The 57678-nt window shown below is 37.6% G+C and overlaps 2 protein-coding genes, 1 long non-coding RNA gene and 1 pseudogene across 3 annotated transcripts; 2 read left to right on the top strand and 2 right to left on the bottom strand.

Annotated features, from left to right (window-relative positions):
- Positions 1 to 975: 975 nt before the first annotated feature.
- On the bottom strand, positions 976 to 2122 carry LOC109176774. Its single transcript, XR_002053450.1, has 4 exons — positions 1681 to 2122; positions 1530 to 1599; positions 1358 to 1456; positions 976 to 1269 (listed from the first exon to the last, which is right to left on the bottom strand). It is a non-coding gene; the product is annotated as an uncharacterized LOC109176774 (long non-coding RNA).
- A 2818-nt stretch (positions 2123 to 4940) lies between these two features.
- LOC109176771 (probable ran guanine nucleotide release factor) lies at positions 4941 to 27790 on the bottom strand. Its single transcript, XM_019326158.1, has 7 exons — positions 27780 to 27790; positions 21632 to 21638; positions 6390 to 6494; positions 6250 to 6285; positions 5919 to 6143; positions 5709 to 5833; positions 4941 to 5321 (listed from the first exon to the last, which is right to left on the bottom strand). The coding sequence occupies exons 3-7, from the start codon at positions 6462 to 6464 to the stop codon at positions 5171 to 5173; spliced, it is 612 nt and encodes a 203-aa protein (XP_019181703.1). The 5' UTR covers positions 6465 to 6494; positions 21632 to 21638; positions 27780 to 27790; the 3' UTR covers positions 4941 to 5170.
- Positions 27791 to 41725: 13935 nt separating this feature from the next.
- On the top strand, positions 41726 to 44846 carry LOC109176764 (annotated as a pseudogene).
- A 4790-nt stretch (positions 44847 to 49636) lies between these two features.
- LOC109176739 (protein FAR1-RELATED SEQUENCE 5-like) lies at positions 49637 to 50599 on the top strand. The gene has a single exon (XM_019326133.1). The coding sequence runs from the start codon at positions 49637 to 49639 to the stop codon at positions 50597 to 50599; it is 963 nt and encodes a 320-aa protein (XP_019181678.1).
- The last annotated feature ends 7079 nt before the right edge of the window (positions 50600 to 57678 follow it).

The following is a 57678-nucleotide window of genomic DNA, read 5'->3' as shown; positions in this document are numbered from 1 at the left end:
AAAGACAGAATAAAATTGTGGATCCCCGTAAGAACTCCATGCCTCTAAATTAAAGTGTCTTGGATCAGTCTTCCACATCTCGCTTTCAAACATACATACAGAAACAGCAGATTGGGTGATAAGACAAACTCGCAGTCACTACTCGTACGTGTACTGTGCACTAGATAAATCCCGCTCTTGTATAATAACTTACAAATCACACAAGAAAAGAAAATCATAAACTGCACTAGAAAAAATCTGTGTGATGATCTCAACCGAGATACTGTCAGCAAGAATTGAATTCATGACAGATAAACTTCTTTTTTGGTGGCCGGATATGATAGAATTTCTAGTTTGGGAATACAGCTAGGATATGATAAATGCAATGTATGTATATTGATTGTGATTTATGATGACCTATAAAATGAGAAAGAAGATGAAATGACTAGAGTTTTAAAAATAATTGATTTACACTAGTACAAAAACAGTCATTCGCGTCCAAAGTTGAGGCTCATTCGCGTCCGAAGTAGCTGGGACGCAGCTGGCGGGGACGCTGATTGTATATACAATCAGCGTCCGAAGCTACTTCGGACGCGAAAAACGATTAATCGCGTCCGAAGTTGGTCAACTCCGGACGCGATTAATCCCATTCCACTGACTTTGCGCGTCCGAAGTTGGTCAACTCCGGACGCGCAAAGTCTATTAGTCGCGTCCAAAGTTCTTCGACTTTGGACGCGATTAATCATTTTCTATTGATTAAAATGATTATTCGCGTCCAAAGTTGAAGAACTTGGGACGCGAATTGTTGCACTTTTTTTTTAATTTAATAATAATTTATTTATAATTCCAGTTTTTTTTCCTGTACAGAAAATATATTATGTTCATCCACAACATGCACTCACAACCACTACATACAACTTCAACGCTTTCAACTAATAAAGATCAATACATCATTACGCCAACACTTTAGCCCTACTAAAGTTTAACTCCAATACATAATTGCCAAACACTTCAAAGTTTTCACATTCAATTCACAACACTTCAAAGTTTTCAATACACATAATTGCCAACACTTCAAAGTTTTCAACACATTTAAACTACACTACTTGACTTTCAAAAAAAAAAACTACACTACTTCAACACTTATGTAATAAGCTAAACTAGATAATAAGTACCAACAATTCATAGTTCAAAAATTTATATGCATTCTTCGGTAAAATATTTAGACCAAATCTCACGAACCTCATCAATTTGTGCTTCTGAATAAGGCTTTCTATTAAAGAATAATTCCTACAAAAATTTAAAATAATCAAGTAATTAGTTTAACCATTACTAAAGTGTAATTTAAAACTATTTACTTTTAATAAATTTTACATACCATATCTAAATCATCCGAATCCCAACATTGAGTGCATATTTCATACATGAATCTCATCACATAATACCCGCACTCCACACCACCCGGTTGTTGAGGACACTAGAAAATATGTATATATATTAATGTGTTAAACAATAAAAATATGAATATGAAATATGAAAGATATATATACCTCAATGTGAACCCAATCAACGTTGTTTTTAGGTCTTCTCCCTCCTAAAGTTTCAACCGATCGAAATGCCCTATAATATACAATCATAAATAATTTATAAACAATAATGATTAATAATTCTCAAAATATAAAATAGTGTGTGTGTACTTACACATTCAATGTTGCCTTAATCGCTAACTCGCGATCACTTAGCAAGAATTGAATTCATGACAGATAAACTTCTTTTTTGGTGGCCGGATATGATAGAATTTCTAGTTTGGGAATACAGCTAGGATATGATAAATGCAATGTATGTATATTGATTGTGATTTATGATGACCTATAAAATGAGAAAGAAGATGAAATGACTAGAGTTTTAAAAATAATTGATTTATAGTCAAATCAGTGTTTTAAGTATGAAATGGGGGAAGAAGTAGTACGTGTTAAGTATGAAAGAGACAATGAGAAATATAATTATATATGACGCATCATGTTGTGGCTTTCAACTTATGTGAATACCATTCTAATCATGTTCAACGTACAATTAAACCTCACAATCAATTCAATTAAGACACCAAACTTCTTTATGGATACCCAGTCAAGATGGATAAGCATACAAACTCGTAACCATAAACTGGTCACGGGTTTAAATCTTAGCCTTCTTAATTTGAGTCAGTCAGATATAGATAACCTAGGCTGGTTTACCTAGTACACAACCTCGAGTACTGACTTGTAGTAAAAATTAAACACTTGACAGTAGTAGATGGACCTATTTAACACTTCTGCCTTTTTTATATAAAATTTAATTTAATTTTATTCGCAAATATTTTTCGCGAACTAAACGGAATATGAACGTGTATATGTATATGTATATGTGTACGTATAGAAAATTGAAGATGAATGCTACTTTTCAAAGGGGGTTTGACTTGTAGTGTGAAAGTGGTTGCCAACTGTTTGGTAATTAATGTGGTTTAATTAATATTGACATAAAATAGTTGAGAATGAACAATCATTTCTCAATTATTTGACAAATCTAATCTTAGATATATCATGGGATAAGCAACGTTCAATTTCCCGAAAATCAGTGTTGTTTGTATTCGCCCACGTCGCATCATGCATTTGTCTCCAAAGATATTTATCAAATTTCCTTTGTTTATCAACTTGATGAATTATATCGAAGCACATCTACAATAATTTGCATAATATAATGCACCTAATAAATTATTCATTGTACATATATAGGGTGATATTTTATTTTTATTTAATTTGGAATACAATTCTTGTAATATACTATCAATTATTAAATATACAAATTTTGATTGGCTAATTTCTGTTCGAAAAAACAGTTCAACGAAGGAGAAGGTAACTCGGGATCGTGACTACTACAACTGAACCCATTTTCAATTGAATTCTTTTACACTCATCACCTCTATGACTACTACACTTGGAACATTAGTCACCAGTGAATCAACGAAGGAGAAGGTAACCCGTGGGCTGCCTTCTCACTGAGAAGGCGATCATTGGGTCGTCTTGTCCGATGAGAAGACAACCCAGATGGTCGTCTTCCTCAGGGAGCAGGCAACCCTCCATTGATTTACTGGCGGTCGTTCTACAATTCTCGGTCACTTTATTACCGGAAATATCATCAGAGTCGGCCGTAATATTGACCGGAACCCTAGTGACCTGTGATAGCGAGTCATTAGTCAATTTTTAAAGGATCTGCTAACTTTGGGCATAATTTCCACACTACGGCTGCCGAAGTTCGAATCTTGGTCTCTTCTCCCTAATACTGTCTACTGAACCAATGAGTTTAGCCCGTGCGAACATAGAAGATATATTCTTTGCTTGACGCATAGGTTAGAACCCGACCAAACCTATAATAAAGAGTCCTACTACATGCATTGTATTCTCAAATTCTACTCACTCATATTGCAAACAATAATGGGTTGTTTTTCATCATGAAACATGTCCACATAGTATATATAACAAATAGTTCTTTGGCTTTGCTACAATGCAAAGCACACGTTGGATTAACACTTAATTCAACTAATTCAAGCCAAACTAATTCAACTTTTTGTCAATTTCACCGCACTAACAGTCTCAAAAGTCAGCTAAAGTCGGCTGTTTTGCCTGTCTGCGCTCAAACTATCCAAATACGTCATTGCGAGATTATTATTATTTTTTAAGTTTAAATAATATCATTTTCACCTCTCAAATCCATCCATAAATTAAATAATATACTTATTTTTATCCATTATTTACTATTAAAAAAAAACTAGAAAAATGAAAATTTTAGTGTTTTAATTATACCCATATTATAGATTCAATTTTCGAATTATTACTCTATCTACATTTCACATATTTTCTCTCTCTTTCATCTAACAGATCTAATGGCACCAGGTTGGTCTCCCAATGGGAGGTGGTAAATTCGAACCTAAATGGAGAAGGTATTGACTATGCTTCAATAGGTTGAGAAATTAGTTATGACAAATAGAAAGACAGAATAAAATTGTGAATCCCGCCAAGGAAAAACAAGCTTCTCGCTTGGTTGGCGTGAAGTGCACCACAGCGCCCAACCAGGCACGTTAATGAAGCTTTTATTATTATTATTATTTCAGATTTCAGATTTGTTTTGCGTTTTTTTTTTCTTTTTCTCTTTCGTTCTCATCCTTTCTTGTCACACCTGCAAAAACTCCTCAAAATTTACAACTATAGGAGTGAAGCTGCCATTGAGGTGGTTGTAGCCTCATTGACAAGTCAATTCAGAATTCACTCACCTCAGCAACCAAAAATTCTTTAATGAGTATCTGAAAGTGACTTAACCTGATAGTACCCTTCTTTCCCATAACTAAGCGAGCTGTTCCAACTCCGTGGAATTGCAATTCCATGGTTGGAATGAATTGTAATTCCGTGGAATTGCAATTTCATAGAGTTCGGTAAGAATGGAATTGCAATTCCATCCTACCAAACACCCCATGAATTTAAACTTCACTACCTTCACAGTCTCAGTTCATTAGCTCACTCACAATTATTCATCTTTTGCACTCATATTCAGCTTTCACCCATCACAAACCCCAACTTAATTTCAACAAATCAATAACTCACAAATGGCGTTGCACGGCGAGCAGCGGCCGGAAAATCCACTTTTATCACAAATGCACATCCCACCTGCAGCTGCAGTGCTTCAAATTGTAAAGCAAAACTGGCTAAAAAAGACCGGGACAAAACCGCTGTCATCTGAATTATTTGACAGATTACACTATCACAAGTGCTTTTCATCTTCCTATTTCAGATCACACATACCCAGTGGGTCTCTCGTGAAATTTCACATCAATAATTTTCTCGGCAGCTTTCATATTGCCCTTTGGAGTTTTCATGAAAATGATGTCCCAGTGGATATATATATATGGGGGTAAAGCATAGAATTCAATCTGTCGCAATTAGTTTCTGTCTATGCAGGTAATGGAAGTATATATTTGATCAAAAAGCTTGAGGGAGAAAAAGAATGTTGAAAATGTAAAGCTTAATATTTGATAGAACTAGACCCAATATTTGAGCCCTTGCAAAAAAAAAAAAAAAAAAAAAAAAAAAAAAAAAACTCTACAACATTGGTTTTATGAAAGATGCAAGACCTCACCACGGGAAATGAATCTTCAGAGCATTCAACCTCGATCAGCACCAAAAAGTCTCCAATCGTTCACTTTGAAGGTGGAAACAGCAAGTTTAAAAACCTCAGCCATTGGCATACATCCAGCTTGCGCAGCAGGAACAGCTACACCAGCTCTGACTGCGCTTGCACTTTCGCTCAACGAGCTACAATCCAAAAGATTAGAGCAAGTCAATACAAACATTTGCAAGCAGGACATCTACAAAGGGATAGATTATGTTGAATTTGGAAGATGGAATGGCTTGGCGGGTGGAGAATAATACCACCCGCCAGTTAGGCGGAAGCAATATGAAGAATCAAGGACTAGGAAATAAATATAAGACTGAAATTATATTAGTATTCTCTCTGTTTCTAATACAGAAACACAGTACATATATATACACAAATACATAACTGTAAGTAACTACCCATAACTGACACCTATTCATAAACAGACACAACCTTCTAGATAAACCTAACTCTTTAGTTTTCAAGAGATTAAACCCAGGTTGCAGATGAAGAAAGTAACCAGGCAGTAAAGGGAACTTCCTTACTTTATCACAATAGGCTCATATGCAGTGATCAGAATATCGGTAGTCACTTCCTGGAGACGCACATTTGCCAAATAGACCTTGACCAAGTTTTGTGCCTCCCTCCCTTGTCTTCCCTTCGATATAGCCTGAGAATGAATATTGTTGCATACACAATTTGAAATCTTTGCATCCTTTCCCCATTTTCCTTACATGCAAATAAGAAATACATACCATTTGACCAACAGCAGTAGTAATGATGGCAGGCAAGGTCCGGAAGGATAGCCCAGGAGCCTCAACCACTCCTGACTGCTCGATTACCATGGTGCCCTCGGCGTCTTGCTCATTCGCAAGGTCCTGAAGAAACCAGGTGGCACTTCCGTTATCCGCCACATCCTGTTTCAATTCGAGGAGCTCGAAAATCAAACTCTCATCCCGCGCAGGGTCCACAAACACCTCCTATCATTCAGGACAACCAAAATTCACATCATATCACAGTAACAATCCAAAATCAGTATAGAAACACTAACAATTAACCGGTGCTTTAAATTTAAAACCAACAGACCTGATGATCGGGAACTTGGCGCACATTACTGACGTCCTGAAATTCGAATTGAAGTATAAACAAATTACAGCTTTTAAATATCAATACTTGAACAAAATTTAAAGGCAAGCAGGTGAAATTAATGACGGGTAGGCGCAGACCTGAAAGCGGACAGGGAACGTAGAAGCGATGGCGCCACCAAAGAGTGGCCGCTCTGAGTACATATCTACAGCCATTTAGCTGGAAGAAGAGAACAATCAGGGACGGAGCCAAAATTTCCTTTGAGTGGGGTCGATGAAGCGATGAATTCAAAAATATACAAATACAAAGTTCAAAAATATCAAATATGAATAAGATCAGATTGTTCAAATACAAAATACATTATAAATTACAATACAAGATTTATGATGTATTCTTAATAAAACACTAGCCAGTCTCTAATCTTTAAAACACTACAACACTATGTTTGATACTAAGTGATTGTTTATATATCTTTATTTCTGTGGTTAGAATATAATAAGCCTTATTGCAGATAGCTGTTAAAATGTTATCTTTATCTTCTAATCACCAATATCGCAGGTAGCTGCTAATGTTTTGAATTGAGAATCTCATTCCTTTTTCTCTTTTACTCTTTTGAACTGATCAACCTTGCAAAGGAACACCAACTGCCATTCTCATTCCTAAACAAGCATATGTTTTACATTATTAAAAGATTTCAATGATCGAACTTAATTGCAGGCATTTAGTATAGATTCCAGTTCTGCTATACAATTCAAAATAGCCAGCGGATGCACTTCACAATTTCGCTTTCTACTCTATAATCCTTTAGAGAGCTAAACACTGGATATACAATTACAGACAGATACCAGATCCAAGTAATTAGGGCAACATTGGCAAAAATAATTAGGATAATTAGAGCAAAAACATAATAAAATTTGCTGAATAAGTTCAAAACTCAACCTTTCAACATAAATTATTTTAAAAAAAAAGAAAAAAAGTTCAAAACTCAAAATTTTAGGCAAACAATTGAACAAATTAAAGATTTATAGACGGAGTCAGCAACTACGAACCTGAAGATGGAGGCAGGTCGAATACTACTGAAGCGGATGCCAGAAAACAGCAATCACTAAAGTGAGAAGCTCCCAGAAGATTCTGTGTTGTTCACAAATACTCAGCGCCGGAACTGTGCTTAGTATCAACGCTTTTCTTTAAATACTAAAATACACAAATAATATAATAGTCTTCTTTAAAAGTTATGCACCAACATGGGGTGGTGGCGCAGTTGGCTAGCGCGTAGGTCTCATAGCTTCTGAGTGATCAGTTGGCTAGCGCGTAGGTCTCATAGCTTCTGAGTGATTCTGAGGTCGAGAGTTCGAGCTTCTCTCACCCCGAGTTGCGAGGGCTTTAATTTTTCACGGCGAAGTCAAAAACAGCAAAAAAATATGGGGTGAGAGAGGCTCAAACTCTCGACCTCAGGATCACTCAGAAGCTATGAGACCTACGCGCTAGCCAACTGTGCCACCACCCCATGTTGGTGCATAACTTTTAAAGAAGACTATTATATTATTTGTGTATTTTAGTATTTAAAGAAAAGCGTTGATACTAAGCACAGTTCCGGCGCTGAGTATTTGTGAACAACACAGAATCTTCTGGGAGCTTCTCACTTTAGTGATTGCTGTTTTCTGGCATCCGCTTCAGTAGTATTCGACCCGCCTCCATCTTCAGGTTCGTAGTTGCTGACTCCGTCTATAAATCTTTAATTTGTTCAATTGTTTGCCTAAAATTTTGAGTTTTGAACTTTTTTTTTTTTTTTTAATTTTATGTTGAAAGGTTGAGTTTTGAACTTATTCAGCAAATTTTATTGTGTTTTTGCTCTAATTTTCCTAATTATTTTTGCCAATGTTGCCCTAATTACTTGGATCTGGTATCTGTCTGTAATTGTGTATCCAGTGTTTAGCTCTCTAAAGGATTATAGAGTAGAAAGCGAAATTGTGAAGTGCATCCGCTGGCTATTTTGAATTGTATAGCACAACTGGAATCTATACTAAATGCCTGCAATTAAGTTCGATCATTGAAATCTTTTAATAATGTAAAACACATGCTTGTTTAGGAATGAGAATGGCAGTTGGTGTTCCTTTGCAAGGTTGATCAGTTCAAAAGAGTAAAAGAGAAAAAGGAATGAGATTCTCAATTCAAAACATTAGCAGCTACCTGCGATATTGGTGATTAGAAGATAAAGATAACATTTTAACATCTATCTGCAACTAGTATAATCTAATTAAATTGACAACAGATTCTCAGTATATACTCCTAATAAAGGTCCAAAAGTCAGACTCCCCTGATGTTATCACATCTGTGCTTGTTTTTTATGCTTATTTTGAATCATCACAGTAATTAAGTTCTTTAATTTTGCTTATTTAATACATGTTTTCCTTGCTATTATCATTTAATTATGGTTCGCACTTGTTTTGAATGTTTTACGGTGTTTGTTAGTGTTTCTGAACCATTTTAGGTCAAAGATATGAGTAAGGGGAGTTCAAGGATGAGTTTGGAGCAATTTTGGACAAGTTCGGGACCCAGAGGACTCGACGCGTCGAGCCAAAGGCTCAACGCGTCGAAAATTTCCAGTAGCATCACAAAATTGAGCCAAAGAGGCTCGACGCGTCGAGCCTCAATTCGACGCGTCGAGAAAGACGCGAGCAAATTCCTTGCGAAACATAATGGCGCTGAAAGTTGGCATTCTCCTTTCTAAATCAAGAAGCAATAAATTGAGGCACAAACTTCAAGTTTCCAAATCCAAAATCCAATTTCAATTTCCAAAGCTTCATCTTCCAAAATCAAATGTTAGCAAATATTGAAGAATTCGGCAATTCCTTTTAATTAATTATAGGAATTATAATTTGAGTCCAATTTTGTACAAGATTCCTATTTCATCTCAACTTTGTACCCACTATAAAATCCCTCCTTCCTCAACCCTAGACACTGGGAGAGATTTTCAGAGTTCTTTGTAGACAAGAAAGAGAGAAATCAAGAGGCTCAAGTTATCTTTGGAAGCAAGGAGGAAGCCACAGAGATTCGGGAGAATCGCTTGGTCAATTCTTGTACTCTTTTGATGATTTGTGATTCTTTATTTATATTTGCTATGTATAATTTAGCCATGCTTGGCTAAATTCCTTAGGGATTTTTGGGTGAATTTGTTTATGAACCTATGTGCCTAGTTCGTTAATTTCTTAATATATTTACGTTTGGTTTTATGATTTGTGTTGCAATCTTGTTTTTAACCTGTTGTTGTTGGTAATTAAAGGCCTAAATTACTAGCTTCATTGTCATATTTGTGTCACCAATGGGAATTGGGGCATAAATTAGGGCACACACGATTGCACCTAATGGTTGGTCCTTGGGAAAGGGGAACTTATTAGGGGAAATTTATTCTAGATTATTGCTCATCGGGAGATGGTAGTAATTTGGAATAATTGAATGCTGATCTTTGATCTTATTGGGTGTTTAAGCCATGGGAGTGGAAATTCACCAGGAATAGAGATTACGGGAGTAATTCGATTCCACTTTGCATTCCCATACAAATCTTAATTCCAAACCAAGTATTACAAATGTTAATTGGCACTAGGTGATTAAACATTGTGATCCCAAGAATCCTATTTTGCTCTATTGTCTACAAAATCTTATTACTTATTATATTCAACTTATTATTTTATGCAATCAATCAACCTTCAAATTTTGTTCGGATTAGTTTCATATGAGTAACCTAGTAGCTAGTGATTAGTACACCACCTCTCTGTGGTTCGACAACCCGAATACTCCGGGTATTATTTGTTTGCCCCAAATTACAGCAATCAAATTGGCGCCGTTGCCGGGGAGGTGGCGTTACGTACTGACATTAGTGAAAGTCTTACTTTAGGAGTCTAGTTCATTTTTTTTATTCATTTATTTATTTATTTTATTTGCTAATCCATAACAAGTTCATTGTTCTTGAGTGTGATTTTGCTTTGAATCTAAGAACTTGGCTTTTTATGCATACACGATCTCGTGGGAAAGAAGGATTATTACCTTTGAATCTTGAGATTGAGAAAAGAGCCAAGTTTCTTAGGAAACAAACTAGGATGGCACAGGTACAAGAAAACCAAGCTGGAGGGAGATCAATGTCTGACTACCTTGCTCCGGATGTTGAGGAGCATGGTAGCATCAATATTCCAAATGTGGAGGCCAATAACTTTGCGATCAATCCGGCCATACTTAGCATGGCTGCGGCGGATCGATTTGGTGGGATGCCCACGGAAGATCCCAATGCTCACGCCACCAAGTTCCTACGACTTTGTGGCACTTTCAAGATAAATGGAGTTACTCAAGATGCTGTCAGACTTAGGCTTTTTCCCTTTACACTGAAGGACAGGGCTGAAGATTGGTTATCCTCACATCCAGATAACCATTTTGACACTTGGGACAAATTACATGGAGAATTTTTGAAGAAGTTCTATCCTATCTCCAAAACTCAAAGTATGAGAAGGGCAATTCAAAACTTTAAGCAACTGGCAACTGAGTCCCTCACTGAGTCTTGGGAGAGATTTAAGGAATTGAAGAGGCAATGTCCACACCATGGATTTCAAAGTTGGGATTTGATGATGTCTTTCTATGAAGGATTGCTGGATAATTCTAGGATTTTGGTGGATGCTTCTTCGGGTGGTTCGTTCACGATTTTAGAGCCAACACAAGCCGAGGAATTATTGGAGAAAATTGCTATGAATGGATCTACTTGGTACACGGAGAGGTCTCCACAAAAGCTTGTAGGAGGAATTCATGATGCGGGGCAGTTAGCCGATTTGTCAACAAAGTTGGATAATGTGGTCTCCTTGGTTCAACAACTTGCCCAAATCACCAGCCAAAATCACAATTCAGGAGATTGTATCGACGAGTTAAACTCCCAAACCTCTATGGAGCAAGTTAATATGTTGGGATATAATAGGCCTCATCAACAGTCTTACCAACCTCAAGGGACCTACCATCCTAATAATTCAAGGAACCATCCCGGTTTTTCATGGAGCAACCCAATGGGAGCTGCCAACCCTCAACACTTTGCTAATAGAGGTCCTCTGGTTTATCAAGGTACTCAAGTTCAATCTAAATTTCCCGTTTCAGAGGCCCCACCACAATCGAATACGGACGTTTTGTTGGAAAAATTGATTAAAGGTCAGTTAGAGATTACAGAAAGGATGGATAAAATGGAAGCTCGCCAAAATCTGGTTGAAAGGCAATTAGCAAATCAACCTTCTATATCAAGTATTAAAGTCACAGGGAAGTTGCCAGCTATGCATGAGATTCCAAGGGAGCATGTAAATGCAATTGTTACAAGGAGTGGCAAAGTACTTGAAGAGCCTCCTCTTCCAATCAAAGCATCAATTCCTAAAAAGACATTTGAGGAGAAGATTGAAGAGATACTTGATGGTATAGAAGATGAGCCAATTGCTGTGCGAAATAATCCACAAGTTCAAAAGGAAGTAGAGAAACCTGTGAGAAGGTATGTACCCCCATTGCCTTTTTCTCAAAATCGTGAAACAACAAAAGAAAGTAGGTGGAAAAAGTTTTTGGAGATTGTTGAGAGTTTGAAAGTTTCAGTTCCCTTACTTGATTTGCTTTCACAAGTTCCCTCTTATGGAAAATTTTTGAAAGAGATTCTAGCTAAGAAAAAGAAATATGGGGAACGAGAGATGGTAGCTGTGGCACAAGAGTATCAAGCGTTGACCCCGGGAATTGGGAGGAATATACCTAAGCATAGAGATCCGGGGAAGTTCACAATTCCTTGTGTGATTGGAGGCCGACCTTTAAAGGGATCCCTTTGTGATCTAGGAGCCAGTGTGAGTGTTATGCCTCTTACTCTTTGTCAAGGGTTAGGGTTGGGAGAACCAAAACCAATCCAATTCACCTTAGAAATGGCGGACAGATCCATCGTAAAGCCTATTGGAATCCTTGAAGATGTCCCAGTTCGTGTGGACAAGTACTTTGTGCCTTGTGATTTTATTGTGATAGATGTCCGAAGGAACCTTGACGTTCCACTCATTTTGGGGAGACCCTTCCTTGCCACTATTGGAGCTATGATTGATGCAAGGAAAGGGTCCATGATTTTTGACTTTGGGGAGGAAAAGGTGGAATTTAATGTTCTTGATGAGCCAAAAATCATTGAGTGCAAGTCAATTTTGCACATCGACCCTACTCTCAAGGTGACACATGATGAGTATTTGCATTTGAAGAGTCTATGGGGTGATGAGATCAAACTCGCGGATCAACCAGGATGAGCACTCCATAACCAGGTTAGGTCGAGCTAGCGGCGTTAAACTTAGCGCTTCATGGGAGGCACCCCATGTTATCTTTTATTTCTTTCATATTTATTGCTTTCTAGTTTAATTTTATTGCTTTCTAGATTCGTTTTTATTTAGTTTTATTGCTTTCTAGTTCGGGATTATTTTTGCTTTTTAGTTTTTCTCTTTTCTCTTGCACCCGGGACGATGCAAAGTTTTAAGTGTGGGGGGAGGAATCATTAATTTAGGGATATTTCTAAAATTTTTGCTTTTGCTTGGATGACTCATATGCTATTTTTGGTGAATAAGTTATTTGTCTTAGCATGCTGTTACAATTACTCTCTCTTGTTGGTTTGTGGTTTTTTTTAGTGGTGCTTGCTGCATCTCAATTTGTGATGGATGATTTGAGGTGTAACACATATTTGATCTATTCCCTTGCCAATAGCTTTGTTAACCACTTAATAATGGGATTAATTCTTGATCTTGTGTTTTGCATTGCTAGTGAAGGCTTATGTGAGATTCCGGTCATGGGTGTTTTGCTAGAACTTGCCCCATTACTCCCTAAGTGATGTCTAAGTTTTGCATGTTTTGAAGTGATTTAGGCCATTATTGTTTAGCCATAGCCTTTAAACCTGTCCCTATATATATTTTTATCCTTCGTGTCCCCATTGTGCCTTTTGTTTGTTCAAATAAGTGCTAAGCACTTATCCCCTCTTTGTGATTGTTTTTCTTTGATTTACCCCATTATTATAACCATTAGCCCTTAGCCAAATATTTCCCATCCACCCTTGAGAGAATGAAACTTTTATCTTTATCTTTTCTATAAGAAGAATTTTTATGGAGTTGTGCTACGAAAAAAAAAAAAGAAAAAGCAGTTAGTGTTACAAATGTTCAAGAGTGGAGGTCATGAAAGTTTGGATCAAAATTATCTTGCTATATCCAAAAGAAGTCCAAAGACAAAGAAAAGAATGAAGAGAAAAAAAAAAAAAAAAAAAGAGATTGAAAGTTTTTGAGTTTGGATCCCCACTTTACCAAAGAATTGCTAAGTTCTTAAAAGAAATTTGCTCCTTGGGAATTATGATTATCTCATCTCTTCCAAATTTTGAAAAGTTTAGATAAATTGTGACATTCTCTCTTTTTGATTAATTTTTCCATACCACTTCTTTGTTAGCCATCACCCGTAGCCCCATTACAAGCTTAATAAAGTCCTATTTGATCTTAGCATGCATTCTTAGATTTGATCTAGGGGAGTATGAAGGGCAAGCCTATGGGATCTCATTCATGAACCGTGTCTTGCATAATCTCAACTGAGTATTTGTACACACTTGATCCTCACACACTTTAAATTCTTGGTGCTCGGTTATTGGCTTGGAAATGGGTCTCTTATGTGCCAAACTAATTTGATTCTTGAAGCTTGTTGTTTTGTAGCAAGTGGGTTGGTGGTTTGAAAGGTTGTGCAAGAGAGAGCATGAGTAATTTGTATGTTTTGACTTGTGATTTTATTCCTTAGTTTTGCTTGAGGACAAGCAAAAGCTTAAGTGTGAGGGGGTGATGTTATCACATCTGTGCTTGTTTTTTATGCTTATTTTGAATCATCACAGTAATTAAGTTCTTTAATTTTGCTTATTTAATACATGTTTTCCTTGCTATTATCATTTAATTATGGTTCGCACTTGTTTTGAATGTTTTACGGTGTTTGTTAGTGTTTCTGAACCATTTTAGGTCAAAGATATGAGTAAGGGGAGTTCAAGGATGAGTTTGGAGCAATTTTGGACAAGTTCGGGACCCAGAGGACTCGACGCGTCGAGCCAAAGGCTCAACGCGTCGAAAATTTCCAGTAGCATCACAAAATTGAGCCAAAGAGGCTCGACGCGTCGAGCCTCAATTCGACGCGTCGAGAAAGACGCGAGCAAATTCCGTGCGAAACATAATGGCGCTGAAAGTTGGCATTCTCCTTTCTAAATCAAGAAGCAATAAATTGAGGCACAAACTTCAAGTTTCCAAATCCAAAATCCAATTTCAATTTCCAAAGCTTCATCTTCCAAAATCAAATGTTAGCAAATATTGAAGAATTCGGCAATTCCTTTTAATTAATTATAGGAATTATAATTTGAGTCCAATTTTGTACAAGATTCCTATTTCATCTCAACTTTGTACCCACTATAAAATCCCTCCTTCCTCAACCCTAGACACTGGGAGAGATTTTCAGAGTTCTTTGTAGACAAGAAAGAGAGAAATCAAGAGGCTCAAGTTATCTTTGGAAGCAAGGAGGAAGCCACAGAGATTCGGGAGAATCGCTTGGTCAATTCTTGTACTCTTTTGATGATTTGTGATTCTTTATTTATATTTGCTATGTATAATTTAGCCATGCTTGGCTAAATTCCTTAGGGATTTTTGGGTGAATTTGTTTATGAACCTATGTGCCTAGTTCGTTAATTTCTTAATATATTTACGTTTGGTTTTATGATTTGTGTTGCAATCTTGTTTTTAACCTGTTGCCCCAAATAGTATGTGCAAAGTCCGAGATACTAGTCTAAAATGGTGGCCAATCAAACCTAGCTTGGTGTTGGAATGAAGGTTAGGACCATAAGCCACTAAGCCATGAGTGTTGTAATGGTCTAACTGTCCAAGGAGTGATGTCTAAAAGGAGACATCAAGCCCCTTATATAGCCTTGAAGACCTTCCGAATGATTGACAATTGTGGCTTGCCTTCATTCTTGGGTACATGTGTACCCCACTACCTAGATGTCACCAATATTCACATGGGTAAGTAGTGCATCCTACCTTCCAGTATATGAGATCTGAGTAGCTAGGGTGGTTGGTGTTTGTGTTATTATCCCATACGGTGTATGTTCGAATTTTGATGGCTACACCTATTTAGATTAGCATTTTATTCCTTATGTTTGGGCCAATATTTATCCAATGAAATGGGCCCCGGGGTTCAATGGCACCATCATGAGTCTCACACTTTCTTTAGTTGTCTTTGACGGATAAAGAAAGTATAGACACTCCTTGTAGGAAAAAATGAACTAAGTCAATTTATTAGATTTAATCACAAAATAATATTTATATATATCCACACGAATATATAAATATATATACCAAAATGAAATTTATAATCCTTCATATTATAATTCCAATCCAACAACTATATATAAGAATATATGAACAAGGATTCATTGCTTAGAGCATAATCTGAAAAACCAAAAGGAGAGAAAAACGAAGATGAAGGAAAGGGAGTTAGTACGAGTCGAGCGAAACACTCTTTTCTTAAAACCTTATTTGCTACCCCCAAAAGTGCTAGGAGCATTGTAACCTAGACTTCCCAGGATAAAACGTACTACGATTCACATTGCAGCACCTAAATGAATAAACCCGACGAACTAGACGATGGACAGAACGCAGTCACAGAAAGAGTTTTGGCGAAGAAAAACAGAATTTCGTTGTGTGTGTAGTGTCTCTCTTGTTCGTAGTTCACCAAAAAACCTGCTACCCCTACAACACTCTTATATAGGACTATTGGACTTCAATAACATTCAACATGGCCATCAAACCAGCCTTGTAACTATTGAAATAGCAAAGCCATTATGTGAGACTTAAATTCGAATTTTAAAATTGGAATTAATAGAAAATTAACTCCGTAACTGTTGAATTTAATTAGCTTGATAGCAGGGACGGAGTCAGAAATTTTGTTGAGAGGGGGCCAAGAAACAGGGACAGATCCATCAATTTTTTCAAGTGAAGGCGAAACATTGAAACAAAAGAGATATTTTTTTAAAAACAATAAATTACCCAAGAAATATAAGTATAAATATTGTTGGATATGACCAAAAATAAAACACATCAAAATTTTATTAAAAATATTCATAACAAAATATGAAACATAATTAATTTGATAAAATAATTTGAATAGAGAACACATCTCAGAGAAACTGTAAAATTATGTTGAAGCTATTAACAACAAATTCAAACTCTGGACCTTCACTATAATCAAACATATGCTTTTCCAACTAATCTATCTCACTTCTTGTTAACATTTGTCTGTTTCTTTATATTAATACTAAAACGTGTACTATAGATACATATATACATACAACTATTATATATGGGGTGGACCTTCGCTATAACCAAACATATGCTCTGCCAACTAATCTATCTCACTTCTTGTTAACATTTATCTGTTTCTTTATACTAATACTAAAACGTGTACTATATATACATATATACATACAACTATTATATATGGGGTGGGGGAGTGGGGGGGGGGGGGGGGGGGGCAGCGGCTGCCCCCTGGCTCCGTCTATGCTTGATAGCTTGGCCTTGGCCAAAACCAGTGGCTACTTCATTGGAAAAAAGATACTGGAACTGAAATCTTTGATAGCTTGGCCTTGGCCAAAACCAGTGGCGACTTCATTGGAAAAAAGATACTAGAACTGAAATCTTTGATAGCTTGGCCTTGGCCAAAACCAGTGGTGACTTCATTAGAAAAAAGATACTAGAACTGAAATCTGGCATAACTTAGAGAGCTTAAATCAATTTGATTTAGACCCCTGCACGCGAAAGAACACCTCTATGCTATACAATATTCAATAAGTCTTGAAAAGACTCTTGTATAAATAGTGGTGCAAATCCACTTCCCAAACCAATGTGGGACAAAAGCTTCCTCTTTTTCCCTTCATTTTTACAACTCAAATGGGTCTACTTTGAGAATCAATTTCATTCACCCATTACCCGTTTTGAGCGTACAATATATCAATCTCTTCGTCTCACTACGAAGAACCCGAATCCACTTTGACATGATCCAAATCGAAAGTGGACCCCACTGATATTTGTACCACAAAATAGCCACTTAAAATGTCATTTTAATGCTATTTTTCTAACACTCCTAACCTTCTACACGCCTTGACCCTCTTGACTCCTGGTTAACCCCTTGTCTAAAAGGTTTAGACTCTTGGTTTGAAAGGTTATTTTCTCTTTCGGATAGCTTGATGCTTGGTCCCTACAACTTTCCCTACATGCGGTTTGTCAATAGGACTTAGCTCTCACACATACCTTGTAAGAAAAAGAAAGAGATTTTTGTTGCCTTACCTTTACCTGGGCTCCCTGAGCTGCCTCACCCCCAGGAGTGACTTAGCGGTCATCCTATAAGCAGAATATATAGATCGCTAAGATGCGGGGTTAAATGTATCGACCCATGTGAAACAAAATAAGATATGTTGACTGCTTTGAAGCGAGATAATAATATGTTGACTGCTAAGAAGTGAGATAATAATATGTCGAACACTAAGAAGTGAGATAATAATATGTTGATCGCTGAGACACGGGATAATAATATGCTGAACCATTGAAAAAGGGACAAAAAATATGTAGTTTACTGATAACCAAGATAATATATATCGACCACTTAGAAGCTGGATAATATGTCGACCGATGAAAAGCGGGATAATAATATGGCAACCTTTGAGAAGCAGGATAAAAATATGTAAATCGTTGAGAAGCGGGATAATAATATCTAAACCGCTGAGGAATGAGATAATGCATTGCCCATGACTTTTTTTTTTTTTTTTTTTCACATTGGGCTGCGTATGCAGCCTAGTAGGCCTAGGTGATGCGCATATGGGTTGCTTACCCTACTCTGCAGTCCAAGCATGATGATGCATACGAGCTGCCTCCAATGCCTCGTGGGCCCCGTACGAGATTTCAACAACACTTGAATATACATCAGTTTTTAACCGTTGTCTTTGATATATAAGACAACGGTTAAAAATCATTGTCTATGCGTGTGACTTTTAATAATACTAGTTTCAATAGCACTTGAATATATAACGGCTTTTAACCATTATCTTTGAGCGTGATTTTTAACAACATTGATTTCTACAACACTTAAATAGACAACGGTTTTAATCGTTGTCTTTGATAGATAAGACAACTGTTAAAAATCGTTATCTTTGAGCGTGACTTTTAACAACACTGGTTTCAAGAACATATGTTTTACCTAATAGACAACGATTAGAAATCATTATTTATGTGCATTTTTTGATCTTGTAGTGACTGGGGTTGTCTCTATATTATTTTCCATATTGTACATTATGTACAGTACAACACAATGAACCTACTTAATTTTCATTTTGAATTCAAATAATCCCATTCAGATATTAATTAAGGGTGTGTTTGAAAACCCAGAAAATAATTTTTGAAAATCATTTTCCGTGTTTTTAGTATTTGGCAAGTGGGAGAAAATAAGGTCAACAGAAAATGTGGTCTTGATCTATGAAAAATGAGTATGTTTTTAGGAAAATGAGTTTCCCTTTTTTGAAGAGTGATTTTCTACTCTTTCACTTCTGCAGAACTAAAGAGTCCAACATCTTCTCCATCTCCTTCCAATAGCTTCTTCTTCATCTCCTTTCCAAAGACTTCTTCTTCAACTTCTTCCAGCGACTTCTCCATCTTCTTCCACCGTCTTTCCAGATCATATTTGGTCTAGTTTTCAAAACTAACCCAGACCGGTTTCTATAGCCAGAAACCATGCAAAAACCATGGTTTCCGGCTGCAGAAACCACTAGAAACTAACTGGTTTCCGTTCTGGTTTTTGCTCACGGAAACCCACGAGCAAAACCAATGCTTGTTTTTTTTTTTTTTTTTTTAATAATAATAATAATAATAATAATAATAATAATAATAATAATAATAATAATAATAAAAAATTATTAAAAACAATTCTGCTCATTTTGTGAAAAATGAACCAAACACACCAAGACAGTTTTCTAAATGCAACCAAACACTAAAAAGAAAAATATTTTCTCAAAAATGACTCAATTTTCAAAAAGTATTTCTCAAAAGTTATTTTTCTACTTTCCAAACACACCTCAAATTACTTTCATCAACCATACAATAATTAATTATTCGCGAAAAATCCTTTCAAAGAGTATGAACCAAAAATTTTATAAGTCAGAATATTAATATTTTAAAAATTCATAGTCAGAATATTAATAGGTAATTTTATTTCCACTTTTTAATAATTGTATACACGTATTATTATAACTATTTAAATTAATAGATTGATTTTACCGTTGAAGAAGTTAGGAATTGTAGCATGACTTTTCAAAAATCTTATCTCAAGTTAGAAACTCTCAGAGAGCTTGCTTTGATTAACAAAATCTTAGTCAATAATTAGATCACTTTCTTGTAAAAAAAAATTCTTTAATTTTCTATGCAGTTTTATATTATTTTTTTCCCCTCTTGCTATCTACTTGTTGTGGAATAAGATCATAAATCATTGACTCCGCAAGAAGCCTAATATATTAAATTTGATACGTAACATTAGCTCAGTCAACAAAATATAGTTTAAAGTAGATCGACATCAAGTGTACATAATTAAAAATAAACTTTTGTTCCAAATTATAAAAATATTAATTCGTTCAACACGTACGGTAGACCATGCAATGTGGTATATTTTTGACTTTTTCCCAATTCTCTTCTAATTCTTTCCCTTCTTTAATTTAGGCGAAAACTCGTAACCGTTATTTAAAAGTGCAATATAAATAAAACACATTTTGTGATCCTAATCAACAAAAGATTATAAAAAATTAATTTAAATTGCACATAATTGAACGGTTAAAACTCATAGCTGTGATTTAAAAGCGCGGTCTAAATAAAACACATTTTGTGATCCTAATCAACAAAAGATCATAAAAAAATTAGTTTAAATTACACATAATTGCATGTTCAAACTCAGAAAGTCAATATAATGCTGGCTTCTTCCCCTTCTAAATTAATGAGTTGCATAAACTTTCTAGTTTTAGGAAAAGTTTTTTTAAGTATCTGTTTATAACACTTTCAAAACCTACTAAAGCACAAAAAGCCAATAACACATCTATTGAGACTTGAACCCACAATCTCCAATCATTATTGTGTGGACCATGGTCTATACAAGTTATGTGGACCATATTTTGTCTACTGTAAAATAATGTACATTCAATACAAAAATAATGTACATTCAGTATAAAAATAATGTACATTGTATTCAGGGGATGTACTTTATTTTTGTTCTGAGTGTACATTATATTATATAATGTACATTCAGTATAAAAATAATGTACATTTAGCATATTAAAAATGTACTTTTTATTATAGTCCACATAACATTGTGTGCACCATGGTCCACACAATAATTTGCCCACAATCTCCCATCTGTTAATCACAACTTTCAAAACCTACTAAAGTATAAAAAACCAATAATACCTTCACAGGCTTGAACCTAAAATCTCCTATATAAAAGTCTAATTTTTTTGCCATTAGACTACAAGATCTTGGTAGGAAAAGTTATTTTAATTACAATATTTTTGAACAAAAATTATATAGAAAAAGTGGAAAACGTCACTTGGGCCGTCAGCTAGGCTAGGCCGCATTAGCAAAAGGATTCAATCATAATGAACAATCGTTATATCCTACACCACGGCGTACATAGCACTGTGCGCCGCGCGTCTCCCAAAACGACATCGTTTTGGGGGCATTTTGGGAGGCGCGGTAGAAAGTTGCTGAGATTATGTGTATTTGTTCACAACGTTATGTGTATTTGTTCACAACGTTATGTGTATTGATTCATACAGTTATGTGTATTTTTTTATACAATTATGTACATTCTTTTTATACAATTATGTACATCCGAATCAGAAAATTTGTGTGTATTATGTTAAGAGTTGATGTGTATTATGTTAAAAGTTTATGTTTATTATGTATTATGTTAGATTATGTGTATTATCTTTTAAAAAGAGTATGTATATTTTGTTATATAATTATGTACATTCATGTATAACATTATGTGTATTCAAGTATAACATTATGTACATTCTTGAACAACGGGTTTTTTTTAAAGAAAAGCCTATTGCCATTCACTGGGGCGGGAAATTTCAAAAAAAATAATAATTAAAATGACGTCGTTTTGCATCTGGGCGCATAGTACAATGTACGCCGTGGTGTAGGATATAATTTGCCCATAATGAATAAGGTTAAAATAATTATGTGAAAAGATATTTAAATTAGTTACCAAATTATATATCAGAGTGTAATTAGGTTATTTAATTTTAAAAAATACAACTAGGTCTTTAAATTGTCCAAAATTAAATAATTTGATCGAATTTGATATATTTCTCATGTCACCGCTAACGTAACGGTTATCCTATTAAAAATTTTATTATTTTTAATTTATTTTAATAATTTAAAAATAAAAAAATAAAAAAAAAAAACCCACCCTTACCCGTCTTTGTTTTCAGCCGAAGATAAAAGAAACTTGTTTGTCTCCAACCTTGAGATTAAGACGAGGAGGGGTTGAGGTTTTTTTTTTTTTTTTTTTTTTTTTTTTGTTAACTTAAAAATAATAATTTTTTTTAATAAAATAATAGCCACGTCAGTGATGACAAAAGAAACATATCAAATTTGATTGAATTGCATAATTTTAGATAAGTCAGAGACCTAATTACACTTTTTTTGAATTGAAAGACTTAATGTACGTGTATAGTTCTATGGCTAATTTAAATCTATTTCCTAATTATATTGAGTTGAAATCGATTCACAGTCTTAGCTTCTTATAAAGAAAAAAAAATATTTAAATAAAGTTAAAAATCGAAATGAAAATTACAAAAGACCAATGTAAAACCCATACGATCTATACATAATAATATTATTATATTAACATCTCTAAATTTGTGTATAAATAAATATTTTGTATTTTAATATTTTAAGTAGGTGGCCATTAAAATAATTGACTTTTCATTCATACAAGATACAACAACGGTGATTGTTATGGAAAACATTCCACGAAGCTTACCAGACTACGTGCATCAAGCAGCTGTCAAAGTGTCAACAACTAACCAATCACATGAACCATAATTTCCGCTAAGTATTATTATTATTATTATTATTATTATTATTATTATTATTATTACGAAATATATATATGCCGCCGGGACAAATTAAACAAAGGAACGTGGCATGCAGTAAAGAGATGGAGTAGAGAAATGTGGTTAAGGAACAATATAATGTCACAAAGCATGCATACTAATTCAACAAACTCGTCAATTCACTAACTTGTTGCCACATTTGTTTGAAAAAACAATGTATATATTGCCTATAACTTTGGATACACTTGAGTGATAAGCATTAATTGTGACCAACATGAGTTTTAATTATTTACTTCTGTATAATGAGTTTTTTTTTTTTTTTTGAGTACTATTGATTTTGTTACAATGTAGTATCTGTTACAACGTGAAGATTTTGTTCGTTAAGGCTGATCGGCCGACCAGCCTGCATGAGTTGTTCGACGAGCACTTGGGCGCGTCTTAGATACTCGGACGGGAAAGACTCACCTTGGCGGAGATTCTGGAGCTACGTTAGGAGACTCAGCAACTGCGCATGCGAGGAGGAGTTGAGCGCAGTCTCTATTGCCACCCACACTGAATGTGATTAAAAAAAAAGAAATATATCGCAACATTTATGTAAAAGTAACGAAAGAAAAGATTTTTTTTAATTTTTTTTTTGGGACAAATGAAAAGCAAATAAACAAATAAAGAAATAAATAATTAAATAAACACAAAATAAGCTAGAAAATCTCCGCGACAACGGCGCCAAAATTTGGTGAGCTGTCGTAGGCTCCCAAATTAAAACCTTACAAACGTAATAGCGGGAGTAAGGATCGATCCCACGAGGAGTAACTAGTTTAATGTATGTGCTCAAATTAAAGTAAAGGGGGATTTGGTATGAAGGTGATAATCAAAGAAAATAAACGAATAAAACAATGAAAACAATATATTGAAAGCACATATAATAGAAAACCTTGGTTAGTAAAGATCCACCACCGGAATTTAACACTGATCATTGATTCAAAAGGTAATTAATATGCAATTGAATATTTGTCGTGAAATTATTTCATTTCCGTTTTCCCCTTAGTTGTAGGTAACTAAAACACACGGGATTTAATTACCCCTAACTACTAAATAACCTAAGACAAGCGCTATAGATTTAATTTAATAGCATCAGTAGGAACTAGGAAAACCAACAAACTAAATAACACAAGCACAAGCGATTGCATTTAATTTAGGAAAATATTCTTCCTAAAATCAATTATCACTAAGTCGTCAATAATTAACCACAGTTGCTACTGAATATTAGAATAATTTATAGCACAACATTATCTAATATAGCAAATAATTATATCAAATAACTTAGAAGAATATTTAATACCCAAATGCATAAAAATTATAAAATAAATAAATAATCTTACAGCATAATCAATTCCGGGGCTTCAATTCACTAAACCAAGCTAAAGAAATTAGCCACGAATGGATATTGACAACAACTTTAAAGAATATTCGAGAGGAGAAGAATATAATAAACATTGAATAATAAAATCCTTCTACTATTTATACACCTATTGAATTATTTTCAAATCAATTTTCACCGTGGAATTTCTATTATTGCGCCGATAGATGAAGTCTCCGCTGCTACTCGTTCTTGTCGCAAGAATCGGTCCACGAAGTTTCCGCTGAAGTTGACGAATTCCCTTTCCACTTCTCACTGCTACACGAATTGAAGAAAAGAAACATATACAATTCTTTTATTTGTTTTGTTTTAATGCTATGAAATGGACCCACAATACTAAAAATAATAATTAAATTGTTAACTAGGAATTTAATAAAACATTTATTTAATAATTGATTATTAACATAAAAATAAATATTTATTATATAATAGTAATTAATTAATGCAAAATTATTATAAAGATGTACCTAAAATATGAGTGTAAAATATGCTTGTCAATCATCATTTTATCACACAAACACACTTTGGTGGCGCCACGGGACCAATCGCATGCCCCGAACATGAGGGTTAGTGCATATAGCACTAACACGGCCCCGCAACACCCTACCTCATACCGCAGCACGAAGGGAGTTGATCGCAACCAACCCTATAGACCGCTGACAAACTCAGCGGCGGACCACAGTCCTACACACCGCTGACGCGCTAAGTCGGTAGACTGTGATCCTCTTTACAAGGGGGGACTACGATCCTACACACTGCTTGACGGACTCAGTCGGTGGGTCGTAGTAGATCAAGCCCTACACACCGCCTGAGGGACTCATTCGGTGGGCATTGATCCTCGGAGACTATGAACCTAGTCACCCTACACACCGCTGGCCCATACACTCGGTGGATCGTAGCCAGCCGTAGCCCTACACACCGCCTGATTGCTCATTCGGTGGACTACAACCTTCCTCGGGCTTATTGGCCCTACACACCGCCTGGCGCGTCCAGTCGGTGGCTCATAGCACACGAGGCCCATGTGGACCGCAGCCCAAGAAGTGAATCACTAACCGTAGCTAGGAGAATGAACCGCAGCTCATAAGTAACCAATTTGACCGCAGCCAACTTCTGAACCACAGCTCAGGAACACCCAATTTGATCGCAACCAATATTGGGGAATCATGCATCACATAACACACAGTAGCACGTAGTAACACATTGGGAATGGGGAGGCATATAAATAAACTTACGTGTGATCATTCACCTAATAAGAATAGTCCTAAGGGGTTCATATCACTTCCACCTAGGTCAACGGGTTACCGATTCAACTATCATGCAATTTCTAGGACTCATCTACCCTACGAACGGTACCCGAAACATCAAACTAGACTCAAGCACGACAAATGGGGTCCGTTGGGACACCACGGGGAGTAGGGAACATCAAATGGGGAAGCCGAGGACCCGGGGCGGGTAACAGACCAGCGGGTAGCCGATGGGTGGGGGTCACCCGCCGGCTGCCTGACGGAGATCATCTCCCGTGTAGCGAGTTGCAGGCGGGCGGACGCCTTGTCGGCGGCTGCCCGCTGCCTGGTGGTGATTCTCGGGCAGCAGGTAGGTGGCTGGTTCCCCTACCCCCCACTGACTCTTTTATCAAAATACGCGTCCCGGGATCTCGTGTGGAACCCGAAACCATGCTTAGACACTTTTAAACGTAAATAACGACACCACGTAGGCAATTAATGGATCAAAAGCAAGAATCATACAGAACATATCCTATCATGACTTCTAAACATAAACAACACCCGAACATGCGAATTCCCACCCAAATATATATCAAGAACATCACAATACAAATTTCCAATCCAACCTAGTGCTCTAATCCCACCCAAATCATCAAAATCATATTTTATCTTTAACATCAAGAAATATCAAGATTTGTCAAGAATCATCACATAAGTATCAAGAACCTCTTTTCAACATCAAGATCATCAAGATCACACACAAATTCATCCCATCAATCATCAAGATCATATCACAATTATCATAAAGGAATTCATCAAGACACAAGCATATAGAAGGAGCCAAAGAAGGAGATTATAGCGAAGAAAATAGGTTTTGTTGAGACATGAGTTACCTCTTAGCCTTAATTAATCCTCCCTTGGCTATTAAAGTTCTTCCCTAAGATTTCCATCTGTTTGATCTCCCTAGGCTTGGTGGTGGGGAGTCCCTTGGGAATTTTTGTGTGGTGAAATCTATTGTGGTGTGACTTCTAGGTGCCTCTTATGTCCTTTTATATATATATATATATATATATATATATATATATATATATATATATATATATATATATATATATATATATATATATATATCTAGGAGTCCTAATTAGGGTCTGAATAGTATGAGTTTACTAATTCTATTCCTTATAGGACTAAGGGCTTGGTTTAGGGATAGGGGTCCATGGTCCATGGTGGACCATATTAATTAATTAAAGGGAATCCTAACCAAATTAAATCCTTTTTAATTATTATTAACGAGATTAATTAATAATTAATTCGGGATTAAATGCCGTAACACGAGGTGTTACACATTTGATAAACAAATTATTAATATAAGTATAATGTCGAAAGATTGACTCTTGTATGCATACTAATTATCACATTTGTATTGCGCGTCTTAAGACTAGTATTAGGATTCTTGTATTTGAGTCATAGTATGACTCCCTATTCTAGTCTTCCTATGATTCCTCTTGTATATATATTTCCCGTGTCTGTACAGTTGTAATTAAGTTCATTCAATATAATTCAATACAGTTCTCATCTGGTATCAGTTAAGCTAGGGTTTTTTTTTCTCTGTTTTCTCTGGCTCAATGGCTACTGAATCTGTCCAATCATCCGAACGAACCGTCTCCAACGTCACTGCTACGTCTTCCACTAGTGCTGCAATTTCTTCACTTTCTACTGCTCATCAACGGCGTAGTAATACTCAATTTTTTTTTCTTGTGAAGGATATCAACACCATGGAAATCCTACTGAAAGGAAATAGTTTTTGGGGTCTCTACAAGCTCCCAATTGCAACACCATCTCCCTCAGTTTTCCTTACAGCTCGTACCTCTCCGTCAGTGTAGCATGATCATTTAGGACATCCACGTCGTCGTGCTTTAATTCGTATTCTTCAGTCGTGTTCGGTTAGTGAGTCAAATAATTCTATTCGATGTAATTCTAGTTTGTGTAATGCGTGTCAAATGGGTAAATCCTCTCGATTCCCATTGGCACGTGTTGTAACATCCAGTTCTAGTATCCCTTATTTAATATACACAGATATTTGGGGTCCAACTCCCCTTTTGTTAATTGATGGCTATCATTATTTTGTTATTTTTGTGGATGATTATACTCGTTACACTTGATATTTTCCCATGAAATTAAAATATGATATGTATGCTATCTTTGATAAATTTCGTACTATGGTTGAACGATCTTTTAACACAAAAATTAAAGCCATTTAATCAGATCTAGGAGCTGAATACAAAAAATTGCATCATTCCTTTACACAGTTAGGTATCTTTCATAGACAATCTTGTGCCTACACTCATGAACAAAATGATCGTTTCGAACGGAAACGTAACACAGACAGATTATTGAAACAGGTCTGACTCTTCTAGCTCGTGCCTCTGTCCCATATAAATTCTGGGATTTTGCATTTGAAACTGCGGTTTATTTAATTAACAAAATGTCTTCTGTTGTATTAAATAATCTTATTCCTCATGATTCAATAGCATAAAGAACACAAAAATATAAATGTAAAGCATAAACATTGCAAGATAAAGAGATAAAAGGGAGAAGAAAACTTCACTAAGAAATGGATGGTAAATCTTGAAATGTTGGAATCCAAGTGTTGAATCCTTGATTACAAGTTTGAAATATGTTAAGAAACCTAAATCTAAACCTAATCTAACACTACAATATGAAAGAAAGTGAAAGAGAGAAGCTAGGGCTCAACCATGGGTCAAAAATCAAGTAGAAATGACCAAAATTCGTGCATATATAAAACAGAGCGCAGGTGACACGGCCAGGGACATGGCCATGTCCCTGGCCGTGTCCAAAAAAGCAGTGCACACTGGAATTTGCACAGAAATTACACGGCCACAGACACGGCCGTGTCCTTGGCCGTATCGTTTGGCCTTCAAAACTTCAGAATTTGGAACTATGGTCTTCATCAAAGTTGTAGCCCTTCGAGTCTTCTTTCCAATGGTATACGAATCGCGTCATTTGGATATTCCTAGGCGGAGATATGGTCCAAAAACCAAATAGTGGTCAGTTTTGAATTGTAAGTTTGGAACTTCAACTTCAAGGATAATTTCGACCCCTGTGGCTTCCGTTTTAGGCTTTGATGTCTGAATATGAGTTGTAGCTCTTTGAGTCTTCTTTAAAATGGGTCAAGAATCACATAATTTGGATATTTCTAGACCGAGATATGCCCCGAAAACAGAACAGTGACCAAACCATGCGAGAATTTCAACTTGTTGACACTTGTTCCACTTTTGCCTTGGTTTAATTTGTCCATATGATCAACACCATTGAAAACATCACTCTTTGGCTCCTTTGGAAGTGTTGCATCCATCTCCTTAGCTTCACATTGGCTCCCCTTGACTCCAAATGCATCCAACATGATCTAAAATCCTTCATTTCTACTCAAAGATAATGAATTGTGCATAATGGATCAAATGAGCAAAATAAAGATCATTTTGAACAACATTGTGACACTTCATAAGAAAAAAAAGGCTAAATATGGGGTATAAACATGAACAATTATGCACTTATCAACTCCCCCACACTTAAACATTTACTTGTCCTCAAGCAAAAACAAGAAATAAATCACCTTCCTAGCAATGAAATTGATCACACTCCCACTTTGCACAACCTATCAAACCACAATCCAACTTGTTACAACACAACTTGTTTCAAGAATCACCTTAGCTTGGCACACAAGTTCCATTCTCAAGCCAATAACCAAGCACCAAAATCATTTAAGTGTGTGATGATCAAGTGTGCACAAATGCTAAGTTGAGATTATGCAAAACTTGGCTTTGGATGAGATTCCATAGGCTTGTCTTTCATACTCCCACTAGTTCAACTCTAAGATTGCATGCTAAGATCAAATAGGTCTTTATTAGGCTTGTAATGGAGCTAGGGGTAGTGAATGGCTAACAAAGAAGGGGTATGGAAATTAAACAAAAGAGAGAACTTCACATTTATTCACAATTGGATCTAGAAGAGATATAACATATATAAACTAAGGAGCAATTTACAATGGAACACAAAGCAACACTCTAAAGGAAGTGGGGGTTGAGTACAACTTTCAACACAAACTAGAATCAAACTTTAAGCTTTTATTCTTCTTCCTTTTCTTTTCATTTTTTCTATTTTCATCTCTTTTTCAACACTTTTTTCTCAATTTTGTCAACATCATTTTTTTTCAAATCAATAAACAAACTTATGAAACATGACCCCCACACTTAGACAAGTTTAACAAGAGGATTTCTTACAAAACAAGCTCCAATAAAGATCTCTTCAAAGAAAAAGAATAAATGCTCCATTCTCTCAAGGGTGGAAGGAAACATTTTGGCTAGGGGTTAAGGGTTAAATGATGAGGGTTAACACAAGGAAAAACAATCACAAAGTAGGGACAAGTGCTCAACACTTATTAAACAAATACAAAAGGCTCAACGGGGACAACTAGCGGTAAACACATGTATAAAGGGTAGGCTTGAAAGGCTCGGGCTAAACAAAAATGGCCTAAATCATTTCTAAACATGCAAATCTTAAACTTCACTTGAAGAGCAATGAGGCAAGTTCTAGCAAAACAACCATGACCGGAATCTCACATAAGCCTTCACTAGTAATGCATAACACACAAGATCAAGAATTGATTCAATTATTAAGTGGTTGACAAGGTTATTGGCAAGAGAATAGATCAATCATGTATTACTCCTTGGCTCATCAATCACAAGTTGAATTGCAATAAGTTCCACCAACACAAACCACAAACCAACAAAGATGGAGTAATCAGAACTTCAAGCAAGGAAAGACAATTTACCAAATATTATGCACAATGAGTCATCCAAGCAAAGTTTCAAAAGTTTCAATTTTTTTTTTTAGAAAAAACCCAAATTATCCCCCCCCCCCCCACACTTAAAGGATACATCGTCCTCGGTGTGAAAGACAACAAAGAACAAGGGGGAAGGATAGCACAGTAAGCACAAGGAGCACAATCTCTACTATCTACACCAAGTAAAGCACTATACACAATTAAAGAAAGTAGAGAAGGTAGATGAGACTCCCTTAATGAATCTTCTAGTGCCAAAGAATCATCATGAAGCCTTCTTGGAATTGAGCATTGTAACACCCCAGATTTTCAAGACTTTTTAAAACTTATAATAAAGGTAGAATCTTATTAAATCCCAAGATATAATACAAGCGTTCGGGGTGCTATGCCACACCTGGGCTAGAGAACTCAAGTGCACATGCTAACTAACTAATATCCTCAAAGCATAATGTATAAACATGGCACGCAGGCCGAAAGGGAAACTATCTATTTCTACACTCCGAGTTCTAGCGCGCTCCCGTGACTTAATCTTCTGTGCCTGAAAGCCAAATATATCTGTTCAGCGAGAGATGCTGGTAACCCACTCCAACGCGTTGAAATACAATACATATAGAGATATATATAGATATACGAAAACCATTTTGAGCATGAAGATATATCCTACGAACTCTAGCTTTTAAAACCGGGGATGACTCGACAGTTAAGGCCAGACACAAGCAACAGTTATAACAAGCATATGCAGTTCACAACAGATAGGGCAGATAAGGCAAAGCATAAACAATAGTCACAACCCAACATAAATAATCCCCAACATAAATCCCATAGTCACATCCCCCAAGACACTCATGATCACAACTCATCCATATCACAACACATATCACACTTTGTTGGCGCTACATGACCAATCGCATGCCCATACATGAGGGTCAACGCATATAGCTCTGACACGGCCCCGCAGCACCCTGCCCCGTATCGCAACACGAAGGGGTCGATCGCAACAGACCGATGAACCGCAGCTCATCATAGTGTTTGATCGCAACCAAACAGTGGACCACAGCCCAAGAGAATGTCATCTGACCGCAGCCAGGAAATGATGAACCGCAGCTCATATAGTAACGTTTGATCGCAACCAAACGGTGGACCGCAGCCCAAGAGTATCAATCTGACCGCAGCCAGCGTCTGAACCGCAGCTCAGGATAACCAATCCGATCGCAACTGAATTGGGGTAACACACACACATAACACATAGCAAGCACATGCAACCCACATTACACATTGGGAAGGGGAGAAAACGTATAACAAAACCTATGCGTGAACCATCACATACTAAGAATAGTCCTAAGGGGTTCATACTTCTTCCACCTAGGTCAACGGGATACCAATTCAACTAGCATGCAATATAATAGACTCATAAACCTACGAACGGTACCCGAAATATCAAACTAGACATAGGCACGACAAACGGAGTCCGTTGGGACACCACGGGGAACGGGGGATATCAAACGGGGAAGCCGAAGTCCCAAGGTGGGATAAATTCCAGCGGGTAGCCGGTGGGTGGGGGGCCACCCGCCGGCTACCCGCTGTCGGAGTGGTGTTTTCGGCCGTGGGTAGGTGGCGGGTCCCCTACCCCCCACCTACCCCCCACTGACTCTTTTCACATAATTACGCCCCGGGAACCATTGTGGAACCCGAAACCATGCTTAGACACTTTACAACGCAATTAACGACAACACGTAGACAATTAACGGATCAAATACGAGAAACGAACGGCACATAACCTATCATGCTTTTCTAAACATAATCAACACCCAAACATGCGATTTCCCCACCCGATAATCCAAGAATAATATCATACGATACAACCTAGGGTTCTAATTTCTTTTATACCAATCAAGAATACGATTCGTCTTCTAATTGCAAGATTCGGTAAGAATAACACATAAGCATCAAGAAAAACATACAACTATCAAGAACAACACATAATCATCAAGTATTCCATATAATCATCAAGATCCCCATGTAATTATCAAGAACACCATAATTATCAAGAATCTCCCAATATCAAGATTATCAAGATCCCCCATGGGATCATCACATCAATCATCAATAATAATCATCACAAATCATTAATACACAATAATATGGGGGAAACCCTAAGGGGGAATCATAACTATGAAAATAGGTTTTGTTGAGACATGAGTTACCTCTTAGCCTTAATTAATTCCTTGGCTATGAAGGATCTTTCTTTAAGCTTTCTTGATTTCTTGATTTCTCCTAAGGGGATTCTTGGAACTCTTTGGGTCGTGAGAGATTATTGTGGTGGGGATTCTAGGTGCCTCTTAAGTTCCCTATTTATATATTTAAGACTCCTAGTTAGGGCCTGAATGGTATGGGTTTACTAATTCTATTCCTTATAGGGCTAGGGTTTGTTTTAGGGATAAGGGTCCACGGCCCATAGTGGACCATATTAATTAAAGAGGATCCTAATCATAATCTGAATAGTAAAAGGCCTACCTCCTTTATTCCTAACAGGCTTAAGACTCTTATTCGGGCAAGGGTCCACGGTTCATGGTGGACCTTACTAATTAATTAAAGGTAAACCTAACATAATTAAATCATATTTAATTATTATTAACGGGATTAATTAAATAATTAATCCGGGATTGAAGGCCGTAACACGGGGTGTTACAAGCATACTCCTTGGTGTCATTCCTAAAGTCAAGAGAGTTTATACATGAAAGCACAAGTGAAAGCATGATATATCAAAAATAAAAGTGCTAAGAAAAATAAAGAAGAAAGTAAAGTGCAATAAAATTAAAGATAACATGAGGTGCCTCCCATGAAGCGCTAAGTTTAACGTCGCTAGCTCGACTCAACCTCCCAAGTTTCAACCATCATTGGATTAGAGAAAGAACATTCCATCCTTCCTAGCAAATTTATCCTCCAAATATTTCCTCAAGTGGTGGCTATCAACAAACTCCTTTATGAACAAATCCACCATTCCAATTGCTAAGATTCTAATGCTCTTTATTCCAAACTTCATGCATCTTTCCTCAAATCCATTTTTAATCCACAAATCAAACAAGGATTTCTTCCTAAACATTGATTCTTGGTAGTAGAGATGAGATTTACCAATCCCAAAGTCTCCATTCCCATTCTCTTCTTGATTACCCTTTTCTTGAGCAAGCAATGGAAATCTTGGATCTTCATCATGCACCAATAGGAAGTAAGAATCATTGGATATGAATATAGGCCAATGGGGGGCTCCACTTTCAAAAACATTGACACCTCCCGGTTCCCAAGTTATTCTAAAGTTCTCGTCCAATGGAGTGTCATCCAATGAAGGGCATTCCATGTTTGTGCCACATATTTCATCAAATTCATCTTCCTTGAGCACTTTTTCAATTGCACTATCTCCAAGTTGTTCCTTATCACCATTCCCTTGCAACTCTACACTTTTTCCCCAACTTGGTGTCTCCATCTCAATGCACTCATCATAAACCTCTTCATCTTCAAGTTCCTCACCATCCTTTTCATTTTCATCAACCACATGACCTTCAATTGGCAAGAACAACTCTTGTAGAACCTCTCCATTGGAAGATAATTCTTCAACGGGTTCTTGAGTTGCCAAACCTTGTCTTTGAGCCATTATGTTGTCTAGTTGAACTTGTAGCTCATTCAATTGCATAAGCATATTGGCCATCATGGACTTCATCTCGGACTCTTGATCAAGTGGTTGACATTCTTGTTGAGGTTCTTGGTAAGGGTTTTCTTGAAATTGGTCTTGATATTCTTGTTGAGGTTCTTGATGTGGAGGTTCTTGAACTTGGCCTTGATATTGGAAATTAGGATCAAAGATGTAGCATCCTTCGGCTTCATGTGGTCCTCCACATATGGCACACCAAAGAGGTTGTGGCATGAACATTGGTGGTGTACCTCCTTGAAAAGCTTCTTCATTGACAATATATTCCAACGCTTGTTGTTGATCATCTTGATGAGGCACTTGGTAAGTGGGAGTCAAAATATGGCAACTTTCCAAAGCATGAGAACCACCACATATAGCACACCATGGAGATTGTGGTTCCAAATCTTGAAAAGTGTTTTCTTGAAGGACTCCTTGACTCATATTGATACCACTTTCTTGAGGGAAAGGTTGATGACAATCTTGAGGTGGTGTTGGACTTGTGGAGTTTAACTTGTAACAATTCTCTAATGCATGAGCTTCACCACAATAGGAACACCACTTAGAATAAGAAAGGAATGATTGGAGTGGACCACCTTGAAAGGTCAAGGTCTTTATACCCATTTTGATGAAATCGGGCAATGACATTCTTTGCTCTTGGAAATCATACCCCTCCATAATTGAAAGTTCTTGATTGAGTGGTGAGAACTCTTCATTTTCAATTAAGAGTGAATGCACAAAGAAAAGATCCTTCAACCGAAACTCAAACAAGGTTAAACAATTAGCTCTTTGAACAATGAAAACAAACAAAAAGAAAGAAAGAAAAAAAAGTTTAGGGGTCGTTTACTTCATTTCTCTGTTTTTCCATTTCCAATTTTCCATTTCTCCATTTCTCCAGTTTTCCTTCTCCATTCTTCCAATTTTCCATTTCTCCAGTTTTCTAATTTTTATTATTAATAATAATAATAATAATAATAATAATAATAATAATAATGAAACAAAAGGTGTAAAGAAATGGGAAAGAGAGGCGAATGTGTACAACAGAACAAACAAGGAAATGGTAAAGAACAAAGAAACAACAAATGTGCCCAACAGGATTCGAAAGGCAGACATCCCACAACTTAGCACTATTCACGCGCATTACCTCCATTCCTCCGTTTGGAAACATGTGAATATGAGTTCTCCAAAACTCTATACAAAGTTGGAGAATGGAGGTGGAATAAGCCTTTGGAGAGATAAATTTAGTAAACAACTTCTCCAATTTTTATTTTTTCCACTCTCAATTTCTCCAAAATTTTGGAAAATCCTCCATTTTTCCAAGTTAGTAAACGACCTAGTCTCCTAAGATTCCCTAAACTCCAATGCTAGTAAAACAAGCAATCAAATAGAACCACCAAATTGCCAATCCCCGGCAACGGCGCCAATTTTTTATTGTAGGAAAAATAAGATGATGGTGAGTGTACGGGTGTGAAATGTCGTCCTCTGGGGATTGGGGGTTATGGCACGCAATATGCAATCACAATAAACTAGACACTAGCATAAGGAAATCAACAAGAAGCTAAGCAAACTACAAGTTTAAGGAAATGATAAGACTAACACATATAACAAAGATAAACACAAAGTAAAGGAATAGGCCTCAAGCTAGGGAGCATTATCATCTAGATGCTTTAACAACCTAAGGGATTAGGGAGAACAAGTAACCAAGGAGTCAATCGGGAATGCACAAAGGTATCCTAGTCTACGAACCATTCTCATGATTAATAAACAAGGATTAGAACAAGGAATTGCCCCACTTTCGTGGTGAATCAATTCCAAGTCCATCAAGCACACAAAGCATTTCTATAGCCCCCAATTTCCCCTATTTTCGTAGGAAGAAATCGGGTCTATGCAAGGGGTGGCTTGGATTCATCACCCAACTCTCGATGAGGCAAGGAATCCTCCAAAAACAAGCTAATGAATGTGTACATCAAACATTAGCAAGATATAAACACAACACCTTCATAAACACATGAACCCTAGGTAGTGTTCTTCCCCTTTTTTTGCAATAATCACAAATCAAGCATCAAGATAGAAATACAACCCTAACTCAAGTCTATAAACTAACTACTCATGATTCAATAGCATAAAGAACACAAAAACATAAATGTAAAGCATAAACATTGCAAGATAAAGAGATAAAAGGGAGAAGAAAACTTCACTAAGAAATGGATGGTAAATCTTGAAATGTTAGAATCCAAGTGTTGAATCCTTGATTACAAGCTTGAAATATGTTAAGAAACCTAAATCTAAACCTAATCTAACACTACAATATGAAAGAAAGTGAAAGAGAGAAGCTAGAGCTCAACCATGGGTCAAAAATCAAGTAGAAATGACCAAAATTCGTGCATATATAAAACAGAGCGCATGTGACACGGCCAGGGACATGGCCATGTCCCTGGCCGTGTCCAAAAAAGCAGTGCACACTGGAATTTGCACAGAAATTACACGGCCACAGACACGGCCGTGTACTTGGCCGTGTCGTTTGGCCTTCAAAACTTCAGAATTTGGAACTATGGTCTTCATGAAATTTGTAGCCCTTCGAGTCTTCTTTCTCGGCGGAGATATGGTCCAAAAACCAAACAGTGGTCAGGTTTGAATTGTAAGTTTGGAATTTCAACTTCAAGGATAATTTCGACCCCTGTGGCTTCCGCTTTAGGCTTTGATGTCTGAATATGAGTTGTAACTCTTTGAGTCTTCTTTCCAATGGGTCAAGAATCACGTAATTTGGATATTTCTAGACCGAGATATGCCCCGAAAACAGAACAGTGACCAAACCATGCGAGAATTTCAACTTGTTGACACTTGTTCCACTTTTGCCTTGGTTTAATTTTTCCATATGATCAACACCATTGAAAACATCACTCTTTGGCTCCTTTGGAAGTGTTGCATTCATCTCCTTAGCTTCACATTGGCTCCCCTTGACTCCAAATGCATCCAACATGATCTAAAATCCTTCATTTCTACTCAAAGATAATGAATTGTGCATAATGGATCAAATGAGCAAAATAAAGATCATTTTGAACAACATTGTGACACTTCATAAGAAAAACAAGGCTAAATATGGGGTATAAACATGAACAATTATGCACTTATCAAAGTGCATAATTTCAATCCCTCCTATTCTTTTTTTCGTGTCTTTGGGTGTTTGTGTTATCCATATCTCAGGCCATATAATCGTCACAAATTCTCGTTCCAGTCTACTCCATGTGTTTTCCTAGGTTATCCTGAGTCGTTTCGGGGATATAGATGCATGAACTTACAAACTAACAAGACTTATGTGTGTAGGAATGTAAGGTTTGATGAAACAATTTATCCTTTTGCTACTAAAAATACTGTGCAGCCATCTCCACTTGAGAAATTTTGTCCGTGGGCTGAATCGATTCTTCATCCCGCTGTGAGTTTGCCGCTGATTGGTCCTGTTACCGTCCCACCCAGTATCGCCGGCAGTGAATCGGACTCTTCTCCACCACCGCATACTACTGCTGCCGGTCCATCTGCCTCGCCGGACCGTGAGCTGCCTATTGAGGCCGTCCAGCTTGTCAAACGCCCACGTGGGCATCCTCGTAGTAAAACAATCAAGTCCATGGTTCAGACCCATGAGATGCACACTCGGAGTCGGTCTCGGGCTCCACTTTCTATTTTAACAAATCAAGTTTTTCCTTCGAATCCCACTTGTTACACACAGGCTGTTAAATATTCAGAATGGCGAGAGGCTATGGATCAGGGATTTAATGCCCTACTACAAAATCAGACTTGGCAACTTCTGCCATCTCAGTCAAACATGAAGATCATTGGGTGTAAATGGGTTTTCCGTACCAAACGGAAAGTTGATGGTTCCATTGAAAGGCATAAGGCAAGACTTGTAGCGAAAGGATTTAATCAATTTCCAGGTCAGGACTTCTTTGATACTTTTAGCCCAGTGGTTAAACCCACCACTGTGACACCCCGTAAATCTAACCCTTAATTGAGATTAATTGAGAAATTAATCCTAATTTTCTTTGATAATTTCCTTCTAAAAATCCTGAAATTTAATAGTCGAGGGACTAGAATTTGACTAGTTTCCTTAGTCAACCATGTGTACCTTTTGCCTTAAGCTTTGTACCTCAACCCTTTTGTCTTCCTAACCTTAGTAAGGGTAAAGTTGACTTTTCACACATGTTTTGATGCTCAAGTTTTCCCTAGCCAAGTCATAAACACTCCACCTTCTCTCTAAAGAAATCTTAGCTTTCTCTCCAAGCTAGAAGAAGAATTCCCTAGCCTTGCAAAGATTCATCTAAAGATTCCACATTTCTACCTCCCTAGCATAGAAAAGGGTAAGATCTAAAGTTGTTTAGTGTTTTTAGTTAGCTTTATGGTATCTTTATCATATTTTGGTGTTTTCTTTGTGGTTTGGTTGTGTAAGAAGTCTTGGGTGAGAAAGCTTCAAGGAGAGGTTTAGGAGTGTAAGAGAAAGTGGTTTTTGGTCTCCAAAGGTAACTCATGCTCTACAAAATCTATTTTCTATTGCTATGAATGATTATTGGCTTCTATTTGATGATTCTTGGTGTATTTGTGAGATTTGATGCATGATCTTGTGATAATGCATGTTTAGAGCTTGTATTTAGGGTTCTTGAATGCCTTTCTTTGAGCTATTCTTGGGTTCAACTCAAATCTTTGTTGTGTGTAAGGTTTTGGGTGTTTTGGACTTGAACTTGACCTTGGAAATGAATTTTCCGGAAGGGAAAAATGTGGAGTACAAGAGGTACCCCGCGGGCGGAACGGCGGGGAGTGGCCTACCCGCCGCCTACCCGCGGGGAACGTGGCTTTGAGGGATGGTACCCCGCAGGTAGGACCACGGGTGGTGGCCTACCCGTGGCCCCACCCGCGTGGAACGTTTATGGTGATGGCGGAGAATTGTTTCCCCGTGGTTCTTTCCTTTTGGTATTTGATATTTTGACCTTCCGTTGTTGGATTATTGAGCTTTCGTGAGTCTTCTTGATGTTTCGTATGTCTAGAACGATGTGTTAGGAATCCATGTTAGGATCTGGTGTCTTGAATCGTGCTAAGGGTCCAACTTTGTGATTCGTTGGACTAATATGAGTCTTGAAGGTTCGTTGGAACCATTTCGGTTTACCCGTTTGATGTGCATGCTAGTTTGATGTTGTTATGCTAGTATGTATGGTTTGTTCCTTCTTGTTGAGGATTGACAACTCGTGTTGCCAATCATATTGGTATTGGATTGTAGTCCATTGTTGTTAAGTATTGCTTCATGTCTTCATTGAAACCTATTGGTTGATTCTTATGGTGTGATCTTGTACAAATCATTGTACCCTTTGTTGATACTTGATTGGGCTATTGATGAGCCTTAATCTTCTTGATGATGACTATGTGTGAATATGAATGAGATTGGTGGTTTTGTTACTTGAGCTTTGCTCACGAGATCGGTGGTATGTTACTATGAATTTAATGGTACCCTCGTGTACTGAGAGATCGGTGGTATAATGATTGGTGGTGTGATTGGTGGGGGACGACGGTCCCAGGCGGAATAAGGTTGGACTAAGAAGTACAGGGTGGCACTACGAGGTAACGGTTGGAACTGAAATAAGGCCGGGGGTAGCCATAAGGTTGGAACAGGGTATTAGGTTGGAACGTGAAACTTGTCATTATGTGATTGTTATATTTCCTGCCTATGAGCATGTCTATGATGAACGCTACCTTGTGAATGGTAGGTTGCATCTAGAGTTGTGGTTGTCACTTGTTGATTGTGGTCTCAATTGCTTTGTTGAAGTTGTTGGTCTTAATCTTTATTGAGAGCGTGATATGTTGATTGTTGTCTCATCTCTTGGTTTTCAAATGCTATATATTGTACTCCTCAGTTTCAAACGGCTTTGACTATATCTATGTATATATATTGATACTTAACGCGTATTGGTGGGTTATCAGCATTATTCGCTGACCGGGTGTTATCCCTTGTCTTTACAGGTCTTGATTAGATCGAAGAGCGCGCTAGATGTGGACCCTAGATAGTGTAGCTCTTCTCACTTCCCTTGCTTAGACTTATTCTATTTTGTTGGCCTGTGAGCCTTAGATTGTTAAACATGGTTTTAGTTGTAGCCGGTGAACCTATCTTTTGGTATAGGTGTGGCATAGCACTTCCCGAATTATGTTAGCTTCCGCTTTGTTTATGCTTAATGCATGATTAGATTGTTTTCTTTAAATTAAATTTTAAAAATGTTGGTAAAATTCGGAGGTGTTACAACCACAGTCAGGTTGCTTCTTTCTCTTGCTTTATCTTTTGGGTGGACTATTGAGCAATTGGATGTTCATAATGCTTTCTTGAACGGTCATCTCTCTGAAACTATGTATATGAAGCAATCGCTTGTATATATTGATGTTTCCTATCCAAATCATGTATGCTTGCTAAAATGGTCTCTTTATGGATTAAAACAGGCTCCCCGAGCTTCGTTTAATCATTTGCACACCTTTTTAGTATCTATTGAGTTTCAGGCATCCAAAACAGATGTGTCTCTATTTTATTACTCACAGGAATCCGATTGTAGTGTATATCTACTTGTTTATGTAGATGACATTCTTATGATGGGAAGCGATACGAATCTAGTTCTTCAACTAGTTTCAAAACTCTCTACTGCATTTAAAATCAGGGATCTTGGAGAACCAAGTTTTTTTCTTGGAATTGAGGCAATTAAAAATAATGATGGGATTTTACTTTGCCAACAAAGATACATGCATGATATTCTGAAACGTGCTGGAATGACAAACTGCAAGTCCTTGTCCACCCCAGTTCCCATGTCAAAACCCATCCCCATTGACGCAACTCCACATGATGATCCTACATAATACAGGAGTTTAGCGGGTGCATTACAGTATTTAACCATCACTCGTCCTGATCGATCCTTTGCAGTTAATCATTTATGTCAACACATGCATGCACCTACAACTACTCACTAGGAACAACTAAAGAGAGTATTACGGTATGTCAAAGGAGCTATTAATTTCGGCCTACGGGTTAGGAAGTCATCCTCAAGGAAAATTCATGCCTTCTCTGATTGGGTTGGCTGTCCGGAGGATAGAAAATTCACAAGTGGCTTTGCTATTTTGTCTTTGATCTAATCTAATATCATGGGTCTGCAACAAACAAAGAACTGTTGCTAGATCTTCTACTGATGCTGAATATAAAGCTCTAGCAGATGTTTGTGTTGAAGTGATTTGGATCATGTCTCTCCTGCGTGAAATCCCTGTGACAGGGAATTCGGTTCCCAATCTTGGAGCTACATATATGTGTGCCAATCCCATCTTCCATGCCCGCACCAAACATGTAGAGATAGATTATCACTTTGTGCGAGATAAAGTTTCTACTAGAGAGATTCAAGTAAATTTCATCTCAACATAAGATCAACTTGCAGATATATTCACCAAAGCCTTGCCCGGTACTAAATTTTCTTTCCTCCGAAACAAGCTATAAGTTACAAGTGTATCATGCGCTTGAGGGGGAGTATTAGGATTCTTGTATTTGAGTCATAATATGACACTCTATTCTAGTCTTCCTATGATTCCTCTTGTATATATATTTGTAATTAAGTTCATTCAATATAATTCAATACAGTTCTCATCGCGCGAATAGTCCAATATCCAATTTTGTATTTTTTTAAATTAGTATTTCAGAATTTATCAAAGTATCATTCAGTATCCTGGTGTATATTAATGCAAGATTATCAAATTATTCATAAAAGTAAATATATTATTTTGTAGATAGATATCATGTTAAAGAGTTTTGATCCAAATCTTACTATATCTTAAATTATTATATTATTTTGAGATTTTTTTTTGAGTCGGGATACAAACTAGCATGCATATTGTCATTTGTCCAAATTAAAATAACTCTAAACAACCCACTGCACACTTTTGCATGATTTCTTCTCTCTCTCTACATATATATATATATATATATATATATATATACACACATACCGTACCCCTAACCCACACTCCAATCCACCAAAAGTCTGATCAACCTCAATCTAGTTTGTTTCCTTTATACATTATGTCGACAATCTGAAGAAAAACCATGAATATTAAGATAGAAAGAACGAGAATCGTTAAACCTTTGTATGATGGCAATCCGCCATTAACCACAAGCCAAGTTCCTCTTAGGGGGCGTTTGGTTCAGGTTATATAACATAACCAAGGGAATGTGACATTCCAAAGCTCACATTCCTATGTTTGGTTCACATTATCTCAGAGAATCTAACATTCCCCAGGAATGTCACATTCCCTCCGCATAGGATTTTCAAGGGAATGTGATTCCCTTCAAAATCTTAGGTAATGTAAGATAACCTTAGTTATGTTAGTTTATTATTATTATTATTATTATTATATATATATATATATATATATATATATATATATATATATATAAAATTATTTTTGTAATTATATATATTTTTATTTTTATTATGTTATGTTAGCATATAAAATAATTTTGTTTCTCAAGTTCAAGATTTTAGTTAATATTTTAAAATCATGTAATTATATATGATACCGTTATCTTATTTATTTATTTTAATTTTTAAATTTATTAAAATATATGAAAATATGTTAAGGATATTATAGTGTGTATAAAAGATAACCCTAAACCAAACATGATTATATTACATACCCCAATTTTAACCAAACACAGGAATCTAACATTCCCAGTAATCTAACATTCCCAGCAATCTAACATTCCCTAAGGTAATCTGACATTCCGTGAACCAAACGACCCCTTAGTGTGTTTGATAAGGTCTCTTTTGATACTCATATTGGTATTATTTATGCTTATCGCCCACCCAATTTATATCCTACACCACGGCGTACATTGCACTATGCGCCCAGATGCAAAACGACGTCATTTTAATTATTTTTTTTAAAAAAATTTCCCGCCCCAGTGAATGGCAGTAGGCTTTTCTTTAAAAAAAACCCGCTGTTCAAGAATTTACATAATGTTATACTTGAATACACATAATGTTATACATGAATACACATAATGTTATAACAAAATATACATACTATTTTTAAAAGATAATACACATAATCTAACATAATACATAATAAACATAAACTTTTAACATAATACACATCAACTCTTAACATAATACACACAATTTTTTTGATTCGGATGTACATAATTGTATAAAAAGAATGTACATAATTGTATAAAAAATACACATAACTGTATGAACCAATACACATAACGTTGTGAACAAATACACATAACGTTGTGAACAAATACACATAATCTCAGCAACTTCCTACCGCGCCTCCCAACACGCCCCCAAAACGACGTCGTTTTGGGAGGCGCGCGGCACACAGTGCTATGTACGCCGTGGTGTAGGATATAGCGATTGCCCCTTCGAATAGCACAATCGAGTTAGGGCTTAAAAAAAGCGCTTGCGTTATATAGGGAGTGGGCCGGGAGATTGGGAAAAGACAAGAAGGGTAACTTCGTTATTTTGCTGAATGACAAAGGGGTGAAGTTTGTAGAAGCATCAGGTGAGACTAGGGATGTCAATTTAGCCTGAACCCGATGGGCCAACCCGATAAAAACCAAAACTGACAGGGTTATGGCCCGAACGGGCTAGCCTGATAAAACACATTAGCCCGACAAGCCCGAAATCGATTAACCCGATACCCGATAGGGCTAGCCCGAAATTAAAAGGGCTAGCCCGACAACCCGAACTATTGAAAATTATTATTTATTATAGAAGTGATATGAAACCTAACATACATAAAATAATTATTATAATTAAAAAGAAAATAAATAAATAAATAAACAAATAAATAAATAAATAAATAAATAAATATATATATATATATATATATATATATATATATATATATATATATATATATATATATATATATATATAACTAAATGCTACCCCCGTTTCGCCCCGGCCCGTTATTATTTCTACTCTAAATATGAGTACTCACTTTCAGTTTCTAATTTTAGTTCAGATTGTTCAACCCGCCCGATTAGCCCGACAACCCGAAGTTTATGATTAGGGATAAACCGAACCCGAAAATAAAATATTAATTAACCGATTAGTCCGATCCGATTAGCCCGACGACCCGACAGGGTTAGCCCGAAACCGAGTGAGCTGGCCCGATTGACATCTCTAGGTGAGACCACCCTTGATAAGGTAATGCCTTTCAAGCCATCTGCCTCTTTACTCAACCTTCACCCTAGTCTCATGGGGGTGGCGGAGTTGATCCAAGTTCAACTCACACGTTTCAAATGCGGCGCTCTAGTGGTCGGATTCACTAACCACCACCTTGTGGCGGATGGCCGCTCCACGAGCAATTTCTTGGTTGCATTGGGGAAAGCTTGTTGCGAGGTTATGATTCAGCCCTTACCACTATGTGACCGCACCATTTTCATCCCAAGAAATCCACCCAGAATAGAGTATGATCACGTTGGGGCTGAATACATGCCTAAACAAATAAAGAAAGATGACCATTTCCTCAACAGCGACGATGCAACAATCTTGGACGACATCATGGTTCACAAAGTCCACTTCACCTTAGAGTTCCTAGCCAAGCTCAAGGCCAAGGTCTCCGCCATGAACGGCGATGCCAGGCCATACAGCACCTTCGAAAGCCTCGCGGCTCATCTATGGCGGGCCATAACAAAGGCAAGAAACCTCGGAGGTTTCGAAACTACCCACATAAGAATCGCAGTTGATGGTCGTGCACGCCTTAACCCCAAAGTTCCCAACGAGTATTTTGGCAACTTGGTTTTGTGGGCATTTCCCACCACCAAGGTTAAAGACTTATTGCGTGAGCCTCTTTCGTACGCAACTAAGCTCATCCACGATGCCATTTCGAAGGTCAACAACAACTACTTCAGATCGTTCATAGATTTTGCGAATTCCAAGGTGATCGAGGGTCTTGTTCCAACCGCTGACGTGGATAAGCTCATTCTTTGTCCCAATCTGGAGGTTGATAGCTTGCTAAGGTTTCCATTCTACGACTTAGATTTTGGAACTGGGTGTCCGTACATTTTCATGCTTGCATTTTTGCCGGTAGAAGGATTGATGTTTTTTCTTCCTTCATTGGAGATGGAAGCATTGATGCTTTTATTGCTTTGTTCCAAGACAACTTGGCTACCTTCAAGCAGATTTGCTATTCTCTTGACTAAAGGCTTTGTTTATCCCAACAATACCTTCTCATTTTCTACTTGTAATTTAAATAATATATGCTACACACTATTCCAAATATCTCGGTCGTTATTACATTTCTTGTGGTGTCACTAACTAAATAGCAGTGGTGGTTGTAGTTTGGTGTTGGTGTTGGTGTTGGTTGAAGTTGTGTGGTTGTGATCGTGGTGGTGATGTGTGTAGTGGTGGTATGGTAATAATAATCTAGAAATTAGAAAAAAGATGTGAGAGAAGATAAATACGGGAAAATAAAGAATTCTAAAAATGTATTTCCACTAAAAATCTAAGAAGATATTTTATGTTAAATTGAGCCTTTTTTCGTTGATCCGAATAAATATTTTTGACTTTATTTTTCTTGAATATCCAAACACAATATTCAAGTCATTTTTCGAGTTTCTAAATTTACATCATATCACACCACATGACATAATTTTATATAATTAATTATATAGAACTATCAAAGTATACCAAGATTCAATTAAGCACAAAGACTCATTTATATTACGACTAAATCAGAAAAAACCACTATAATGAATGACTAAATTGGATATTAACACATTTACTAATTTTCTTATAATTTTGTAACTATTCACTTTTTTTTTTTTTTTTGAATGCTACTGGTTCTATTACATTGTAGTATCTGTTCATATACTTTCTCAACCTACTGAAACACAAAGAACCAATAACGCCTCCACTGAGGCTCGAACTCACAACCTTCCAAATGGAAGTCCAACCCGGATACCATTAGACCACATAGTCCCGGATACCATTTTGTAACTATTCACTTTTAATTCAACAACAGATTCATTATTTTGCGTAAATTTTTGTTTGAACTTTAAATATTAGCTGATAAATCACTACAAGAATGAAGATATTTAGTGACAAATATTTTGTGACACTTCATAATTTAGTTACAAATAATACGCTTTTTGTGACCAAAAAAATAAGTCGACACTATTCTGTGGGATAATTCATAATTGTGATAACTTTTTTTTTTGTCACGGATAGTATGGTAATTGTGACAAGAAAATATTTGTTACGAATAAGTTGTCACTATTACTAGAATAATAGTGTCGTAACATACGTTGTCACTATTTGTTGTCACTAAATGTATGTGCATTTTGGCGGCATTATAATTATGGCGGGAACGAATGTAATTGTGACAAAATATAATGTGGACACAAATGTTTGTAGTTTTTGTGACAAATAGTTGTTGGTCACTCTTGTTTATAATATTTGTGACAATTTTTTTGCCAATAAAAATAAAATTGGTTAGTACCATTAGAAATGAGAAACAATTGTGAGAAAAAATATTATTGCCACTAATATTATCACTTTTTGTGATGAAATTGTTAAAAATATTTGTGACGCTCTATAATTTCGTAACAAAAATTACTAATTTGTCACATCAATTCTTATGAATTGCTTGTTCTGCTATCAATATGGAATCTTCATCCCAAAGTTTGATTCAAAATTAATCAAATGACTATCCAAACGACATTAGTCTACTATTTGAACATTAAGAGATATCCAATGTAACGTAGTATAATTTTTACAATATGATTGTATCAAATATATAATATAAAATAAATTATATATAATAAAAATTAGTTATTTGGACGAATTAATCAAATTAGTTAAAGTATAATTTAGTTTGGTTGATTAGATAACAGTTTCTCAAAATAAAAATTCAATTAGTTTGAATCAAACTATCAAAGAGTGTGATACCTGTTTTTTCTAGGTTTTCTACATTCTTCTTCTTTTTTTTTTCTTTTTTTTTTTTCAATTGATCACTCATTTCCTTTCTGATGAAGCCTTTTAAAAATAAAATCACATCATCTTTATCCTATTATTATTATTGTTGTTATAAATAAATATATAATAAAGTATGTATAATTATAATTTTCATTATAAGTATATGTGCATTATTTTGAAATACAAAATAATTATTTTAATATAAAATGTGTACATATTATTTTGGGTCATATAATTGTATATGTATATTTTTCATACTTATGTATTATATTATATGTGTAACGTATGTAAATATATTAATTATTTGTATGTAACATATATTAGTTATGTATGTAAGTAAAATATATATATTGTATAATAATTAAGTATATATGTGTGTGATGTGTAGTATATATATATATATATAATAGGTAGGATAATATTTGTTGAAACTTAAGGTGCATGAGTTTTGTGCTTAAGATGCGTGAGTTTTGTACTTAAGGTGTGTGAGTAGTCTTGTGATTAAGGTGCGTGAGTCTTGTGCTTAAGGTGCGTGAGTTTGTGCTTAAGGTGCGCGTGTGTTTTTGTACTTAAGGTGCGTGAGTTTTGTGCTTAAGGTGCGTGAGGGTTGTGCTGAAGGTGGTATTTTATTTGTGTGTTGAATGTGTGTGTACTGTGTATTTAAAGTGTGTTAAATTAATGCTTAATGTGAGTCTAAATGCACAATCGCACGGGAAGCCCCTCTCGCACATTAAGTACAAATCTCAGGCACATTAGACACAACACTCACGCACATTAAGTACCGCAAAACCGCACGGGAACCTTTCACTATATATATATATATATATATATATATATATATATATATATATATATATATATATATATATATATATATATATATATATAGTGGCCTTCAAGTAGGAACCACTCAATAGGTGAGAACATAAGAACCTAAGTCAATTAATCATTAATATAAAAGATTCAAAAGATTTTAAGAGTAATTTTAGCCCCCTAATAATTTTGACTTAAATAATCAAATTGATTAGATCCCTAGAATTTAGGCCAACAAGAAGGAATTCACTGGGACTCTAATTCAACGATTCATTGGGACTCTAATTCAACGATCTCCATATCCACTCCAGCGCTAGTCACGACCGTCGCCTGCAAATTACGGACAGTGTATCCAACACTGGCAAACTACGTGAAACGACCAAGAAACTCACCGGAGACAATGGCGGCAACAAGCAACAACGAAAGTAAGTCCACTGAAATCCCATTACGGTGTTTGTCATCCGATTGTTGAATTAAATTGAATTTGGACTGCTGAATTCTGGTATGCAAGCCGACAGATGAGTGGAATGCCACACCCTGAGGCACTAAAGTGCACAGACGGAAACCGCCACCCCCTACTGGGTGCCGGCTAATTTTAATGTACAATTACAGAGTAGCATGTGTGCACCTATGTGCTCAGATACGTGCCAATTAGGGATGAAACCGAAATCTCTGCTCCCGATGCGGCGTGTGTGCCTCTACGTGTTCTCGAATGTGCCAAACTCGTCAATACCCCACAATAGGAGTGCATAATGGCTCAAACCTAAGATCCTAATCGGTTTCCAACATTTTGTATTAATAACTTTTCACTGCTCTATAGATGAACCCTGCTCAACATGCTGTGTTATCAACATCTCTCCTGGCACAACGAAGTACTGGACTCCAGAGTGTGAAGCCACCAAGAAGCCTTTCGCGAGTCAGGTGTTTACTAGTTTGGAAGCTGCAATTCAGTTTTACCAAACTTACGCAAAGAGTACTGGGTTTGATATGCGTCATGCATCCGAGAAAAGGGACCCGCATGGAAAGATCACATGGAAGTATGTGTTGTGCTCACGTGCAAGCTTCAAACTTCCTACTAGCGAGGGGGGTGGCGTAGGCATACTGACAACTGATCACAAGAACACAATTAAAAGGCGCAGTGTCACAAACAGAGTGGGGTGCAATGCAAAAATAGTATTCAAGAGATTAGATAGTGATAGTTTTGAGGTAAACTCAATCGGGGAACGCCACACCCATTCATTATGCACACCAATTTCAAGACCATTCATGAAGGCAAATCGAAAACTTGACCTTGGTCACCAAAATTTCATCATCAACTACTCAAAGGCAAACATCGGTCGCGCAAGAGCTTTATACTATACGAAGAGATGGTAAGAGGTTTTGAGAATGTTTGAGCTACAATAACAGATTTTGGTAATTTCAAACGAGATATAGTGGCATATATAGAAGGCATAGATGCCCAACTAGTGATTGATAAGTATATGGAGAAGAAAAACGCGTCACCTGACTTCTATTTTGCCCACGATGTTGACGAGCTAGACTAACTGTGCCAAATATTTTGGGCGGATCCTCAGGCAAGCCAAAATTTCAAGCTATTCGGTGATACTATGTCATTCGACGCCACAAACGGTACAAACAGGTAACCCCCACTATCTTCGCCACCTGTATGCTCTAATTTTTACTGATACGCAAAAAATAATGTGTATGTATTTGTGGTGGTTGCTGTGTGCACCGTTGTAGATCATGGTGTGTACACTAAACCAGTGTGCATAGATGCACCCTGCAAGTGCCTAATGGGCACACAACTGCCTAATACCCTACTTGAAAACACCTCAACCACAGAAGGCTACCAGGCACATGTGTGCCCAGCAGGCACTCAGTGTGTGCCTCCCGTGTTACAAAAAGCAGATTAACATGCTATGCCTTTGTGTAGTACATTGTGTGCACATCCCTAGAATTTTTTGCTTTGTGGTTTTACCCTACTAAAACAAATAACTAACTACTAAAATTATCCCACTCCTTGATTTGTTGCCTGTAGGTACAAATTGGTGTTTGTGCCATTCATCGGGGTTGACCACCACAAGAAGAGCGTGACATTTGCAGCAGGACTAATCGCCCGATAAGATGTGGACTCCTACACCTGGCTGCTCGAACACTTCAAAAATACATTGGGTAAAGTTCCAACATGCACAATTATCGACCAAGACCCCGCAATGAAAGCTGCAATAGCTAGAGTATTTGATACAACTCGCCGCAGGTACTGCATGTGGCACATCATGACAAAGGTTTGCGAGAAGGTAGGGCCAACATTAGCTAAGAGTGATGGATTCCTAACAAGCTTAAACAACGTGGTTTGGAATGAGTTGCAAACAATTGAAGAATTTGAAACAGTCTGGCAAACAGTCATGGAGGACTATAATCTATGTGAGCACAAATGGTTTAACCACTTGTTCGAGATACGTGCACAATGGATACCAATATTATTCAACGGCATGTTCATTGGTGGCTTACTCAGAACAACATCGAGGTCAGAGTCGGAGAATAGCGTATTCAGCAAATGCACTTCCCCCCATCTAAGTTTATCAGAGTTCTTCACAAAGTTCGAGAAAGCAATATACAAACAGCGCCACTACCAATTGCAACTAAACGCAGAATGTGAGGGCAAATTCCCAGAGCTGAAAACACCATTATTGCTAGAGCGTCAAGCTGCCACAACATATACCGTCAAAGTGTTTTATGATGTCCAAAAAGAAATAGTCGACGCGTGCTTCTCATCCCAAGTTGTTAAGAAAACAAATGAAGGATGCACCCTCAAATTTGATATAGAGGACACAAACAAGTCGACATATTCAGTGGAGTACAATTCTACCAACAGAACAGTACAATGCACATGCAAGATGTTCCATAGGATTGGGCTACAGTGCAAACATGTGTTCTTGGCATTCAAGGCTGCAAATCTGGAGCGAATACCGATCCAGTATATCTTACCACGATGGTCACGTAATACATGCTGGCCTCACATGCAGATCTACGCAAACACCGACCAGCATGGTTCGACCGAACACGTGGACGGGGCTACAAGAATGGGGACCGTATTTGATGAGTTCTTCAAGTGTGTTGGGTATGCATATGGTAATAACGACAAAATAACTGAGAAAGCACACAGAGAGAAATAAGCAGAAAGCATACCCCAGGACGAAACCAGAGCATCAAAAAGTGATATTATACATGGCTTCTATGGGACCACCTCATCACCGAACATCAAGGTTCACCCCCTGCAATTGCTAAAAACAAGGGTTTCGGTAAGCGTTTCAAGTCAACAAAGGAGATTGCATCAACACTAGCAACCAAGGGAGGAAGGAAGTGCCGGACATGCAACACATACGGACACCATGATAGTCGCAACTGCGAGTTACGAACGAAAACCACAGGTCACAAGTATGATAACCGAACTGTGCACTTGAGACTAGGATCGTGTGCCTGACTGATGTACTGCCAATTATTTTCTTCACATTCTTTAATGATGTATTTGTGTACAGATAACTAGCTACCCACTCCATTTATCATAGCAATATATGTGTTCATGTGAATTGATTAATTCAATCTGTCTTAAATTAGCTATTGCAGACCGAGTCAATCGATTAAACAGTTTGTGCACATGAAAATACACGTGTGTGCCATTCTTCCAAATGCAACCACCAAGAATTGTTAATACTAGAACGTGTGCACTGGATACCAAACTTGTTTGCCATCACGTGCTGTATACTTGTAGCCACCCCCTAGGTGCGCGCACAGTCAACAGTATTTGCCATTCTGGTCAGACCGTGCCAAAGCGGTCGTTAGGGCCAAAACTACAATTGTTGTGCTATCGCGTAAAACTACGTTTGCTAGAGTGGTCAGTATGACTGGCCAAAACAACCACCACTCATAAATGAAGAGTAAGCACCCAGAAAAATAGAAAATTTGAATACAGAAAGAATAAAAAGGAACATATTCACTGCGCATACCCACATGACCGAGGCTGATACGCTAATCAAGAAACACATATAATAGTGTGCACACGAGAATACACGTGTGTTCCATTCTGCCAAATACATCTACCAAGAATGGTTACTACTAGAACTTGTGCACTAGATACCAAACTTGTGTGCCATCAAGTGCTGCATGGTTGTAGGCACACCCTATGTGCACGCACATTCAACAGTATGTGCCATTATGGTCAGACCGTTCCAAAGCGAACGTGACGACCAAAACTAAAGTTATTGTGCTCTTGCACAAAACTACGTGTGCCAGAGTGGTCGGTCGGACTGGCCAAAACAATCACCACTCATAAATGAAGAGTAAGCACCCAGAAAAATAAAAAATTATATACGGAAACACTAATAAGGAACATATTCACCGTGCATACCCAAATGACCTAGGTTGATACGCTAATCAAGGAACAGAGATAATAGTGTGCACACGAGACTACACGTGTGTGCCAATCTGCCAAATGCACGCACCAAGAAATGTTAATACTGTTTTGTGTGCACTAGATACCAAACTTGTGTGCCACAACGTGTTATATGGTTGTAGCCACACCCTATGTGCACGCACATTCAACATTATGAGCCATTCTAGTCAGACCGTGCCAAAGCGGCCGGTACGGCCAAAACTAAAGTTGTTGTGCTCTTGCACAAAATTACGTGTGCCAGAGTGATCGGTCGGACGGGGCAAAACAACCACCACTCATAAATGAAGAGTAAGCACCCATAAAAATAGAAAATTCTATACGGAAACACTAATAAGGAACATATTCATCGTGCATACCCACATGACCTAGGCTGGTACGCTGATAAAGGAACAGAGATAATAGTGTGCACACGAGAATACACGTGTGTGCCAATATGACAAATGCAACCACCAAGAATTGTAAATACTAGAACATGTGCACTAGATACCAAATTTGTGCCCCATAACGTGTTGTATAGTTATAGCCACACCCTCTGTGCACGCATAGTCAACAGTATGTGCCATTCTGGCCAGACCGTGCCAAAGAAGCCAAAACTACAGTTGTTGTGCTATTGCGTAAATCTAGGTGTGCTAGAGTGGTCGGTGGGACTGGCCAAAACAACCACCACTCATAAATGAAGAGTAAGCACCCAGAAAAACAGAAAATTCCTATACGAAAACACTAATAAGGAACATATTCACTGCACATACCCACATGACCGAGGCTGATACGCTAATCAAGGAACAGAGATAATAGTGTGCACACGAGAACACACGTGTGTGCCAATCTGCCAAATGCAACCACCAAGAATTGTTAATAATAGAACGTGTGTACTCGATACCAAACTTGTGTGCCATCACGACTGCTGTATAGTTGTAGTCATACCCTATGTGCACGCACATTCAACCGTATGTGCCATTCTGGTCACACCATGCCAAATCGGTCGTTACGGCCAAAACTATAGTTGCTGTGCTCTTGCGTAAACCTACATGTGCCAGGGTGGTCGGTACGACTGGACAAAAAAACCACCACTCATAAATGAAGGGCTAGGACGATATGCTAATCAAGAAACAGAGATAATAGTCTGCACACGAGAATACATGTGTGTGTCATTCTACCAAATGCAACTACCAAGAATGGTTAATACTAGCACGTGTGCACAAGAACACTAAATTGTGTGCCATTATGTGTTGTATAGTAGTAATTATGCCCTGATGTGCACGCATGTTGGACAATATGTGCCAGTATGTTTTGACTGAGCCACAACAGTTCTATAGAGCAAACTTTAGTTGGTATACACATGAGTTCAACTAATGTACAAGCATGAAGTGTTCTGACTAGTGTCATGGCACGGATGGTGCACTCAAGCTCATGTGCACTAGGTTAACAATTTGTGTGCCATCATGTATCGGCAGAATCAACCAACACTCGTAACGGAAAAATAGACGCAGAAAAACAATATAAATTAAAATAGGCCACGGTAACAAAAAACATATTCACCGAACATAACCAAGTGAACTAAACTAAACTACTAATCAACTCGTTGCTAAGAAACATAAAGCATAAACTATCTTTGTTCGATTGGATCATGGTATTGGAGTACATTCCGAATGTTCTTCGAATGGTGAGCATTAGTCTCATTCGCCAAAATTTGCCGCATATAAGACATCCTCAACAACTCAAGACCCCTAGTATCACCCCTCTGTAGACCACAATCCCATGCATTCATCGATTGGCCCAAAAAAGACTCCATATGTCGCATTGCAAATACCCCACAATCCACTTTGTTACGAGCATCACGCCAGCGCATCTGCATCCTTCTCGGGATAATCCTCCTAACAATAGCCCCATATCGCAAATCAACCTCATCATCAAGGAACACAGACAACAAATCTTTCTGCAACCACAAAAAGAGCACAACGAAACAAGGTTAACTTAATGAGATGGATAAACCACCAATAGGGTCAAGACAAGTGGGCACACAGGTAGACACGGGCGTGTCATACTGTCCGAGCAGCCATCATACGATACATGTGTGCACTTACGAAAATATGTGTGAGCCGTATTGGACAGAACAGCGGGATAACCACCTACCATAATAAACATACAATGTGTCGTGGGTGAAAAAAACAAATGATTAAAAACCACATACCAACACCTCAGGAGCCCCACCATACTTGTCCTCATTAGTCATGCTAACCGAGGAATTGTCAATTATGTCAATTCGTTTCTGCACCATGTCCACACTAATAACATAGTAGTGTTCACTTTGTAGAATCGGGAAAATAAAATTCACACGTGAAACATACGAAACAAACGACCATAACAACCAAAGACCACTTATAAAACGCCAAATGAACATCAAATACAAAAACTTAAACAAACAGTTTTGAATACCATGACAACACCTTGCCACGACTCATGAGGAGACATCTTCAGTCCCACCTCCATCCTCTCGGAGAACCAGTCTAACCGGCGTGCACGCGACTGAGTTCGTTCCACCACTGTACTGAGCTACAGAAATGGACAAGAAAACAATAAAATTCTAAAACACATAGCTAACTACATTATATTTAACACAAAAGGCAAAAGGGACAAAAGGGAAGATACTGTGGTTTGAATCCCAGCAAAAAGCCCCCGAGGAGAACCCTCGGGCCTATAAATCTCTCTAACGTTCAGAATTCAACACCAGACATCAATTACAGCCACCCGCAACTGAGACCCAACTGCCAAGGACAACATATCCTCACGTGTCGCAGCCCACCCATTGAAGTTTTATAGTTCCTCATGACTAAATTGAAAAGCAACACAACATTAATTTAAACACAATAAACACCATCAACTACCTAAAAATCGGAGAAATGAGAGGCTTACATGTTAGCATGTGGGTGGCCCAGAACCTAATTGTAAAACACATGGTCCCCGAGGGGAGTTGGCAAATACCTAGACATCAAACTCGTACCACCATCTCGAACTACAACCCCAACTCCACGAGGACGCTTCACCTTTACAGGCGCACCCAACGCCGACCCACTTCGCAGCATACCCGGCTACGAACACAAATTTATCAACAAAAAACCAACATAACATAAACAATACGCTGACAATTAAAGAAGGACCAATACCTGGACAAGGGTCACACACTGCAGCCCACAACCAATTCGGCATTCGTCCTCAACAGTTGCATTGCCATCAAGTGGTTCAGCTACCTCCCCACCAAAATGTGTGGGCCCGGTGGGGGTTTGCAATGGCATGTTCAACAAAGACTGAAAAATCAATTTAACAATTAAACGCAAAGTTCACCAAACTCGCAGTGTGCACCTGCGTAGCAAAGAGTGTGCATGCGTGATAGTGAGACCACCCTGAAAATCTGTATGTGCAACCAAAATGGAAAAAAAAAAAAAAAAAAAAAAAAAAAAAAAAAAAAAAAAAAAAAAAAAAAAAGACAAAACAACCGCACCAACAACCCATACGACTAAAGAAACAGAGTTCGTTTCGCGGAGAACACGAAAGATACAGATGTGCACATAGGTTTAACTGCGTGTGCCATACTATACATCAATACCGAAAAGGAAAATTAACCAACCAAAACCGTACAACTGAAGAGCATATCTTTCTAGAGTTTACATAATGTGACAGCCTAAATGAATAAATAACACAGCAACCTAAGACATCGCCATACTTACCAAACCAACTAATACAACGTAGTCCCCTTAACAAAAAAAAAAAAAAAAAAAAAAAACAAGCTGCCTTCAATACACAATATCTGTACTACAATCACAACGACAGCATCGCACAAAACCCAAAAACACCCAAAAGTCCAAGAGTGCTAGCCTAGACTAGAGCCTTCCTAAATTTTTTACGCTTGTAGACAAGCATACTTACAGCTCGATCCCGGACAACAGGTGGATCAACATCACTCTCAAGGACATCTGGCGGATCAACTCGGGCAACACCTACAACCCCGGTAGCATCATCATACTCGCGCACCACATCCACAACATCATCCCACCGCTGCGAAGGCCAACCCTGAGACAACCCGAGGCTAAAAGATAGCATGTCCAACATCTCATTACGCTCCTGAATGGCACGCTCAATCTCTCCAAGTGCACGCACGTTATCTGGGTTAGCCCAAAAAGCATCCTGAGTCGGCGTGAACAACGAATCTGTAGACTCTTGAGAATCCCCACCTTGACCATACATTTGTAAGCCCCTCCCTAACATCAAAAGCGACGCGCTCATGACCTAGATGAGGCTATCCGTCTGTACACTAGACTCGGCTCCACCAGCCTCCTGAATCACCCGAATCAACTCTAATAGAGCGCATGCCACACCCCTTGCCTTCTCAATAACCCGATCAGCCAAAGGTTGCAACACATAAGAGAATAACATTATCAGACAAACCCCAACACAAACACACAACACCCCCTTCCCCCTACCAAAACCACAAAATAAAACATGAGCTAATCAGAATGCGGGTTGTGCACCCCAGTGCCATTGCACATACCAGGGTGTGCCATCTTACTCCACCATGTGCACAAACCAATACTCAGCCCAAACAAAGAAACCAGGAAAAAATGCAATAGCTAGAGAGATAAGATACCTTGCCTTGATCATCCTCTACAGAACCAACAGACGGACCACCTTCAATGCCATCACCCTCCCTCTGAACAACATCACCAGGCTCGCAAGGTAGTGGAACCGCACAGAATCGTGGCACCAAAGTCCCCAACCCAAACCCACCACCACGGATCTCAGCAAACTCCCGCTCACGGAGAATCTTGCTCGTCCAACCAATAAAGGTTGGAGAAGCTCTAGGTACAACCCTACGCATCTACACAACACGATCCACATAAAACATCTGCACAACAGAAAGGAACACACATCAAAACAAACACGCTAGCGCAAAAACCAACAATAAGCAAATGGAAAAAAGTTATTATTACCGTCAAGAATAAGATAGGCCCAATGAAACGTTGCTTCGTATTTACCAACCACTGTTCACGCGTCTCGACCAAACTATCTAACAGAAACTTACACCAATTCAGATTCTTAATCCTCCCAACCTCCTCACAATCGTCCAAGATCATCTGGTAGGCATACCCATTGTGCATACACCGTATCAACGTGCTAACCATCAACGTCGTGAAATTCCACTAGAACCACTCACACCCCGCACCTAACAAACCCATCTGATCAGATATCCGCGTTGGTGTAATAGCATGCGACGATGCAGAAAAATGGCCCCTCCAACCAAGCAAGAAGTTACTAACATCATTATCGCCTCGCTTCGTGATCTCCACCTCACCCCTAGGTAGCCCAAGTATAGCCTCCACATCCTCTTCATGGATTTTCACTAAAACCCCATTGCCCAATCCTAACGTCATCGTTGTTGGATCAAAATTCTGCAACAACTACCGTCCCAACCTACCAGGCGTCTCCATAATCTCCAAGTCCAACAACTTCCCAAATCCCAACTCACAAACTGCCCGGCGTTGCCGTCTACCTAGCTTCTGACACCCCTCGACAAGGACCCTAGCAGAACACCTAGTTGTCATGCTTGGAAAGCGGGCCTCCTCCTCTGGAGTCAACTCATAATCAGGTTCAGCCTCCAGCCTTCGAAGGAATGCCCGTGCCCCCATAGCACCACCACCCCTGGCATTTGTACCACGACCCCCATGCGGCAGTCCACCCTCACCCTGAGGTTGATCACCTACACAATGCATTACACCAAACAATAACAAAAAATCACGCAATTAGAAA

Source organism: Ipomoea nil, unplaced genomic scaffold (assembly GCF_001879475.1).
Source record: "Ipomoea nil cultivar Tokyo-kokei standard unplaced genomic scaffold, Asagao_1.1 scaffold0755, whole genome shotgun sequence".
In the NCBI taxonomy this organism is placed as follows: Eukaryota; Viridiplantae; Streptophyta; class Magnoliopsida; order Solanales; family Convolvulaceae; genus Ipomoea; species Ipomoea nil.
The sequence above is the reverse complement of the archived record's forward strand: the minus strand, read 5'-3'. Positions and strand labels throughout refer to the sequence as shown.

Excerpts from the sequence above, each read along its gene's own strand:
- LOC109176771 (XM_019326158.1), bottom strand. The coding sequence starts at position 6,464 with ATGGCTGTAGATATGTACTCAGAGCGGCCACTCTTTGGTGGCGCCATC. Across the intron at positions 5,834-5,918 it reads CTACTGCTGTTGGTCAAATG|GCTATATCGAAGGGAAGACA; the intron begins GTATGTATTTCT and ends ATTCATTCTCAG. Across the intron at positions 5,322-5,708 it reads TATGAGCCTATTGTGATAAA|CTCGTTGAGCGAAAGTGCAA; the intron begins GTAAGGAAGTTC and ends TTTGGATTGTAG.
- LOC109176739 (XM_019326133.1), top strand. The coding sequence starts at position 49,637 with ATGAAAGCTGCAATAGCTAGAGTATTTGATACAACTCGCCGCAGGTAC.